At 47.6% G+C, this 72,089-nt stretch overlaps 1 protein-coding gene across 1 annotated transcript; it reads left to right on the top strand.

Annotated features, from left to right (window-relative positions):
* The first annotated feature begins 38,787 nt into the window (after positions 1-38,787).
* On the top strand, positions 38,788-39,831 carry LOC147688734 (uncharacterized). Its single transcript, XM_086939819.1, has one exon. It carries the CDS (start codon positions 38,788-38,790, stop codon positions 39,829-39,831), a length of 1,044 nt encoding a protein of 347 aa, XP_086795945.1.
* Positions 39,832-72,089: the final 32,258 nt, after the last annotated feature.

Here is a 72,089-nt window from a genome sequence, read left to right as displayed (position 1 = left end):
CCCTTTATGACTTACGGGGGTACACAAAACCACAGTGAGTATAAAAACTACCCGCTCCCCATGAACGCCAGCCAAACCCTAGTCCACGCACACTGGCAAACTAGAAAAGGCCTGTATAAGCTCCCTTTATGACTTACAGGGGTACACAAAACCACGGTGAGTATCAAAACTACCTGCTTACCATGAACGCCAGCCAAACCCTAGTCAAAGCAAACTGGCAAACTAGAAAAGGCCTGTATAAGCTCCCTTTATGATTTAGGGGTACACACAACCACGGTGAGCATAAATACTACCCGCTCCCCATCAACACCAGCCAAACCCTAGTCAACGCACACTGGCAAACTAGAAAAGGTCTGTTTCAGCCCCCTTTATGACTTACGGGGATACACAAAACCACGGTGAGTATAAAAACTACGTGCTTCCCATGAACGCCAGCCAAACCCTAGTCAAAGCACACTGGAAAGTAGAATAGGCCTGTATAAGCTCCCTTTATGACTTAGGGGGTACAAAAAACCATGGTGAGCATAAATACTACCTGCTCCCCATGAACGCCAGCCAAACCCTAGTCCACGCACACTGGCAAACTAGAAAAGGCCTGTATAAGCTCCCTTTATGACTTACAGGGGTACACAAAACCACGGTGAGTATAAAAACTACCTGCTCACCATGAACGCCAGCTAAACCCTAGTCAAAGCACACTGGCAAACTAGAAAAGGCCTGTATAAGCTCCCTTTATGACTTAGGGGGTACACAAAACCACGGTGAGCATAAATACTATCCGCTCCCCATCAACACCAGCCAAACCCTAGTCAACGCACACTGGCAAACTAGAAAAGGCCTGTATAAGCACCCTTTATGACTTAGGGGGTACACAAAACCACGGTGAGCATAAATACTACCCGCTCCCCATGAACGGCAGCCAAACCCTAGTCCACGCACACTGGCAAACTAGAAAAGGCCTGTATCAGCCTTCTTTATGACTTACGGGGGTCCACATAACCACAGTGAGTATAAAAACTACTTGCTCCCCATGAACGCCAGCCAAACACTAGTCAAAGCACACTGGAAAGTAGAATAGGCCTGTATAAGCTCCCTTTATGACTTAGGGGTACACAAAACCATGGTGAGCATAAATACTACCTGCTCCCCATGAACGCCAGCCAAACCCTAGTCCACGCACACAGGCAAACTAGAAAAGGCCTGTATAAGTTCCCTTTATGACTTAGGGGGTACACAAAACCACAGTGAGCATAAAAACTACCTGCTCCCCATGAATGCCAGCCAAACCCTAGTCCACGCACACTGGCAAACTGGAAAAGGCCTGTATAAGCTCCCTTTATGACTTACTGGGGTACACAAAACCACTGTGAGGATTAAAACTACCTGCTTCCCATGAACGCCAGCCAAACCCTAGTCCACGCACACTGGCAAACTAGAAAAGGCCTATATAAGCTCCCTTTATGACTTAGTGGGTACACAAAACCACAGTGAGCATATAAACTACCTTCTCCCCATGAACGCCAACCAAACCCTAGTCCACGCACACTGGCAAACTAGAAAAGGCCTGTATAAGCTCCCTTTATGACTTAGGGGGTACACAAAACCATGGCGAGTATAAAAAGTACCTGCTCCCCATGAACGCCAGCCAAACCCTAGTCAAAGCACACTGGCAAAGTAGAATAGGCCTGTATAAGCTCCCTTTATGAATTAGGGGGGACACAAAACCACAGTGAGCATTAAAACTACCTGCTCCACATGAACACCAGCCAAACCCTAGTCCACGCACACTGGCAAACTAGAAATGGCCTGTATAAGCTCCCTTTATGACTTACGGGGGTACACAAAACCACAGTGAGTATAAAAACTACCCGCTCCCCATCAACACCAGCCAAACCTCAGTAAACCACAGTGAGCATAAAAACTACCTGCTCCCCATGAACGCCGGCCGAACCCTAGTCAAAGCACACTAGCGAAGTAGAAAAGGCCTGTATAAGCTCCCTTTATGACTTAGGGGGTACACAAAACCACGGTGAGCATTAAAACTACCTGCTCCACATGAACACCAGCCAAACCCTAGTCCACGCACAATGGCAAACTAGAAAAGGCCTGTATAAGCTCCCTTTATGACTTACAGGGGTACACAAAACCACGGTGAGTATCAAAACTACCTGCTTACCATGAACGCCAGCCAAACCCTAGTCAAAGCACACTGGCAAACTAGAAAAGGCCTGTATAAGCTCCCTTTATGATTTAGGGGTACACACAACCACGGTGAGCATAAATACTACCCGCTCCCCATCAACACCAGCCAAACCCTAGTCAACGCACACTGGCAAACTAGAAAAGGTCTGTTTCAGCCCCCTTTATGACTTACGGGGATACACAAAACCACGGTGAGTATAAAAACTACGTGCTTCCCATGAACGCCAGCCAAACCCTAGTCAAAGCACACTGGAAAGTAGAATAGGCCTGTATAAGCTCCCTTTATGACTTAGGGGGTACAAAAAACCATGGTGAGCATAAATACTACCTGCTCCCCATGAACGCCAGCCAAACCCTAGTCCACGCACACTGGCAAACTAGAAAAGGCCTGTATAAGCTCCCTTTATGACTTACAGGGGTACACAAAACCACGGTGAGTATAAAAACTACCTGCTCACCATGAACGCCAGCTAAACCCTAGTCAAAGCACACTGGCAAACTAGAAAAGGCCTGTATAAGCTCCCTTTATGACTTAGGGGGTACACAAAACCACGGTGAGCATAAATACTATCCGCTCCCCATCAACACCAGCCAAACCCTAGTCAACGCACACTGGCAAACTAGAAAAGGCCTGTATAAGCACCCTTTATGACTTAGGGGGGTACACAAAACCACGGTGAGCATAAATACTACCCGCTCCCCATGAACGGCAGCCAAACCCTAGTCCACGCACACTGGCAAACTAGAAAAGGCCTGTATCAGCCTTTTTTATGACTTACGGGGGTACACAAAACCACAGTGAGTATAAAAACTACTTGCTCCCCATGAACGCCAGCCAAACACTAGTCAAAGCACACTGGAAAGTAGAATAGGCCTGTATAAGCTCCCTTTATGACTTAGGGGTACACAAAACCATGGTGAGCATAAATACTACCTGCTCCCCATGAACGCCAGCCAAACCCTAGTCCACGCACACAGGCAAACTAGAAAAGGCCTGTATAAGTTCCCTTTATGACTTAGGGGGTACACAAAACCACAGTGAGCATAAAAACTACCTGCTCCCCATGAATGCCAGCCAAACCCTAGTCCACGCACACTGGCAAACTGGAAAAGGCCTGTATAAGCTCCCTTTATGACTTACTGGGGTACACAAAACCACTGTGAGGATTAAAACTACCTGCTTCCCATGAACGCCAGCCAAACCCTAGTCCACGCACACTGGCAAACTAGAAAAGGCCTATATAAGCTCCCTTTATGACTTAGTGGGTACACAAAACCACAGTGAGCATATAAACTACCTTCTCCCCATGAACGCCAACCAAACCCTAGTCCACGCACACTGGCAAACTAGAAAAGGCCTGTATAAGCTCCCTTTATGACTTAGGGGGTACACAAAACCATGGCGAGTATAAAAAGTACCTGCTCCCCATGAACGCCAGCCAAACCCTAGTCAAAGCACACTGGCAAAGTAGAATAGGCCTGTATAAGCTCCCTTTATGAATTAGGGGGGACACAAAACCACGGTGAGCATTAAAACTACCTGCTCCACATGAACACCAGCCAAACCCTAGTCCACGCACACTGGCAAACTAGAAATGGCCTGTATAAGCTCCCTTTATGACTTACGGGGGTACACAAAACCACAGTGAGTATAAAAACTACCCGCTCCCCATCAACACCAGCCAAACCTCAGTAAACCACAGTGAGCATAAAAACTACCTGCTCCCCATGAACGCCGGCCGAACCCTAGTCAAAGCACACTAGCGAAGTAGAAAAGGCCTGTATAAGCTCCCTTTATGACTTAGGGGGTACACAAAACCACGGTGAGCATTAAAACTACCTGCTCCACATGAACACCAGCTAAACCCTAGTCCACGCACAATGGCAAACTAGAAAAGGCCTGTATAAGCTCCCTTTATGACTTACAGGGGTACACAAAACCACGGTGAGTATCAAAACTACTTGCTTACCATGAACGCCAGCCAAACCCTAGTCAAAGCACACTGGCAAACTAGAAAAGGCCTGTATAAGCTCCCTTTATGACTTAGGGGTACACACAACCACGGTGAGCATAAATACTACCCGCTCCCTATCAACACCAGCCAAACCCTAGTCAACGCACACTGGCAAACTAGAAAAGGTCTGTTTCAGCCCCCTTTATGACTTACGGGGATACACAAAACCACGGTGAGTATAAAAACTACGTGCTTCCCATGAACGCCAGCCAAACCCTAGTCAAAGCACACTGGAAAGTAGAATAGGCCTGTATAAGCTCCCTTTATGACTTAGGGGGTACAAAAAACCATGGTGAGCATAAAGACTACCTGCTCCCCATGAACGCCAGCCAAACCCTAGTCCACGCACACTGGCAAACTAGAAAAGGCCTGTATAAGCTCCCTTTATGACTTACAGGGGTACACAAAACCACGGTGAGTATAAAAACTACCTGCTCACCATGAACGCCAGCTAAACCCTAGTCAAAGCACACTGGCAAACTAGAAAAGGCCTGTATAAGCTCCCTTTATGACTTAGGGGGTACACAAAACCACGGTGAGCATAAATACTATCCGCTCCCCATCAACACCAGCCAAACCCTAGTCAACGCACACTGGCAAACTAGAAAAGGCCTGTATAAGCACCCTTTATGACTTAGGGGGTACACAAAACCACGGTGAGCATAAATACTACCCGCTCCCCATGAACGCCAGCCAAACCCTAGTCCACGCACACTGGCAAACTAGAAAAGGCCTGTATCAGCCTTCTTTATGACTTACGGGGGTACACAAAACCACAGTGAGTATAAAAACTACTTGCTCCCCATGAACGCCAGCCAAACACTAGTCAAAGCACACTGGAAAGTAGAATAGGCCTGTATAAGCTCCCTTTATGACTTAGGGGGTACACAAAACCATGGTGAGCATAAATACTACCTGCTCCCCATGAACGCCAGCCAAACCCTAGTCCACGCACACAGGCAAACTAGAAAAGGCCTGTATAAGTTCCCTTTATGACTTAGGGGGTACACAAAACCACAGTGAGCATAAAAACTACCTGCTCCCCATGAATGCCAGCCAAACCCTAGTCCACGCACACTGGCAAACTAGAAAAGGCCTGTATAATCTCCCTTTATGACTTAGGGGGTACACAAAACCACGGTGAGCATAAATACTACGCGCTCCCCATCAACACCAGCCAAACCCTAGTCAACGCACACTGGCAAACTGGAAAAGGCCTGTATAAGCTCCCTTTATGACTTACTGGGGTACACAAAACCACTGTGAGGATTAAAACTACCTGCTTCCCATGAACGCCAGCCAAACCCTAGTCCACGCACACTGGCAAACTAGAAAAGGCCTATATAAGCTCCCTTTATGACTTAGTGGGTACACAAAACCACAGTGAGCATATAAACTACCTTCTCCCCATGAACGCCAACCAAACCCTAGTCCACGCACACTGGCAAACTAGAAAAGGCCTATATAAGCTCCCTTTATGACTTACGGGGGTACACAAAACCACAGTGAGTATAAAAACTACCCGCTCCCCATCAACACCAGCCAAACCTCAGTAAACCACAGTGAGCATAAAAACTACCTGCTCCCCATGAACGCCGGCCGAACCCTAGTCAAAGCACACTAGCGAAGTAGAAAAGGCCTGTATAAGCTCCCTTTATGACTTAGGGGGTACACAAAACCACGGTGAGCATTAAAACTACCTGCTCCACATGAACACCAGCCAAACCCTAGTCCATGCACAATGGCAAACTAGAAAAGGCCTGTTTAAGCAGCCTTTATGACTTAGGGGGTACACAAAACCACGGTGAGCATAAATACTACCCACTCCCCATGAACGCCAGCCAAACCCTAATCCACGCACACTGGCAAACTAGAAAAGGCCTGTATGAGCTCCCTTTATGACTTACGGGGGTATACAAAACCACTGTGAGTATAAACACTACCTGCTCCCAATGAACACCAGCCAAACCCTAGTCAAAGCCCGCTGGCAAAGTAGAATAGGCCTGTATAAGCTCCCTTTATGACTTAGGGAGTACACAAAACCACAATGAGCATAAATACTACCTGCTCCCCATGAACGCCAGCCAAACCCTAGTCCATGCACACTGGCAAAGTAGAAAAGGCCTGTATTAGCCCGCTTTATGACTTACGGGGGTACACAAAACCACGGTGAGCATTAAAACTACCTGCACCCCATGAACGCCAGCCAAACCCTAGTCCACGCACACTGGCACACTAGAATAGGCCTGTATAAGCTCCCTTTATGATTCAGGGGGTACGCAAAACCACGTGAGTATAAAAAGTACCTGCTTCCCATGAAAGCCAGCCAAACCCTAATCAAAGTACACTGGCAAAGTAGAATAGGCCTGTATAAGCTCCCTTTATGACTTAGGGGGGGACACAAAACCACAGTGAGCACAAATACTACCTGCTCACCATGAATGCCAGCCAAACCCTAGTCCATGCACACTTGCAAACTAGAAAAGGCCGGTATAAGCTCCCTTTATGAGTTAGGGGTACACAAAACCACAGTGAGCATAAAAACTACCTGCTCCCCATGAATGCCAGCCAAACCCTAGTCCACGCACACTGGCAAACTAGAAAAGGCCTGTATAAGCTCCCATTATGACTTAGGGGGTACACAAAATCACGGTGAGTATAAAAAGTACCTGCTCCCCATGAACGCCAGCCAAACCCTAGTCAAAGCACACTGGCAAAGTAGAATAGGCCTGTATAAGCGCCCTTTATGACTTAGGGGGGACACAAAACCACGGTGAGCATAAATACTACCTGCTCACCATGAACGCCAGCCAAACCCTAGTCCAAGCACACTGGCAAACTAGAAAAGGCCAGTATAAGCTCCCTTTATGACTTAGGGGGTACACAAAACCACGGTGAGCATAAAAACGACCTGCTCCCCATGAACACCAGCCAAAACCTTGTCCACGCACACTGGCAAAATGGAAAAGGCCTGTATAAGCTCCCTTTATGACTTAGGGGGCACACAAAACCACGGTGAGCATAAATACTACCCGCTCCCCATCACTACCAGCCAAACCCTAGTCAACGAACACTGGCAACTAGAAAAGGCCTGTATAAGCACCCTTTATGACTTAGGGGGTACACAAAACCACGGTGAGCATAAATACTACCCGCTCCCCATGAACGCCAGCCAAACCCTAGTCCACGCACACTGGCAAACTAGAAAAGGCATGTATAACCTCCCTTTATGACTTGGGGGGTACACAAAAAAATGTGTAGATGATAACAAAGACACTAGGATAACACTTTGTTGTCCAACACAGAACAGTCGTACCGGAAAGTATGTCAAAATGTTTCGGATCTGCAAAGGGGGGGGGGGGGCACAAACAATATCACCCTAGTCAAGGCACACTGGCAAGCTAGCATGGGCCTGTATAAACTCCCATTTGACATAGGGGGTACAGAAAACCACAGGGAGAGGAAACAATATCTTATCCCCAACAGCGCAAGCCAAACCCTAGTCAACACACACTGACAAGCTAGCATGGGCCTGTATAAGCTCTCTTTTGACTTAGGGGGTACACAAAACTACCAGGAACAGAAATACTATCTGCTCCCCATCCGCGCCAGCCAAACCCTAGTCAACACATACAGGCAAACTAGCATCAGCCTGTATAAAGTCCCATTTGACATAGGGGGGGCGTGGGACACAAAACAGCGGACAGCGAAAATACTACCTGCTTCCCATCAACACCAGTCCAAAAATGAAATATCATAAATATTGCATTATATGAATATGTATATTATATAAATATATATTATAACATGAATTATATATTGCATAATATATTACATAATTGCATATCTCACATTATAAATTATAGATTATATATAAATATTTAGTTACAAATAATATAAATAAAATATTGTAAAAAAAAGAAAATGTTTGACAACCTTTAAATACTTCAAAACGACTATTAGAACGAAATGTGAAAAATAACATCAATTCGAACAGGAATATGCCATGTTACCAAAATGTATTTAATTATTTGAAAATAATTGGTGGCGCAAATCAATGTAATGAAAATAGAAGAAGGCATGTGTAAGCACAGCAACTATCTCCCACAAGCTTCAGAAAGTGACTGAATATTTCCTCCCCCGTTTCGAACGGGGTTTACAAAGCTCGATTACAAAAAAATGTGAAAATTAGCTTCAGTTCAAACATGTTTATGCCACGTTACCAAAATTAATGAAATTAATTGTAAATAATTGGTGGCGCAAATCAATGTATTGAAAATAAAAGAAGGTGTGTGTAAGCACAGCGACTGTCTCCCACAAGCTTCAGAAAGTGACTGAATATCTCCTCCCCTGTTTCGAACAGGTTTTACAAAGCTCGATTACGAAAAAAATTGAAAATTAACTTCAGTTCAAACATGTTTATGCCACGTAACCAAAATTTATGAAATTAATTGAAAATAAATGGTGGCGCAAATCAATGTATTGAAACAAAAAGAAGGCGTGTGTAAGCACAGCGACTGTCTCCCAAAAGCTTCAGAAAGTGACTGAATATCTCCTCCCCCATTTTGAACGGGGTTTACAAAGCTCGATTACAAAAAAATGTGAAAATTAACTTCATTTAAAAAATGTTTATGCCACGTAACAAAAATTAATGAAATTAATTGAAAATAAATGGTGGCGCAAATCAATGTATTGAAAAAAAAGAAGGCGTGTGTAAGCACAGCAACTGTCTCCCATAAGCTTCAGAAAGTGACTGAATATCTCCTCCCCCGTTTCGAACGGGGTTTACAAAGCTCGGTTACAAAAAAATGTAATGAAAATTAACTTCATTTCAAACATGTTTATGCCACGTAACCAAAATTAATGAAATTAATTGAAAATAAATGGTGGCGCAAATCAATGTATTGAAAATAAAAGAAGGCGTGTGTAAGCACAGTGACTGTCTCCCACAAGCTTTAGAAAGTGACTGAATAGCTCCTCCCCCGTGACGTACGGGGGTACAAAGCTCAATAGGGAAGTGACGGCAGATAGACCGAAGCTGTGGAAATCTGTACCCTCATGACGTAGTAGGGGACAGAGCTCGATGGGGGTACAGCGCTCGATAGAACACCGGCCTTGTCACCAACAGCTCTTCTCCCGTGGCGTAGTCGGGCTGTTTGGTGGTGCCTCTCACTTCCTGACCCAGCGTGGTGATGACGCGTGGCTGGGCGGTTCCTCCCATGACAGCGCGGCCTCGGGAATGCTTCTTGGTTGCCAGGCAACCCTCCGGCTCTGCTGTAATTCGGCTCCTCTTTCCAGCAAACCCGGCCTCAGGCAGTCGGTGGTGAATTTAAAGTATGCAGGGAGCATTTCTGGGGATCGGGGCAGGTAGTGACACAATGCCAGCCCTAAGTACTTCATTTTGACCACGGGCCGGCGGCAGTGATTTAGGCCTTTTTTAAGGTCTCGGGTAGCGCTCTGGTATGCACTCTCGAGCGTCGAGATGGTCCCTCAGGGTATTCATGCTGAAGCACGGCAGACCTCATGCACACAGAGTCAAGAACACACGGGCAGGCAGTGCAAAATTCACAAGGCCACAGTCAGTGCGCAGAGACACGCACTCAGTGCTAACAAAATGGTTTCTTCTGTAAATGTTTGTGTCCCTGATTTAACAACAGGAGGCCAGATCTTCTCAGGCACTTGGAGACAGGTAGACTTCAGAGGGGGCAAAGCACACAGCGCAGCTCCTCTTCCAGCAAGGGGGACACACACAGCAAACAGTAGACAGTCCCTTACTCCTCTTCCTCAACAATAACAGCATCTGCAGGTCAGCTCCCAGACACTCAGCAATGGCAGCACTGTTCCTCAGTCTTCCTGACTGTTTTTCTTAGGCAGGGATTCCTTCTTGATCACAAAGTGTTTCCTAATCTAAATTCTAGGGGTTTCAGCTCAGATATTTATACCTAAAATTCTTTGTTCTTCATGTGTGTGGGATCCTGGACCCAGTCCAAATCAGTTTTGGGTGCACTCTGCCAGTGCACATCTTCTTCCTTTGTGAGTGTTGGCCAGTGCCATCAGACACACCGCAGGAGGTGGAGTCAGCATTGTGGAAGGCAGGCACAGCCCTATTCATACCCAGGTGCTACACCTCCCACAACTCTACATGCAGATAGGCCTATTAAGCCAAGTGCTGAATCACCCAGCCTTCTGGAGCCACCTTAGCCCCTGTCACTCACAAACTAGACAATCAATTCACAAACAGGCAGAGGCACAAAGAAAGGTTGAACAAGAGAATAGCCGCTTTCTAAAAGTGCTTTTTCCAAACTTAGAATTTAAAAACCATCTTCACTAAAAGATGTGTTATTTAATTTTGAGTTCAGGGATACCAGATTCCAACTGTCTATCTTGCTGCTATGGGAAGATATGCGGGTAAACCTGTTACACAGCATTCCCTGTGTTATCCTAACAGCAAGATAGCCTTTCAATAGTGAAAAACGAAATTGGCAGTATTTCACTATCAGGACATGTTACCCACACTAGAACATGTCCTACCTTTCACATACACTGCACCCTGCCCAGGGGGGGTACTTGTGGGCGACCATAGGGGTGTCCAATGTGTAAGAAAAGGGAATGGTCAGGCCTGGCAAGTGTGTACACTGGCCAGGACAACATGGCACTTAGCAAACTGCGCACAGGCACTGCGGTGGCAAGCCTGAGACCTCTTTTCATCGCTACTCATGTGGGAGGCACAATCAGTGCTGCAAGCCCACTAGCAGCATTTGAATTACCAGTGCACTTTACTAGGGACCTATGGGTAAACCAAATATGCCAATCATGTATAACCAATCACAATAACAATTTAAAGGGAGAGCATATGCACTTTAGCACTGATCAGCAGTGGTAAAGTGCCCAGAGCCCTATAGCCAACAACCACAGGTCAGGAAAAACAAAGCAGGAAGAAGCAAAACGTTTAGGGATAACCCTGCAAAAAGAGGCATTTCCAACAGTTCCACAATCTATTCTTGAACTTTTACACAACAAATCATTGTCCCTACCTTTTCGTAAATGGTTAGAGGACTAATTAGCAGTAGATGTAAGACTCATTCTGGGCTTCATTCTTGCCAATTGGCCCACACTTGATAAAAGTAACAATGAAGTTTGTTGTCAGGCGTTTTCCCACTCTGTGCAGCTGCAGGAATAACAAGCAACTGTCAAAGGTAAAAGTACTGTTGTTCCTCCCTAGTACGCAAGGGAATCATTTTGCATAGAACATTTGACCTTCTAGGCCTCCTTGACTCTTGTAGTTAACATGGATGTGAGGGTGTTAGGATGACTCTTACATGTTGTGTCTTTTAAGCCTTTATGAGCATCCACTCTGGGTTACAGAACAAAAGCACACTTGTTCCTGTTACCCCAGAACGTCCCAACATTCTACCATGATGTCATGATGCTTTAAAGTAACAGTATACATAAGTTACAACAGAGGGCCCAGCTTAAAGTGGCTGTGCCTAGGAGGCGAGGTGCAGTACAACATAATGATCATACTTGCAATAAAGGTGTGAACACCCAGCCAAAGTTATAAGTATCCAACAATTTAATGATATCTCAAAATACATATACACATATTTACAGTATCAATGGAAATCAATAGAAAACAATACACTGAGTAAAATAAACAAAAGAATGGTAGATTAACACAACTGTGTGGTAAAATAATGGTCTCAAGTCAGTCACACTATACACTGTTCGACATTGCTAAATAATATCAAACACCGGCACAATCCTTAAAGTGAAACACAACATAATAGATATACAAATATTCAAACACTGAAATGATTTATCTATTTTCACAAACATATACTGATCGTGAGTACAACATTGTAAAATGCCAAAAATGTGTAATAGGTATGCAAAAATTTGCAACTGATGGAGAAGACCAAAAGCATCCTGAAAGCAAACACAATGGCAGTGAACCGCAAAGTGTACACGCCATGGGTAAACGAAAGAGACACTGTCATGGAGTCCTGGTAAGTGAGTTATGGAGTGTACCAGTGTAAGGCTATCTCCTAGTTTACGTTTAGGAGGTGTCGGTCTCAAATAAGCACCTCCCATGAACTGGGAAACTCACTCATGGGGGAATTGGCATTGACTATGAAGGGGTAGACAACACTGGCCCGCAACAGTGGATCCAAGCCCACAATGACAAAGGTATTCTTAAAGACCACCGCTCTTATTCTATTCTTAGCTTTACAAAGGGCTTCAGTGCACTGTTTCTAGATCTAAGCTGTAGAACAATGCAGCAAACAACAAGTATCACAGAGCATAGTACAATTTAGGATTCTGAACATATAGGAGCAGGGGTAGATATGATTCAGCATTTACTCTTGTATACGGTTCTCACCAAAAAAGGTAGATCTGCTTATTAGGATGACAAAACTTCAGAATGCAGGGACTGAGTTCACCCATCCCATCAGAAACTGTCAGCCCAATTTTTGTCTAGCTCACAGTGCCTCACAGTAACCCCTAACCTTACCATAGGTGATTTTCCGCAACCTGGTAACCTGGCAACCTGGTTGGATTTTCGCAACCTGGTAACCTGGTAACATGGCAACCTGGTAACCTAGACAAGGCACTCCGATTGATCTGAATGGGAATAGTGGAAACAGATCTTACCCTTTTGTTGTTTTACTCATGGATGTCTAGGGAGAACATAAGAAAGATACAAGACCATTTTTTTATTAATTGAGACTATCATAATCGTGCAAAGAGAGAATGAGTTGCAATGATTAGGCAGATGAAACAAAGCAATGTAATGAGCATTACAAGCATGATGAAAAGAATGAACAGTTCAACCATGGCAATCAGATTTTTAGATATTCCTACCTATCACTAACCCTGCTCTGAGAGCATAGCAGTTGTACCCTCTCCTGAACTTAAAGGTTAGCCTAAACCCCTATACCTGGATAACTGGGCCAGGGAATTGGCCTGAAGTGAAGCTGGCAATCCTTCTCTGCAGGATGGAAGATCAGTGTCAGCAGAACTACATGTCGAACACAGGATTATTTCCAGGACAGCCATGGCTGGAGTGCTCCTCTGACCCGTGAATGGCAGAACATAGTTTATATAATAAAATCACACTGTTAGAGGGCCATATCTGATTCAATGATGTGTCTGGATGTTAGAAGTTGTCTCTGAACAGACAGTGCAAGCACAAGGATACCTTATACCATGTTCCTAGCCTTGAACAGAGTGTACAGATTATTTAGTGAGAAAGGCTTTCTGAAAACAAATAGCATGTACAGTGTCTTCCCAGAAAAAAAACATGAAAATAATAATAAGAATAATAAGGTAGCCTTACTTATTTATGAGAAATTCAATATGAGTAAGTATATTGTTCTTTTCTGAACAAAAAATGGGATGTTACAGGGCTGATATACTGAGTTATTCTAGATGGTGAACAGCCTTTACGACGCAGCTGTTACACCGCCGTGCCGTTACAACGCGGTCTTTTCAACGCAAGTTGTTACCACAACTTGCGCTGGAGGGCGTTGCAGGACAATGAATTTTTTAATTTACTATCCAACACCTTCCCTACTGTACGTAGGCTGGTGTTGGAATAGTAAATTAAAAAATTCCTAAGTCCGCACCCCCTCCAACGCAAGTCGTGGTAACGACTTGCGTTGAAAAAACCGCGTTGTAACGGCACGCGTTGTAAAGGTACGCGCCATAATGTCGTACATCCATTCTAGATTATGGTTGCATACATCAAAGTGGCATCTTTACTATTGGTTTTCACTGTTTTTTAAACTTCTTGTTCTTAGGCCTGGCAATATTGCTGCTCTTTCAGTCGCATTTGTCTTCAGAGGTGGTTTTGTAGCCAACTATAGTGTTACATTAGTTATTTCCATATAAGTAGTGCAACAAGGCATAAAAATGATCTGGACAATGAGAGGCAAAGTGACATGAGCATACCTCTTTAGTCTTTTGATGAACTGTGATCTTGAATGATCACAGAGAAGAAGAGATACCGGTGGGCTTCCTTGGTTCCTGCATCCTGTCCCCACAAGCCAGCTCCAGGGTACCTTACTTGGAAGTTCACTCCTTCCAAAGGATTAAAACAAAATGTAATGCCTACTAATATAAGATTAGGTTCTGCAGTTTTTTCCCTGCTGATGTAACTTTAAAAAGAAAAATGTGTGTGTATCCTCTGCTTTGGCATAATTTTTCTACCAGGAACCAAGTTGGTACTTCCTGTCCTGCAGAACAACCGGTGCTATGTTAGGCTTTGTACCTGACCGGACCTTCTCCCCTGATCTTACCCTTGCACCTACTCCCTTGGTCTTAATCGCATGTTCTGTTTTTTTAGACAGTTGCTCCATTTTAATCTCCAAGACCTTTCTTAACTTCTACTTCCAGGGTAACCAGCCCAGGGGTCCCAGGAAAGATCTTAGAGTTTACTGGTATCTGTGGTATCTCCCATGCCTGGTCTGAGAGGTTAATGGCAGTCTCCTGTAGCTCCTAATAGGGCCTGAAAAGAACATATGGCCAGAGCCACTGACCCTCTTACCCTTCTTCATTTCTCTTACTCCCCAGCCCTCACCCCAACCATCTCACCCTCTTCAATCTAACAAATAATGGCTTTGGTAGGACCTTCATTATCTCTTCTCAAATGGCAGGTGGCAGACTCTCCCACCTGAGGGTTAGGCCTCATGGCCTCTGGGGAGGCACATTTATCCTTAGGTCCTGTACAGTGATATCTGTGGTTAACACGGTTTGTGCCATCTATACTTTGTTGTAGACCCCGCAAATCCACTTTTGTGGTAAGGGGTGTAACTATCAGTGGTGCTGCTGGTGCAGTGGCATGGTGGCCCAAGACAAGCAAGGCCCAATTATAATCTGCACTCACTGCAGTTTATTTAACAGGCTGTCCCTACTCCTTAGAATGTGTTTTATACTGCCTCCCTGGGTCTTGCTCAGTGTTCATATTTCTTTGCGGGCTCAGAGGGAAAGTCCTAGGGAGTAAGACATGCACTAGCAAAGCCAGAAGGGGTGCTGAAGGGGAGCGTTAGTCAACCACTTAGCAGTCAGTACATGGCTCATTATGAGAAAGATGTCTGAGGAGAAAGTATGAAAAGTAAAGACGGACAATGGGAAAACGGTGTTAGTGGAGGCAAAAGGAAGGAAGGAAAAGGAGGAAGGGAGATAGGCAATAGAGGCAAAAAGAAAGAAGTCAAGAGGTGGTTTTAAGAGGGCAGCTAGGGTGAGGAGTGATGGAAGGGAACTAAAGGAAAGAGAAAAATGAGGGAGGTGATAGGGAGGGTGTTAAACCAGTTTGGGGATACGAAGAGTGAGGTGATTGGGAGGGTGTTGTTGTGATCTTTCTTGTTATTAATCTTTGTATTGGAATGTTTCTTAAACCTTCCAAATGTGAATGTTTAGTGTGGAATGGGGGTGGTGGTAAACTTCTGTGCAGATTCAGTTGAAGGTGAGCACAGAGAGAAGACGACCTGTCTCTAGTGGTTGGTGTGTTGAAAGAATTGAACACTTCAATCTTACCTGAGGAGTATGTGTATTCTTAACAAGTGGCGACAAGTTGCCTGGGAGGAGTCAGGCGTACAAGCACGGACCCCTCCTGAACCCCATTTGCTCGGCATTGTAAACTTTTACGGACTAGCTCACCAGTGGGCCACCAATGGTCTTCGCTGGACTCGCCAGGCATCAGGAACTACTACCGACGGGATCAGGTGGCAAGTTGTGAATTGTATGTGATGAGAGTGACTACGTGAGCAGTGTATTGCCAAGCGCATGACTGTATTTGGGTCATTGTGCAAGTGGGAATTTTACTGTTTGCGAGTTGGCTCATGCAGGCCTCTAAAATTATTTGGAGTCTTGGCTTGTATAGGCCTGTGATGCTGTCTAATTATTTTTTTTGTCAAATCTGTTTATTGGCATTTATATATTTCAACATTACATAAGGTGCGCCATTGCAAACGATATAACTGTACAGCTGTATCCAGTGTCAATGCACGGGCAAGATGACATAGCAACCAGGCGCTACAACATTGCACATAACTAGCATGTATATGAGTCTAGGGCACCGAGGCACGCCCTCAGCATGGATGGGTTCAATGCGCCCTATCCCTGTGTGAAGAGACAAGTCTTATATGTGCATAACAACTGCAAAAAGAAAATACATTTGCAATAAATCCAGAACAGCAATCTGCGGCACTGTCACAGAGATACATTATTTTATAAGTCGTCTCAGTTTTCATCCCCGAGCCCGGCTCCCGGCCCCCCCCACACACCCCTCCCCCCCAAGCGCGTGTGTTTCTATTGCTACTGCTTCCTTATCTCTTTTGCATGGCATGCATCAGTCAGTGTGGCCGGTGTAGCGTCCGCTGCGTACCCCCCTCGTCACCCTCTGTACCAACTTGATCTCCTGTCACCCCCTCGCATGTGGCATTCTCCGCTGCCTGCAGAACGTTGAGCATGAGTTCCCAGTGCTCTGCCATGGGTTCCCTGCGGAGCCCCACTGTTTCCTCCCTCCGTATGGCAGTCCATTCTGCCCGGGCCCATGACAGGAGGGACAGAATCCATGCCCGTACATTAGGCGAGTCACTCACCTTCCATCTCCTAGTGAGCATTCGCGTCGCTGTTACCATCCCCAAATCCAGAAAGCGGGACGATGCCTTATCCTTAGGCGAACGCTTGTACTGATGTAAGAGATATTCAGGCCAGCCTCAAGGGATGGCGCGGCCGGTGCATTGCGTAAGCAGCGTGCTAATGTCTCTCCAGTAGGTACCACGCCCTGAGCAGTGCCACAGCAGATGTAGGAGGTCTGCATTCACCTTACCGCACCTAGGGCAAGACACATCAGCTCTATGAAAGTATTTATTTATTAAGTCTGGGGTAAGGTAGGCTCTATGAACTATGTAGATTTGGATTTGGCGAAAGCGCATATTTCTGGGGATGTCAGCCAGTGCACGCCCCATATCTTGCTCCCACTTTCGGCGGAGGGGGGCCAGATCCAGCTGCGTGTGCGCCCGTAGGGATGCAGCAAACCACTTAATTACTTAATTAGATGCCTGCCCCTGCCCATGACATGTAGGTATTGCAGGGTGAAGTGTTGCGCTGGCTCCTCAGCAATATCACCCCACTTAGCCGCCATGTGAGCTGTGAGGGAGCGGTGTATTAGAAACCCCCCAAGGGGAAGCCCAGTGTCCGTAACAAGCGTCTAATAGGGTATAAGTGTTCCGTCCCGGTACAGGTCGCCTAACGTCTGGACATCCGCTTCCTGCCAATGCTCTAGCATATAGCGCGTGAGGATCCCCTCACCCCCTGGCGAGCCTTCCAACGGCACCGCAGGTGCGTATGGGAGCACTGCTTTTGTAAGGTTCAGCGCCCTATGGAAGCATTTGAATGCTACCACCAGCAACAGTGGGGCGGGCCGGGATAGCGCCGCCAGCGGGTGGAATAGCGCAGTGATCTGCTCCAGGGTATAAGGCGGCTCGTTCGTGGCAGTGTCCTCTCTCCCCCTGTCTGGTAACCAGCGGGCGATCCATTGGAGTTGCGCTGCCAGGTAGTAATGCTCAAAGCAGGGGGTGGCTAATCCGCTTTTATCCGTGGATAGGAACAATTTCCCAAGGGCCAGTCGGTGCCTGGACTCGCCCCAGATAAAGTCACGCATGATCCTGTTGAGGTTGGAGAAAAAGGACGCAGGGATGAACAAGGGCAAGTTTGCAAAATAATACAAAAGGCGAGGAAGCATCACCATTTTAGCAAAGGCCACTCTGCCTGTGGGTGTCAGTGGGAGTGTAGACCAGAAGCCGATCTGACCCTTGAGCGCTGTCACCGCCCTCCCCAGATTTCCGTCAAGCTGGCTGGCGGTAGATCTGGATCCCCAGATACTTAAATGTATCTATTCTCCACTGGACTCTTGTACCGTGCAAACTGTACTCCGGGTTAGCTACCTCACTACAAAAGACATAGAGGCATGACTTGCCTACGTTTACTCGGAGTCCCGATAGGTCAGCGAAGCGGCTTAACAGTGGTCCAGCAGCTCCGGGATGCGGCCCATGTCTCGGACAAATACCAAAAGGTCGTCGGCATACAAGGACACCTGGTGTACACCATCGCCCAGTGGGATACCGTCAGCCAGGGTTTGCCTCATGGCCGCAGCTAAGGGCTCCATGGCCAGTGCAAAAAGTAGGGGAGACAGGGGGCACCCCTGACAGATGCTCCTGCCCACCGCCACAGCCTCCGAGATGTATGGCCCCAGTCGGACGCGGACCACTGGGTTCCTGTACAAGAGTCCCACCATCTGCAGAAAGCTTGAATCCAGTTCATACGCCTCCAGCACCGACGACAGGTAGCCTCACTCGAGGCAGTTGAAGGCCTTTTCTAGGTCTAGCACCAACACCCCGCCCAGGGCCAGGCCTCCGTTGCCTCCGCCGCTACCCTGCAGTATCTCCTGAGATTCATGGACGTGGACCGCGCCGGAACGAACCCGTTTTGATCCTGGTGTACTAAGTGCGGAACCGTAGGCGCCAGGCGCTCTGCAAGAATTTTGGCGAGAATCTTGTAGTCGGTGTTAAGCATTGCCAGTGGGCGATAGGAACCTAGGGACATGGGGTCCCTGTCGGGCTTGGGCAAGGACACTAAAAACGCTTCTCGCATAGTTGGTGGGAGCTGACCCACGTCTACCAATGCCCTGTACACCTGGAGGAGCTGGGGCGCCAGAATGTCCTTATTTGCTTTATGGTATTCAGCTGGCAGGCCTTCAGACCCCAGTGTTTCCCCGGTCGCCAGTGCTTGGATTGCATCTCCCACTTCTTCCAGTGTGAGCGGGGCACCAATTCTGCCTTTTGGCTCTCCGTAACCGTAGGTAGTGCAACCGACTCCAGGAAGTCAGCTAACACCTGAGCATGGCCTATGCCTCGGGCGCAATAGAGGTCCCGGTAATGGTCGGTCAGCGCCCTATGAATCTCACGTTGCGTGTATACCACTGTCCCATCCCCTGCACGAATGGCACCAACCGGGGCATTGCGCTCTGCCTTCTGTACCAGCCAGGCCAGCAAGCGGTCGGCTCTACCCGCCTTGGCATGTGTTTTGGCGGTATGCGCTGCATAGTTTTGGCATCGCAGTTGTTCAATAAGGATCGCATGTTCCCCACGGAGCTCTCCAAGTATGTTCGCGTAACTGCCTGTCCCCTCCCCTTCCCTTTCGTAGTTCAGCAGCTCTGAATCTTTGCGGGTCAGGGATGTAGACACCTGCGCGCGGATGTTCCACGCGGCGCCTATGCAATGCCCGCGGATAGTTGCCTTGTATGCATCCCATTCCACCATGGAATCACTTGCCGAGCCCTCGTTCTCACCGAAATAGGCTAGTATGGCCGTGCCTAGCGAAGATCTGAACTCGGCACCCCCCGCGTTGTCGGCTGTAGCCACTACGTGGGCACCGGGGGTCGGTCAGCCTTCCAGCTAAGCTGAAACCATAGGGGGTTGTGATCTGAGTGTGTTCTACCCAGGTATTCCGATTTAGTCAGGAGTGGGAGCAGGGACTTGGAGACTACCATGCGGTCCAGGCGGACATGCAGGTCATGCACCGCCGAGTAGTATGAGTACGTTCTATCTGTAGGGTGCTGCGCGCGCCAAAGATCATGTATGCCCCAGTGCAGTAACCCGTCCCTCTGAGCCTGCGCTGTTGATGCTGCTGCTGCTGCGCAGAGTGGTGGGAAGGAACGGTCCAGGTTTGTGTTGAGTACCATGTTAAAGTCTCCGCCCAGCAGCCAAGGGAGGCCCGCGTATCGCTGGAGGACATGATTTAAGGACTCCAGGAAGGCTGGCTGATCTATGTTAGGGGCGTAAATGGAACCCAGTAGCATCTCTTGTCCATTGAGCTTCCCCCTTGCAAAGGAGTACCTCCCCTCAGGGTCCACCTGCGTGTCAGTGCATATAAAGGGGACGCCTGCCTGTACCCAAATTAAAGTGCCGCGCGCGTGCGCTGAGTACGTCGTGCCATGGACCTGCCCTCTCCAGCGTCTGCAAAGCCTCTTCAGTTCCACTCGGGACATATGGGTCTCCTGCAGAAGCGCTATTCCCACCTTGTGGCACTGCATGTAAGTGAAGACAGAATACCGGCGCGACGGGGTGTGCATGCCGCGGATGTTCCAGGTCATGACGTTAGTGCACGCCATGGTTTGTGCCGTGATGCAGCCACCCGGGGGGTCAGGGGGGCAATCATGTGGAGCCTAGGGGTGGGCCCCGGGGTGGAAGTTTCTAAGTGCCGCTTCTGGAATGCGTAAACCAAAACGAACATTGTAACATTATGGGCGAGTTCCCAACGGGGCATGCGTCCAAACTGGGTAATGTGTCTACCTCTTAACGTGAAGTGTCCGCAACTGAAGTGTGTGTGGTGAAGCGTGCAGCCAATAGTTCTACGCTTAAGTGCTCCCTCATCTGTTGCCCTTGGAGTATCTGAGGTGTGTTTGGTATAACTAGGCAAGTGTATCTCACCGAGCTAGCATGGGCTGCCCACGAGGGCCACCCCGCGCGTCAGGCCCCCTGACGCGCCAATCTGTTTATTGGCATTTATATATTTCAACATTACATAAGGTGCGCCATTGCAAACGATATAACTGTACAGCTGTATCCGGTGTCAATGCACGGGCAAGATGACATAGCAACCAGGCGCTACAACATTGCACATAACTAGCATGTATATGAGTCTAGGGCACCGAGGCACGCCCTCAGCATGGATGGGTTCAATGCGCCCTATCCCTGTGTGAAGAGACAAGTCTTATATGTGCATAACAACTGCAAAAAGAAAATACATTTGCAATAAATCCAGAACAGCAATCTGCGGCACTGTCACAGAGATACATTATTTTATAAGTCGTCTCAGTTTTCATCCCCGAGCCCGGCTCCCGGCCCCCCCCACACACCCCTCCCCCCCAAGCGCGTGTGTTTCTATTGCTACTGCTTCCTTATCTCTTTTGCATGGCATGCATCAGTCAGTGTGGCCGGTGTAGCGTCCGCTGCGTACCCCCCTCGTCACCCTCTGTACCAACTTGATCTCCTGTCACCCCCTCGCATGTGGCATTCTCCGCTGCCTGCAGAACGTTGAGCATGAGTTCCCAGTGCTCTGCCATGGGTTCCCTGCGGAGCCCCACTGTTTCCTCCCTCCGTATGGCAGTCCATTCTGCCCGGGCCCATGACAGGAGGGACAGAATCCATGCCCGTACATTAGGCGAGTCACTCACCTTCCATCTCCTAGTGAGCATTCGCGTCGCTGTTACCATCCCCAAATCCAGAAAGCGGGACGATGCCTTATCCTTAGGCGAACGCTTGTACTGATGTAAGAGATATTCAGGCCAGCCTCAAGGGATGGCGCGGCCGGTGCATTGCGTAAGCAGCGTGCTAATGTCTCTCCAGTAGGTACCACGCCCTGAGCAGTGCCACAGCAGATGTAGGAGGTCTGCATTCACCTTACCGCACCTAGGGCAAGACACATCAGCTCTATGAAAGTATTTATTTATTAAGTCTGGGGTAAGGTAGGCTCTATGAACTATGTAGATTTGGATTTGGCGAAAGCGCATATTTCTGGGGATGTCAGCCAGTGCACGCCCCATATCTTGCTCCCACTTTCGGCGGAGGGGGGCCAGATCCAGCTGCGTGTGCGCCCGTAGGGATGCAGCAAACCACTTAATTACTTAATTAGATGCCTGCCCCTGCCCATGACATGTAGGTATTGCAGGGTGAAGTGTTGCGCTGGCTCCTCAGCAATATCACCCCACTTAGCCGCCATGTGAGCTGTGAGGGAGCGGTGTATTAGAAACCCCCCAAGGGGAAGCCCAGTGTCCGTAACAAGCGTCTAATAGGGTATAAGTGTTCCGTCCCGGTACAGGTCGCCTAACGTCTGGACATCCGCTTCCTGCCAATGCTCTAGCATATAGCGCGTGAGGATCCCCTCACCCCCTGGCGAGCCTTCCAACGGCACCGCAGGTGCGTATGGGAGCACTGCTTTTGTAAGGTTCAGCGCCCTATGGAAGCATTTGAATGCTACCACCAGCAACAGTGGGGCGGGCCGGGATAGCGCCGCCAGCGGGTGGAATAGCGCAGTGATCTGCTCCAGGGTATAAGGCGGCTCGTTCGTGGCAGTGTCCTCTCTCCCCCTGTCTGGTAACCAGCGGGCGATCCATTGGAGTTGCGCTGCCAGGTAGTAATGCTCAAAGCAGGGGGTGGCTAATCCGCTTTTATCCGTGGATAGGAACAATTTCCCAAGGGCCAGTCGGTGCCTGGACTCGCCCCAGATAAAGTCACGCATGATCCTGTTGAGGTTGGAGAAAAAGGACGCAGGGATGAACAAGGGCAAGTTTGCAAAATAATACAAAAGGCGAGGAAGCATCACCATTTTAGCAAAGGCCACTCTGCCTGTGGGTGTCAGTGGGAGTGTAGACCAGAAGCCGATCTGACCCTTGAGCGCTGTCACCGCCCTCCCCAGATTTCCGTCAAGCTGGCTGGCGGTAGATCTGGATCCCCAGATACTTAAATGTATCTATTCTCCACTGGACTCTTGTACCGTGCAAACTGTACTCCGGGTTAGCTACCTCACTACAAAAGACATAGAGGCATGACTTGCCTACGTTTACTCGGAGTCCCGATAGGTCAGCGAAGCGGCTTAACAGTGGTCCAGCAGCTCCGGGATGCGGCCCATGTCTCGGACAAATACCAAAAGGTCGTCGGCATACAAGGACACCTGGTGTACACCATCGCCCAGTGGGATACCGTCAGCCAGGGTTTGCCTCATGGCCGCAGCTAAGGGCTCCATGGCCAGTGCAAAAAGTAGGGGAGACAGGGGGCACCCCTGACAGATGCTCCTGCCCACCGCCACAGCCTCCGAGATGTATGGCCCCAGTCGGACGCGGACCACTGGGTTCCTGTACAAGAGTCCCACCATCTGCAGAAAGCTTGAATCCAGTTCATACGCCTCCAGCACCGACGACAGGTAGCCTCACTCGAGGCAGTTGAAGGCCTTTTCTAGGTCTAGCACCAACACCCCGCCCAGGGCCAGGCCTCCGTTGCCTCCGCCGCTACCCTGCAGTATCTCCTGAGATTCATGGACGTGGACCGCGCCGGAACGAACCCGTTTTGATCTGCAAGAATTTTGGCGAGAATCTTGTAGTCGGTGTTAAGCATTGCCAGTGGGCGATAGGAACCTAGGGACATGGGGTCCCTGTCGGGCTTGGGCAAGGACACTAAAAACGCTTCTCGCATAGTTGGTGGGAGCTGACCCACGTCTACCAATGCCCTGTACACCTGGAGGAGCTGGGGCGCCAGAATGTCCTTATTTGCTTTATGGTATTCAGCTGGCAGGCCTTCAGACCCCAGTGTTTCCCCGGTCGCCAGTGCTTGGATTGCATCTCCCACTTCTTCCAGTGTGAGCGGGGCACCAATTCTGCCTTTTGGCTCTCCGTAACCGTAGGTAGTGCAACCGACTCCAGGAAGTCAGCTAACACCTGAGCATGGCCTATGCCTCGGGCGCAATAGAGGTCCCGGTAATGGTCGGTCAGCGCCCTATGAATCTCACGTTGCGTGTATACCACTGTCCCATCCCCTGCACGAATGGCACCAACCGGGGCATTGCGCTCTGCCTTCTGTACCAGCCAGGCCAGCAAGCGGTCGGCTCTACCCGCCTTGGCATGTGTTTTGGCGGTATGCGCTGCATAGTTTTGGCATCGCAGTTGTTCAATAAGGATCGCATGTTCCCCACGGAGCTCTCCAAGTATGTTCGCGTAACTGCCTGTCCCCTCCCCTTCCCTTTCGTAGTTCAGCAGCTCTGAATCTTTGCGGGTCAGGGATGTAGACACCTGCGCGCGGATGTTCCACGCGGCGCCTATGCAATGCCCGCGGATAGTTGCCTTGTATGCATCCCATTCCACCATGGAATCACTTGCCGAGCCCTCGTTCTCACCGAAATAGGCTAGTATGGCCGTGCCTAGCGAAGATCTGAACTCGGCACCCCCCGCGTTGTCGGCTGTAGCCACTACGTGGGCACCGGGGGTCGGTCAGCCTTCCAGCTAAGCTGAAACCATAGGGGGTTGTGATCTGAGTGTGTTCTACCCAGGTATTCCGATTTAGTCAGGAGTGGGAGCAGGGACTTGGAGACTACCATGCGGTCCAGGCGGACATGCAGGTCATGCACCGCCGAGTAGTATGAGTACGTTCTATCTGTAGGGTGCTGCGCGCGCCAAAGATCATGTATGCCCCAGTGCAGTAACCCGTCCCTCTGAGCCTGCGCTGTTGATGCTGCTGCTGCTGCGCAGAGTGGTGGGAAGGAACGGTCCAGGTTTGTGTTGAGTACCATGTTAAAGTCTCCGCCCAGCAGCCAAGGGAGGCCCGCGTATCGCTGGAGGACATGATTTAAGGACTCCAGGAAGGCTGGCTGATCTATGTTAGGGGCGTAAATGGAACCCAGTAGCATCTCTTGTCCATTGAGCTTCCCCCTTGCAAAGGAGTACCTCCCCTCAGGGTCCACCTGCGTGTCAGTGCATATAAAGGGGACGCCTGCCTGTACCCAAATTAAAGTGCCGCGCGCGTGCGCTGAGTACGTCGTGCCATGGACCTGCCCTCTCCAGCGTCTGCAAAGCCTCTTCAGTTCCACTCGGGACATATGGGTCTCCTGCAGAAGCGCTATTCCCACCTTGTGGCACTGCATGTAAGTGAAGACAGAATACCGGCGCGACGGGGTGTGCATGCCGCGGATGTTCCAGGTCATGACGTTAGTGCACGCCATGGTTTGTGCCGTGATGCAGCCACCCGGGGGGTCAGGGGGGCAATCATGTGGGGCCTAGGGGTGGGCCCCGGGGTGGAAGTTTCTAAGTGCCGCTTCTGGAATGCGTAAACCAAAACGAACATTGTAACATTATGGGCGAGTTCCCAACGGGGCATGCGTCCAAACTGGGTAATGTGTCTACCTCTTAACGTGAAGTGTCCGCAACTGAAGTGTGTGTGGTGAAGCGTGCAGCCAATAGTTCTACGCTTAAGTGCTCCCTCATCTGTTGCCCTTGGAGTATCTGAGGTGTGTTTGGTATAACTAGGCAAGTGTATCTCACCGAGCTAGCATGGGCTGCCCACGAGGGCCACCCCGCGCGTCAGGCCCCCGAACCTCGCACAATCTAAGGCGCGGCTGTACATCTGTGATGCGCTAGCGGCCAACCCCAACAATGTGCCACAGCTGGCATGTAAAGGATACAGCGAACAGCCTGTTGAGTACAGGCATTACAGTAGTCCATATAAAGTCCACCACAAGTCACATTATGAAGTCAGCCGTCTGTGGCATCACTACCGGAAGAGTAGTGTCATCCGACATCACGGTGGATGGCGAGGACGATCCGCTTGCGGCCATTTCGTTCTGCTGCCCGTAGCCTGGGCTGTCTTGAACGTTCACCACTCCCAATGTCGCAACCGCCTCGAGTGCCTCCTGCCGCTCTTGCCTCATCTTCTCAGGGCTGGGCGCTGCCTGTCCTAGGCCCACTCTCCGCCGGGTCCCCTTCTTCCTCCTCCGCCATCTGGAGCACTGTTCTTGCCATCCGCCCTCTTCTGGACCCGCCGGTCTCGCCCCCGACCACTGTCCCGTCTCCTCCAGCCAGTCCCAGACATCCGACGGAGCCTCTAAGAAGTGGGCGCCCTCCTTGGTGACCACCCGTAGGCGGGAGGGGAACAGCAATGAGTAGGGCAGCTCCAGTTCCCTTAGCCGCTTCTTCACTGCCAGATAGGAGCCACGTCTCTTCTGTACTGTTGCTGTATAGTCAGGAAAGAGCATCACACGTCGGTTGACCACTTTGAGGTCGCCCATCTTCCTGGTCTCGCGGAGCACCGCATCCCGGTCACGATAGTTGAGGAGCTTGAAGAAAAACGGCCGAGGCCGAGCCCCGGGACTCTTGGCCTGCGCCGGCACTCAGTGCCCCCTCTCCACCACGAAATGCGGGGACAATGTTCCAGTCGGCATGAGAGACCGCAGCCAGTCTTCCGTGTATCTCTCAGGATCCTTTCCTTCTTCTCCCTCCGGCAGTCCTACCACTCGGACATTGTTGCACCGAGAGCGCCCTTCCGCATCCTCCGCGCGGTCCTCTAGCGCATGCACTCTGTCAACTAGGTCCTGTATAGTGCTGAGGAATGGCTGTGTACTACTGGCTGTAGATCTTGAACCGTTTAGCGCTGCGCAGCAACTGACTCCGCCAATTTGCGGTGGTCCGCATGGAGTAGCGTGAAGTCAGATGTGACTTTGTCCAGTCGCGCTTCCAGTGAGGTCTTGGTTTGCGCCAGTGTGGTGCCAATACGTTCCACCGCCGCCAGAACAGTGTCCATTTTGGCCGCCAAGGTGGCTGTGGGCTCCATGACTGTCCGTCTCTGCTCCTGCGTGGGGTCAGGGCCACTCGCTTCCTGTTGTTTTGCTTGTGTTTTGTCCCGCAGTCTGCCCATTGCAAGTTGTTGTGCCGTGGGCATCCACGCATCCGGTTGTATGCCTAGTTGTGCCTGTAAGGGAATCAGTCTTGCTCAAGCAGGTAAGGCTGTGTGCTGGCTAAGTAGAGACCAGCTGCGTTAGTCCACCGCCGTCGGGTGTCGTTGCCTGAGTATTCAGGGCAGCTTGCCACACAGACCGACTCCGATCCTTCAGTGTGCGTACCTTCTCAGGGGGGCCGTGTGGGTGCCATCAGCAATCCTCTCCCCCGTGCACCCCCGCTCCAGCAATGCAGGGGGGTCCCCTTCCCTTTGACTCCTCACTGCTGGCGCGACCACAGCGTCCAGTGGTACCAGCAAAAGGAAGGAACAACTGGTGTGGCCCAGCGGCAGGGGCCTCTTATCTAATGGGCAATCAAAATGGCGCCCGGGACAAAATGGCACCTGGATAGTGGATGCTGAGGCCTGCCGCACCCTCTTCACCTCGCAGCTCCAACCTCCACCGTCCCACTGTGTCCCTCGGCTCCTGCTTCAGTGTCTGATACCCCCACAGCCGTTAAGCGGCCGGTGCGCAGTGTCCCCAGTCTCAGTGACTCACCGGATGACGGCAGGTATCTACGGCGTCTTCGCAGAGGCCGTTCACCAGGGCCAAGCTTCGCCCCTACTGCCTGTCACTAGGCCGCCACAGCGCACCGCAGGGGCCCGTTGAGCCACCGCTTTCGCCCTCAGCCTCGCTGTGTGTCCTTGGGTCGCGATAACGCCAGGGTGAGCACGCTGCAGTCTGTTTCCCTGCTTGCCTTTCTGCTGCCGCTGGTGCTCAGGGTCCGTGGGCAGTCAAAACACCCCCACCTCTACCTCCTACTTCAGGGCACCCCTGTGGGCGCGTTGAGTGGGGGTTCCCTCTCCTCACCGCAGTGCTGAATGACAGCAGCACACCTCCATCCACTCAGGGTGCCGTGAAACCAGCCGCTTAATGGTCTCGCCCCGCGGCCCCCTTCTCGGCCTTCCTGGGAGCCACCTGTCACCTGGCCGCTCACTCCATGGCCGCCGCTGCTCGCCGCAGGTCTGTACAGGGGTCCGCAGTGCTAATCAGGCCCGGCTTCCTCCGCCTCCGTCCCAGCTCCGATGCCGGGGGTCTTCCTTCGTGTCTAGGCCCTGACCGGGTTTCGCGCCATTTCGGCTCCTTTACGTCGCCTCAGCCCGACGGCCGATTCCCCTCTTCTGCAACCTCGTTTTCCATCGCGGTGCACACCGGCAGGCTCCTCAGCCGGTTCCGCATCTGCTCCACCCGGTATGGATGAACTTAGAACACTCTCGCAGGAGAATTGTAGGAGAATTTAGGGCCTTACAGACGGAGCTCTAGAGAGTCGCGTCCGCCATGTTGCCTGGCTGGCCACGCCCCCCCATGTGATGCTGTCTAATGCATGCACTGGGTGTGAGAGCACAGAAGGATCGAGTGTGTAGCAGTCAGCAGGCTAGTGGTTTCTGTTGCGTGCGCTGGAAGGTCCTCGCCTCTGCGTTCACACCGTCTGGTGTGAGCGCCAGTATAAATAAAGATGGGCGGAGCTGTGCAGGCAGTCTGCACTTAACAGTGACACCTCGTCCGTGTGTTTCTTCCTGCGTGCACCAAGGCATGCTGCGCTCCTCATTACACGGGCTGGTGGCCCCCCTGTGGATGCTACATTGGCGACAAGGATAGGATCAATGCACGCTTGTTTGTGTCCCCCTGCAGAGCCATGCCTTATCGGCCGCAGACCTTGACACACATTTCAGAGCACACCACATGTGGCTGAGGCGCTCATCAGCTGTGTGGGTGGCACCCAGGGAGGAACAAGGGAGAGACAGGACACAGCAGTCCTCTCTGCCCCCAACTCAATCTGTCAAGGTGACCGGCACCTCGCCGCCTCGGGTGAGTCAAGTACGCTGCAAAAAAGGGCCCCCACATGCGCTCTGTGACCGAAGCTGACCTGCCCACATACCTCATGGCTGCGCCACGGGTGTCCATGCGATGTTCAGCGTTCCCCGCATCATCGCCTAGCACACCAAGGCTCACCACTGGGACGAAGCACCCTCGCTGTGTCACGCAAAAGTGTCCACTACCACCGCCATGGTAGATCAGGATAATGAGGCGCAATCCTCTGCACTGGTGACCGCACACCACCCTCTTTCAGGGTTCCTGCCTCCATTAAGTAAGTCAGCGGACCCTGCCACAGCAGCACCAAGGAAGCAGACCTGGCTCGGCCACCTGGACAAATACTTCATTGCCCCCAGGGAGAAAGAAGGGGTGATGAAACGCTCACTACTTTTACACTATGCGGGGAGGAAATCTACCTGCTCTTCAGGCATCTTCTCAACACAGGGCCTCCTGAAGAATACGCAGTGGCTGTTGCTGCCCTGAACGCACACTTTGACTCTCCGCTGAATCCAGACTTTGAACATTTCAAGCTGAGGCAAGCGAAGCAAAGGGAGGGTGAATCAGTGGACGCTTTTCATGCATGGCTAAGGGAATTTGCGGGTACTCACCTCGTCAAGGAGGAGATCAGGGCCCAACTGATACTGGGAATATGCCGCAAAGTCCTCAGGCAGCCAAATATTCCCATGCATGGCATCTTAGTGCTAGCACGTTCTCATAATCTCTCAGCAGCACAGGCAGAAGAGATGGACCTTGTGCTAGTGCGCGTCGCAGACAAAGTCGCTGTTGTCAAGACTGAACGAGCTGAGACCACCCGGATGAAAGACAAGGCCCACAGACCAAGAGATCGCCAGCCACACTCACCGAAAAATCAGTGTGGGTCTTGCGGGTATGAGGAACAACCCCAACAATCATGCCCAACGCAAGGGAAACATGCACCAACTGTGGTATCGCAAACCACTTTGCTTCAGTATGCCGGAAGAAAACACAGCGTAAAGAGGGGAACAGACCCACACACACATGGAGGATGGTCCACCAGCTATCGTGCATCTTGCTGATGTCTCCACCAGGAGGAAAGAAGAAAGAGCACACAGTCACCCAGGAGAATAACTCTAGGGCAGAGGATGAGGAAGATACGTACATAGTCTCGTTCACCCAAGCCCTGAAAAGTCGAAGACGGCCCAGCCCCGATGCACAATACAGGTTGCAGGGTCAGAAGCCAATGCGATAATCGACATGGGAGTGTCAGTGACAGTCATGGGGATTCAGCAATATAACAAGTTGAGGCCAAAACCCAAGCTCAGACCTTCAAAGAAGAAAACCTTTGCATATGGGAGCAGCTCACCACTACCACTCCCAGGCTAAATGATCATGCCAGTGATGTCCGACAACACTGAAATCCTGATCGACATTCACGTTATCAACCAGCAGGCAGACACAATGTTAACCAGTCACGCTGCAGAAGACCTGGGACTGGTGACATTCACTATGAGCGTTTCAGTGACCAGACAAGAGAACTGCTGAGCCACTTCGAAGACCTATTCAAGGGACTAATACGTATAAAAAGGGCCCCTGTAACGACCGGATTTTCGGACCAGATAGGATCAGCTCACCAAGACACCACCAACCCAGCCGAAACGTAACCACCTCCCTCCTCAGGACCCATCTATCCAGGCACCTGGGTACCTACCTGAGGATGGGGAACTAGCAATATACAAGCTCATATCATCAAAAACACCACTAAATCTATGGGGATTACTAGGAATACTCATTGATTACTAAGGACGTCCATGCCCTACACCACACTTATACAATATAGTCTTGCGACCACAGGGGCCCAGACTAATCTACCCTGGGGCAGTTCTGATTACCTACCATTACACACTGATTGCAATCAGTGCTCTCATTAGATTCACACCAGTATCCCCCCTGGTGCTCTCTCACTTTCCTTACAAGCCACAATCCTGTGGGTATACGCATCAGTATCCTCCCTGATGCTCTCTTTTTCCTAAAAGCCACAATCCTGTTGGTATACGCATCAGTATCCTCCCTGATGCTCTCTTTAATCTCCAAGCCACAATCCTGTGGGTATCCACACCAGTATCCCCCTGGTGTTCTCATTAACGCCGCCTTACCACGACAATCACGTTCCTATGAATACCTTCAGCTCTCTCTCTCTCTGTTGGGAAGTTTCTCTCACTATCCACTAAAGGTACAATACTACAATATTATGCACACAAGAATGGCCAAATTACACTGTGCAATTATTGTCATCTAATACAAGTTCTCCTCTCCCCCTCATTATTCAGTTACCATTTACCTGTCCGGGAGTCGCATCCGTCCACATAATAGCACCTGACTAGAAGAAAGGTTAACCTTATCATAAAAAAATAGCAGTTACACACTATATGCAAAAGTTATTCCCTGATTTAAGCGCTCCTCCTCCCTTTTGATCCATCAGTTACCATTACAGCATCTGGCTAGAAGAAAGGTTAGCTTTATCATAACAAAACAACAGTCACACACTAGTTCACTAAGAACTGGGGTTCCTTTATTAACAATAACATTAACAATATAATACTGCACTATAACACATAGCCTGAAAAGTAAAAGGGGCATAAACACATACACAGATCTGCGGGGTCTATTTATTATAATGGAAAGCTTTATTACTATAACAAATCCACATGTAATTGACAGGGACTGTAAATAGCTAAAGAGGGAATGGATTATACTGCACACCGCTGAAAGAAAAAGGATTAGCAATACAGTAGGGACAAGGTTAATGTTTAAATGTAAGGCAAACTAATATAACAGGACAGATATCACCTGATTAGTATGAAGTCTTGCTCTAGCTGTCATCTGGGTTCCTCTCTCGTCTGTGCCTTAGCTCGTCTCAGATTCTCCCCTGCACTCTTGGACACGCATCTGCGCTGATCACTCTGCACTGGATTCCTCTCCCCCACGAACTTTCTTCACCTTCCAGCTTCAGTCTAATAGTTTCTGCTGCTCTGATAACCGCTCGCTCCACTAGCTTCTTCATTCTGTCTGATTATCTCAGCTCCAATGTCCAATTCACTCCAGCTGCTCCCACAGACTAATCCACGATATAACTTCAGTCTCTTCCAAAAGGCATCACTTCAGACTCCAGCTGATCACAACTCCTTCTGATAAATAACTGCTTCTGACTGCTTCCTTCAGTTCCAAACATCATCTCACTTCTCTCTGTTCAAAACACCATCTGCTCACAACTGCTTCTGACTTCTCTCTCTGGTTCCAACTCGCTGACTTCTCTCTGTTCCAAGCATCGACTAACTGACAAACTGACTTCTTCTCTCTCCGGCTCCAACTGTCTGACTGACTCCGCCTCCTCTTTTGCACTTCACTAATATGGAATGCTCTCTCCTCATGGAAAGTTCCAGCCATCAGCCTGCCGCCCATCAGATCCCTGCACCACTCCGCGTCAAGGACACACACCCAGCCGGCCGGCCTTTTGTGGTGTCTTCGACACAAAGAATTATACAGCCTACCGATAATGGCCGGCCCAGACCGGTTCTCTCCAAGTGAACAACACCTCATAACTAAAACATCACCTTTACCCTGCAAGCATCTCAGTCTGCAGGGACAGAAAGCAAAACGGAGTCTCTCTAGTTCTGGGCCTTGTAGGCCTGAAAAGGATGATATAACACTTAGCTCTATCAGAGTACACACAGAAACCATACCAATATGTAATATAAAGTCAGGATTACAGGATCCACCCTCTACTATAGGTAGGATGATGAAAGGACACATAATTATGTCAAAGCCAATAGGCAATAGATGGATTAGAGTCAAGAATAAGGGATCTATCATCATATAAAGCAGCTATCCTCTAGTTTATGCTTCTAGGTCTGGAAAAAGGCCTGAAAAGGACCAACACAAGCCAAGAATAGAGATCCAGGATGGTAGCAAGCTTAAAGTCACCATCACTCAGAAATAGAGCCAAAAATACGGTCACTACAGCCCCCCATCAAGTTACATATAGACTCGACCATCACACCAACAGCGCTAAGGCACAGGAGGATCCCTTTTCACCTCCGGCCGCTGGTAGAAGAAGAGCTGCAGAAGCTTTAAGATCAAGGGGTCAAAGAGAAAGTTTCCTGACTCACACCATGGGTGCCACCCATGGTGATCGCCAAGAAACCTCGCCAACCGTGGAAGATCAGATTCTGCATTGACATGCGCCTCCCCAACAAGTCCATTCTACGTGAACACCACATAACGCCGACCATGGATGATATTGTGGCTGACTTGAACGGATCCAGATGGTTATCAAAACTGGACCTGAATGCAGGTTATCATCAGTTAGCTCTTGCCAAAGACAGTCGCTACTTAACCACATTCAGCACACACATGGGTCTCCAAAGATACAAACGGCTGAATTTTGGCATATCCTCAGCCACCAAAATATTGCAAAACACTGTTAAGGAAATACTGGTCAGCTGACTGGTTGTTTTGAACATCAGTGATGACATCCTCATACACTCGCAAACAGCTGAAGAACACTACCAACACGTGAGAGCCAAGCTACTCTTGGACCACGGGGTCACCCTGCACAAGGAGAAGTGCCTGCTGTTCCAACAGAAAATAGAGTTCTTCGGCTACACGTTCACTCGGGAAGGCATAAAGGTAGACCCTCGGTAATCTCACGCCATTAGGAACATTTCTTCCTGCTCACCGTGGCAGAAGTCGGCAGTTCCTGGGGATGGCCACGTACTGTGGTCGGTTTATTCCAGATCTCGCCACCATCGCAGAGCCACTCCGAACCCTAACCCGAGCAGATGCCATGTGGCAATGGGGTCTCATCGAAGAGACAGCATTCCAAGCCATCAAGAAATGCTCTCCTTGACCACACCACACTGGTGTATTTCAACCCCGCCAAATGGACATAAATACTGGTGGACGCCAGTCCCATAGGCTTAGGGGCTGTCCTCACTCAGGAGCAAGAGCCCAGACGATGGGCCGCTCTAGCGTATGCCAGCAAAGCACTATCCCCGACATAAAAGCAATACACTCAGATTGAAAGGGAAGCTCTAGCTATCCATTGGGCTTGCCGACATTTCCATTTGTACATAAGCGGACACCCATTCACCGTCGCCACGGATCACCAACCCCTCATGCCACTGTTCAAGGGATCCGCACCCCACTCACCACCATGCATTGAACGGTGGGACATTGGGCTACAGCACTATGAGATGGACCTTGCCTACCGGCCCGGTGCCGAGAACCTGGCCAACTTCCTGTCGAGACACCCAGACACAACAGGAGGGGAAGGTGAAGAACCAAACGATGATGACACCGAAGCCCACCTGAACATGATCTCGGCACTCATGTGCCCTTAAACGATGACCCTCGAAGAGGTGGCTACAGGAGCCGAAAAGGACCCAGTCATAACCAAGGTCCGGGGCACTATCCAAGGAGGACAGTGGCTTCAATTCCTGCACTCCGCAAACTTGTGGTTCAGCCCAGAAAAGCAAAGTTTGATGCACATGTGGAGAGTCAGAAATGAGCTGAGCCTCACCCAAGGAAGCATCCTCCTCAGAGGGCTACGCATTGTCATTCCTGCATGCTTCAGCTATGAGCAACACAACTCGCCCATGGAGGGCACCAAGGAGTGGAGAAAATGAAGGCCTGCCTACGGGAGAAGGTCTGGTTCCTGGGGATGGATGCGCGTGTGGAAGAAACAGTCCGAAGATGCCCATCGAGTCAGGTGACGAGCAGGCCCGAAAGACCTGCACCTATTCAAACGGAGGAACACGGACAAGGTCCCCGGGTGAAGTTGAGCGTGGATTTTGGAAGTTTCCTGGCGGGCGAAACACACTGTCCCTAATCGATAGCTATTCAAAATACCCTGTGGTAGAAGTTGTGAACTCAACAGCCTTCCTGCGCGTGGGCCTTGCTCTAGAAAATATTCACCTTATTCGGATGTCTGGATAAACTTTGCAGCGACAACGGACCCCCATTCCAGTGGCATGAATTCCGCGAGTTCCTACAGCATCATGGCATCTGGCACAGGTGCATCATCCCGCAATGGCCCCAAGCCAATAGGGAAATTGAGCATTTTATAAGAACAATCAACAATACTCTTCACATCGAGGTTGCAGAGCAAAGCGACCGGGAGCAGCAACTGCAGAGGTTCCTGCGGGAATATCGGAGCACCCCTCACTGCTCAACTTGCCAAGCACCATGGGCACTAATGTTCGACGGCAACCTTCGAGATGGCCTCCCCACATCACCGAGGTGGTCCCCCACCTCAATTTGATGAAGAGGGCGCCATCAGCAGGAGGGAAAAGCGCAACAACACCAGAGGAAAGTTCCCGACTCTGTATGAGCACGGCTATTGGACAGTAGTCGACATGAAAGGGACCATGGTGACAAGTGGGAGAGGAGCAGAAATCATGACCCGCAATATCTCATGGTTCAAGCAAGCAGACAACCCCACCTCTCACACTAACATCGCCGGTAACTCCATAGAGCCACGCGCCAGCCAGGAAGAACCCCAAGAGGCCGGCGACCACCACCCGGGAATGACTCCATCACTGACAGGTCTGGAGCAACCCAAAAGCTCCTGGATCACCGTTGGTGCCCTGCACCCCGGCCCCAGCATCCAGCCCCCGCCGGGGCTCATCCAGGTATGTCCTGAGGGAGAACCCCCAACCAAGCACCCGCCTGAGAGACTTTGACTGCCAAGAAAGTCAACTGTAAGACTCATGCGATCCAGTTAAGGACTGAGCTGAGATGGGATATGGCAGTCAGCAGGCTAGTGGTTTCTGTCTTTGCGCGCCTGAAGGTCCCCGCCTCTGCGTTCAGGTCAGCTGGCGTGAGCACTAGTATAAATAAGATGGGCGGAGCTGCGCAGGCAGTCCACGCCTAACAGTGACACGGCGTAAGTGTATTTCTTGCTGCACGCACCAAGGACTGCTGCGCGCCTCACTACACAGCCGGGTGGGTCCCCATGGTTAGTAAATTAAGCATTGATTATGAAGCCTGGAAGCATCTGATGCCAGAACGCTTGTTGTGAGTCAGTGACATCTTGAGTCACGTGTGATCACCATACATGGCCGCCGTAGCAGCCATTTTGCTTCAGTGTATTTTGGTGCAATTTTGCCTGCAATGAGATTCTACATGTGATGCACCAACTGGATGATCCTACTTCCACATTGGGCATTCTGTTTTTTTATTGCCTGTCAATGTAAAAGAAGTGAAGGTGCTAGCGAATTCAAGATCACCTTATACCTTTGTGGGTAATAAGATCTGGAAAAAGGTGTTCGGAGGCCAGTGTATTTCTCTGCTTTCCCCAGACATCAAAAATGGGAGCTACAAAGGCAACAGGATTGACATTTTAGGCTATACTATTATGAGAATAAGGTTCAATGCGAAAGGGAATGTAGGTAAAGTCTATGGGGCCAAGCGAAGTGATCATTTGTTTGGTTGGCGAAACCAAAGGGAGATGATCATGACTCTTAATCCAAAGGCTTTGCAGAAAGTCATGACCATGTCTGAGGAGAATGAGGATATTTTCTTACAATTTCACACTGTGTGTGTTGGAAAATTGGGATACCTGAAGAATTTTGAGCACAAAAGTATACTTAAGAACAATGCAGCACCCTGTGTGCATAAAGTCAGGAAGGTTCCTAATCTAATATTAGAACTTCTTACAGAGGGGATACGGAGCTTGAGAACTGAAGGGGTCATAGAGGAAAAAGAGTCCTTTGAGTGTTTGCCTCCCACTGTTTTGGCGTCTACAGATGGTGGTAAAAGTATCTAGATATGTGTTGAGACCAGAAATTTAAAAAACACATCTGAGTTGACTGCCATCTGTTGTAAGTAGATTAGATAGGCAGCAGGATACATCTTCAAGTTATTAAGATAGATGTATTAAGTTAGCACAGCAGAGCAGTAAACCTCACAGCTGACCAGACCATCAACTGCCAGGGCTGGAACTTCCACATACAAGATAGAACACTCATAGGTACTATGGGAGGTTGGGAAGGTGGGAACACAAAGAAAGGGCTACTGACACCAAGTAGCCATATTGAAAGAAGCAAAAATATACAACATATATTCTTCCTTTACAGATAAATAAAAAATGAATAACTCAAACATATAGTAAGAGGTTAAGGCTTGTACAACAAGAAGAAAGAAAACATATAACACGTAGGAGGTCGGCGACCTCTTGGACTTCCAGATCACTAAGGCAAAGGGACAGGATTTTGACGAAGATCATGATGAGGATCATGAAGCCCACCTTCTCCCCTTCGATTGACAAAAACAAGAAGAAACAGTCTACTCTACAATCCGTCATTGTGGCCAGCAAAAAACGGGAAGAGACAGTTTACTTTCTCCAATCAGTCTTTGTCCACCATGGCTTCCCGCTCATTGTTGGAAATAGAACAGTTCAACAAGTGCCTCCAATGCTCACAAAGTTCTGGAAGGATGTTCCCGAAGAAACATTTGAAGCCAGTTCTCTTACAGTCCAAGATGAAGTTCTGGACCAGGTGTCTCGGTTCTGGTTCTTTTTTCTCAGGTTATGGGCCTCTGGTTGTGGTTCAGGCCTCTAGGTTACCTTTAAATGTTATTTCTTCTGTGAACAAACTGTCTCAGTACTGTGGGCTATAAAGCCCGGTTCAAGTCGCGGAACATTTATCCCGGTTCAGATAACCACCTTGTCACAACTTCCTGTCATGGTACTGGAACTCTTGTCCGTCACGAATCTCGGTTGTGAACTCTCCCGGTCCTGGGACACCCATTGTCTACTCCCGGGTACTGATTCTGGGACATCCGTTGCCCCCTTCAAGTTCTGTTGGTCCTGGGACATCCATTTTCCTCTCCCGGTTCCTGGTACTGCCGGTCCTGGGACTAGTTTTATCCTCCCTTGGTAGTAATTCTGGAGGGCTTTGTTCCCTTCCAGTCCTGGGACATCTTTTGTCCTCTCCCGTGTCTTTAGTCTGCAGGTCCTGGAACTTACTTTGTCGTGTCCCGGTATTAATTATAGGGGCCTTTGTCCCCTTCCGTTCCTGGGACACTCGTAGCTTTCCCTGAATTGGAATTAGAATCCAGAGTCTAGATGTAGGTAATTCATTTTTACCGATTCTAAAATACCGAATTTTACCGATTCGGTATTTTAGAATCGGTAAATGCAATGTAGGTAAAAAAATCGGTATTTTTTACAGATTCGGTAAAATTCGGAATCTGTCTTTCGGAATTTACCGAATCGGTATTTACCGAATCGGTATTTCCCATTCATTCCTATGGGCCTACCGATTCGGTAAATACCGATTCGGTAAATATCGAATCGGAAAGCAAAAAAAGTGAAACTGAATCAGGCAGCCAATCAGGTGCTACCACCCTCCCCCTCCCTACCAGGAAGTGGCTACACAGGCAGCTGCAAGTAATTAGAAGCTTCTGGAGAGGCAGTTGGAGCAGAGCTGAGTCCCTGAGCCACAGAAAAAGTTTTGAACTTTTAAACTGGGAAACTGGTAAGCAGCAGTGAAAAGGAACAGCCAGAGAGGAAGAGGAAAATAAAATTTAGCACCATGGAGCTGCAGCTCCTTGTGGACGAGGCGGGGAAGGAACACCAACAATTGTTTGGCAAGCTGTCCCTGACTGTGGCTGAATCTGCCAAAAGGAAGATTTGGCTGGACATTCAAGCAAAGGTGAATGCTGTTGGAGTGACTCCAAGGGACATAGACGACCTGAAAAAGAGGTGGTATGACCTCAGGAGCCTGACCAAAAAAGAAATTGCTGAGCAACACAAACAGGCAAACAAAACTGGAGGAGGGAAGAACCGTGCACCCCCCCTGACTGACCTGGAGGAGCTGGTGGGGTCCACCATTGAACCAGAGAGCGTCTGTGGACTGGGAGATGCAGACAGCTCAGCCGAGCTGCCACCAAACAAGGTAAGACGCATGCACAGCAATACCTTCCACTCCATCAGTCTTCCCTTTTCCCTATGTGGCAATTGTAACCCCAGTGCAGTATAGGTAGCATTATACAGGAGCAATGCATCATGAGACATGTAGTTTGTAAATGAAAGACCATGTCATACTGAACATTAACCAACAAGACAGGCAAATTATTTCAGACATAATCAAGCGCAGGCAACATGTACAGTGTTTAAGTGAGAAATATTTAATTGTAGTGGCTGTGAGGCAGTAGCACCGAGCTAATGTACGCTTATATGTCCACAGGCGAGACATCTCGCAGGCGTACCAAGGAGACGGAAGGCCCGGCACCAGAGAGGGATGTCAGCCAGGAGCCAGGCCCAAGTGCAGAGATTGACACAGAGGACACAGGTGCGCCAACTACACAGCCACCATCCCAAGACCCAGAAATGTCTCCACATCTGCAGGCGTCCCCAGAACGTTCAGGATCCCTTCTGCTGCTGTCCTCACCTGAACTGCCTGCATCTCTGCCTGTAACAACACCTGCATCACAAAAGAGCAGGAGGCATGTAGTTGCCCGTCTAATGCAAATGGAGACCTCAGCAGGTGACATGGAGGGGGATGACACACAAACCTTGGCTGGGGAAGGTACCCCTGCCACACAGCAGTCCAGTGCAGAGATTGGCCGTACAGGTCTCAGACGCCGCAGGCACAGAGAAAGCATTGTATCAGCACATGTGGAGGGTCCCAGTGTCTTCCGTGAGCTTGAGGGTAGCATGGTGAAAATCCAAAGGATGCAAGAGAAGGCCATCCAGTCTGTGCAACGCCAGATGAGTAACCTAAACACAAATATTGGAGATATAGGGAAGGGCATCAGAGAACTGGTAGATGTGAACAAGGACATGGCTGCAGGGATGCGGTACATGACACAATCGGTGCAGCTTCTGTGCAGCAAACTGGACCAGGACATGTTAGCAAGGTGCAAGGAGAGACAGCGTGCTCAGCAGCAAAGTAAAGCAATAAACCGCCTGGCCAAAGCCACTTCCCTGCTATGCAGGCGATGCATTAACATGCAAGAGGGACTCACACACAACAGCAATGAGGTGTCTAGGGGCATTGCTAGGATGACCAGTGCTGTAGAGGTGCTTATAAATTCACAAACAGCTGCTCTGGATGTACCAGAAAGTGAGGAAAGCACCAGTAGGAGTAGCATGACAAGCCCCCTTGTTGTGGAGACACGTAGGAGCAGCAGGTGCCATGGTGAGCCAACAGCCCAAACGCACAGTGAAGAAGAGAGCCAGCCACTTACATCTGGCACTGGTAGGCGTGGGCGTAAATGACTTGTTCAGTAAATGGGGAAGTGACCCACGACTACCAATTTTAAATGGAGGGCATTTGTGTTGCACATTTGTGCTTGTGAATACCTGCGTAGTGCCAAATATTAAACTATGTTGGGTGCAAACTCCACCTGTCTGTGTCCCTTTACTTACTTAAAAATAGTTGCGTGTGATCTCTGCCCCTCTGTGACTGCCATCTGTTGGTGTCGCAACTCCTGCTGTGTTGGGTTCAGGCAGTGCATGTTCATCATCATGGTCCTCATAGTCGCTCAAATCCACCTCAGTGCCGCTCTTAGTGGCAAGGTTGTGTAACATTGCACAAGTTGCAATCATCGTACAGCAGGTGATTGGTGTATACTGGTGTGCCCCTCCGCTTTTGTGTAGGCAGCAGAACCTGCTTTTTAACAGCCCAAAGGTGCGCTCCACAATGTTCCTAGTAGATTTGTGTGCCCTGTTGTATCTCCTCTGGCTGGGGGTTGAAGGGTTGAGGAAGGGTGTCAGGATGAAAGAGCGGAAGGCCTATGCACTATCACCTATTTGAAAATGAAAATGACATTGGGCAAATGCACACATACACATACATCTGCAATATGTATCAAGGGAGTGTCACACAGTGTTTTACCTAGCAGGTATCCTTCTCCAAATTCCCCCGCTGTCAGGTGTGTGTAGATCCCACTGTTCTGCAAGATGTAGGAGTCGTGGGTACTTCCTGGGAACGTGGCCACTATGTCTGTGATTATGTACTTTGCATCACAGATTACCTGTACATTGATTGTGTGGGTTGACTTCTTGATCCTGTAAATGTACTCTGTGGCAGCAGGTGGGCATATTGGGATGTGGGTGCCATCAATACAGCCGATGGCATGTGGGAAATGTGCAATTTGATAAAAGTCAGTCTTGGTCTTCAGCAGTTCTGCGTGAGTTTCAAGGAAGCTGATGTAATGATGCATTCTCAGCATCATGGTCTCTAGGAACTTCCTAAAGAAACGGTACAGGCATCTCTGTGACACCCCACCTATCGCAGCAATCACACTCTGGTAGCTCCCAGAGGCAAGCAGCTGTAGGCTACACAGCACCTGCACATGAGGTGGGATGGCGTGCACCCTTGGGGTTGGGTGCTCCAAAAGTGAGTGGAGGTCCCTGATCAAGTCCAGGATGGTTTGGGGGTGTAGCCTGTACCTTTGGAGGATCTCTGGCTCAGTTAGTTGAAATAGCCTGATCCTCTGCCTGTACACTTGCTCCTCCCTTCTCCAGACCCTCTCTTCTGCTGCCTGTAGCCGCCTTGCTATCACGTAGAATGCCTCCATTCTGGTCACACTGTTGCATTTTGGGCCCTTTTTTTATGGCCTCCACCTGGTTACCACCTGATTTCAATCCATGGTAAATACCAACTCTTAAATACCGAATTTCATGCAAATTCTGTATTTTAGAGGTCACCCACATCTCAAAATTCATTTTTTTCCATTTCTTATTTACTGATTCAGTAATTTTACCGAATCAGTAAATTTACCGATTCGGTAAAATTACCGAATCAGTAGTTTTTTGGGCTCATACATCTCAAAATCCAAATACCGGTCGGTAACGGACGAAAATCTGTATTTTTGGCCGTTACCAACCGGTATTTGGATACCTACATCTGGCCCCCCCTCTCTTGTCCTCTCCTGGTTCTGGTTCTGCCGGTCCTGGGACTTGCTTTGTCCTCTCCGGGGCCAGGTTCAGGGCTCACTCCCTCAGACATGTGTTTTCTCTGATTTGGAGTTATAGTTGCATTTTCCACTCCTTGTTGTGCGAGATTAGTCACTGTTCATGGACTTCTGACCTGCTTCTAGGTCATTATCGCGGTTCTGAGCTCTATGCTCTTATTTTAAGTTCTTTGCTTGGGTGCTCTGTTGGTTCTGAACATTCAGTCCTTGTTTTGGGATTTGCTTTCTTTTTTTGGTTCTGCCGGTCCAGGAACTAAATCTGGGTTAACACCTTGGCTGCTAAGGGTTTTCCCGCTGGGTGCTGGAACTCATTTTTTCCCATTGTTCATGACAAGGTCAGCTCGTCATAAGCGCAGGGCAGGTAACACCCATGACGAGCTGACCTTGTCATTAGCATGGAAGGGGTTAAACGCTCTAGTCTACTCCCAGTCCTGGTTGTAGGACATGTCGACTACCTTCTATGTATAAGACATTATTTTCGTAATTTAATTCCAATGGTCCGCTTTTGGGCCAGCTGTCAACTAATTGAACAACCTACTACTGGCTGGAAGGTTTTAAACTCTCAGTTTTATCTTTACACTCTCGCCCAGCTGTCTTGGTTCTGAAAGGTTTTCTTATATATGAACACCCTGTCCTCGTTCAGTGTTCATTTCCACCGTATTGTACTCTAGTAGTGCAGGGATAAATAAAAACACCAAAAACAAAAAAACACATTCCACTTATTGTTCTAAAATACAGTCCCTTTGAGTTTCCTATTGATAAATAATGATACAGTCCGTTTGGTGCTTCACATGTCCAAAGAGCTCTTTGACCCGTTTTTTATTTGGCTATTTAGATGCAATAATTTAAAATTCCACAAGGGGACGATGTTGTAAAAGAATTACCACTGTAACGGTATTTAAACTCATTTACAGATTAAATATAACATACATCAGTTCTGACATTAAGTTAAATATGTTGCGATCCATTAGGCTCACTCTCTTATCGTACGACACAAACGCAAGGCATTACTTTGTATTGTATTGTATTGTATTGAAAGGGGTGCTTGTAAAGCGCACTGACACCATGGGTTTCCTGGCGCTGGTTGGAAGTAGAGAGGACAGAAAGACTAACCAGATTGGGGGAAAAGCCACGTTTTTAGAGACTTACGAAAAAGGGTCAAAGAGTTAGAAGTTTTAAGAGAAAGGGGGAGAGAATTCCAGAGCTTGGGGGCCAGGTATGCAAATCTCCGGCCTCCAGATCTGCAGAGCTTGTAAGAAGGGACAGTCAAGAAATGGAGGTGAGAGGATCTCAAGTTGCGGGATGGGCAGTAGGGTCTGATGAGGGATTTCACGAAGACGGGACAGGGGGCAGCTAGTGACTTGAAGATGAGGCAGCCGATCTTGAAGGCTGCCCTTGAGATGACAGGGAGCCAGTGGAGTTTGACAAGGAGGGGCCTGGCGGATTGCCACTTCGGAATCCCTAAGGCCAATCTCGCCGCCTGATTTTGGACCACTTGCAGTCTAGCCATCGATGTTTTAGGCAGACCGTGATAGATCGAGTTGGAAAAATCTAGGCGGGAGAGGACGAGGGCCATGATAACCTGCAGGAGGGCATCAGGTGTAAGGAGATATGCCACTTTCCTGATCCTGCGCAGTTGGTAGATACAGGATGAGACCACGGTCCCCACCTGCGGCCCTAGGGATAGAGCGGAGTCAATAGTGACCCCCAAGCTCTTCACCGAAGCCACGGGAATGGGAGAGGGGCCCAGTTCCGCCGGCCAGAATTGAGGCCCCCAGAAATTGGCGCTCCTACCGGGAAGGAGGAGCTCCGTCTTACCGGGGTTCAACTTTAACTGGTTGTGGCCCATCCACTGGAGAATGTGGGACATGACTGCCTGAAAGTTGGGGATAGCAGAAGGGGAATTGAGAGAGAAGATGAGTTGCAGGTCGTCCGCGTAATTAAACACGGTAACGTCCCACTGCCTCAAAGAAATAAGAAGGGGGCGAAGATAAAGATTGAAGAGAAGAGGGGACAAAGAAGAACCCTGGGGGACCCCGCAGAGCGAGTGCTCCCTAGGAGCCCTGAAGGTGCCCAGGCTAAGGGTCTGAGACCTGCCAGTCAGGAAGGATCTGACCCAGGCCAGCGCCAGGCCCTGGATGCCAGCCTGCTCGACACGGCGGAGAAGGATGTTATGGTCCACCGTGTCGAAGGCGGCTGACAGATCTAGTAATACCAGGGCCTGGGGGGCACCCTTTGGAACACAGCATTCAAAAACACGACAGTCACCCAGTAACTACTCACTGTTAGGTTTCTAAAATAACACAATGACAACAGCTGAGATTATCTTTGTGTCTTCGACTTCACTCTGTGGCGTTATTTTCCAGTAACCTTGGGAACAAAATAATAAAATGGATGCTCTATGTTGCGCAATGACGCATATCTACTTAGTTTAATAATTATTTATTCTTTTTGTTTACTTGCGGCTCATACCTCTGGGTTTCTTGAGTTTCAAAGGTTACCAGTTGCTTAATCTCTTCTGGCCGCAGTTAGGTGGGTTCTTGCGGTGAGGTGCTGCTCGTACTGCTCTGATCTTCTTGGTCTGCCTCTCTGGTCTGGTCAGCACAGAATGTCGCCAAAATGTTGTAGGTAGATTAGGTAGGCAGCAGGATACGTCTTCAAGTTATTAAGATAGATTTATTAAGTTAGCACAGCAGAGCAGTACACCTTATAGCTGACCAGACCATCAACTGCCAAGGCTGGAACTTCCACATACAAGATAGAACACTCATAGGTACTATGGGAGGTTGGGAAGGTGGGAAAACAAAGTAAGGGCTACTGACACCAAGTAGCCATATTGAAAGAAGCACAAATATACAACACCATCCTATTACAAACATATCAGAGGCTTTGCCAATGCTGGGGCAGCCACTGTGTTGAGTGTGATTGACCTGTCATCTGTGTATCATCAAAACAAATTGTATGATAGCTCCAGACATCTTATTTCCTTTGTCACTTCGCTTTGTGCCTATTGTTTCATCAGAATGCTGTTTGGTTTGGCATCAGGCATGGCATGCTTCCAAAGAATGATGATGCCAGGTTTGTTCAGACTTTTTCCATTTTGGCTCAACCTATGAGATTACTGCTTCGGAAGGGTACCAAATTTAATAGGACTGAAAAGTGTGGTGTGGGTTTTGAGACCATTGAAGAGAACATGAGCAAAATGCCCATGTTGGGACATTTCGATCTTAAGAGGAAGACCTTTTTGACCACTGATGTCGGCCTTAAAGGATATGGGGCAGTCTTGTCCCAAGTAGATGGCAAGGAGAAGAGTGTAGTTGCTTTTGCTTCATGTTCACTCAAAGAAGCTAAAGAACAATGGGGCATATTCCCAAGCAATAGCGATAATTATCGCTATTCCTTGGTTAGAGACAAAAATTTACCGCTGAGCTGCAGCGATTTTTACCGCAAATAAACCTTGGTATTACCAAGGTTTATCGCAAATGCAATAAAAATCGCCGCAAAGCATGAATATCGCTGAAAAGTCAGTGATATTCATGCATTACCGAGCTAATGCTCTTAGCCATGTTATCCACCTCCCATTGGATAACATGGCTAAGAACTGCTCAGGGCAGGTGTTAGCTTTTGGAGATATTCGCGCTTAGCGCGAATATCTCCAAAATTTGGTAATAGGAGATAGCGATGTTAGCGACTGTTTTCAGTCGCTAACATCTTGGCACGCCCACTTTGCATGTCATTAGTGATAAATATCACAGACATGCAAAGTGGGGCCCAAGATGGTCGCTATCTCCTACTAGCTGTCGCTAACTGGTGTTAGCGACAGCTAGGTAATAGGGAGATAATTTTATCTCCGCTTTCTTGGCTTTTAAAGCCAAAAAAGTGGAGATAAACCCCCTTGATAATATGTCCCTCTGTTCAGTGGTGGAAAGAGAGGCCTTAGCTTGGGTCTGTGTGATAAAGCATAAGTTTTATCTCTTGGGTTTACCTTTTCTGGTTCGTCTGTATCACAGACCCTTGATGTAGTTGTTTGCTATGAGGAAGGATGATAAGATCACTCCCAGATTCAAGAGGTGGGTGGTAGGAGTAAGGGATTTCAATTTCCATGTGTAACAAATTCCTGGCAGTAAAACTGTTTGGTTGATTGCTTACCCACTCTTCCTTTGGATAGAGGAGTTATTAAGGTTCGGGATAGTTTGGAATGGTCTCAGGTGAGTTGTATTTGTGAGGATGCCATTCAGAAACATGAGCAGCGGGAAGATCCGAAAGAAGGGAATGCAGAGGTGAATTGCCAGAGTACAAATCCATCCCAGAGAATTTATTTGGGTACTGGAATGGTATGGAGGAGTTGAATTGGATAGGAAGCTAAGAGGTGATAGAGAAGGCCATGAGTTTAGTGAGAAAGGGCATCTTGGAAGGAGTCTTACGAAGGCTAGGGTAAGGGAACTGTATTGGTGGCCGGGACTCGACAAACAGGTGGAGGAGGTGGTCAAAGATTGTCACTTGTGTGCTAATAACAATAGCAACACGGTAGTTAGAGCTCCTTTGTCACTGTTGGCTGTCCCAAATGAACCATGGTTTGGGGCCATACGTGGGACAGCGAGTGAAATTGTTTAAGGGAAGGAACATGTTTCAAGTGTCCCAATGGAGGGTTAAATAGGTTAAAGCAGTGATTCTATGCAAATAGACAGCAGCTGTATCATTTTGCCATTGGTACCCATGATTAAGGTTGTTAAACTGAAACACGTAGGGGAAGGCACACTGTGATTCATGTAGTGGAAGAACCCGGTGGCTCATGGTTCGGTTCCTGGTACCTGAGGCATAACAGCCCAGCAATAGCTCCCTTAATCTTTCCGATGGCCAACAGCGCCTTGGCACCTTCCGGTAATTGTTTGCACTTTACAAATACTGGACGTCTATTTTTAATTATATGTTGCGAGATCAATAAATGAACAAGAACTTGCAGTAACGCGCATCTCCTTTCCTCTCCTTCTGGGCATCAGAGAATTTTGTGGCTTATTAGCAGTGGAGCACAATGCCGACCGGAGATTGCACCCCCTTGTCAACATTGGTACCACACCGCCGGAAGATTTGATGGCGGTAGTTACTATCGCAGATCACTGCGTATAGAGACTGTGGGTCCGTGAAGAATGGGGCCACACGTGGGACAGCGAGGGTAAATTGTTCAAGGGAAGGAACATGTTTCAAGTGACCCAATGGAGGGTTAAATAGGTTAAAGCAGTGATTCTATGCCAAAAATGACTGCACCAGTTGGAATGCTTATTCGTAATCAAATCATATTACACTATCAAGTCCAAAATGCATCTGTATTTATTATCCAATTGGCTGGCTCACTGGATTGCTGCTGCTACAAATAGACAGCAGCTGTATCATTTCCCGTTGGTACCCATGATTAAGGTTGTTAAACTTAAACTTGTAGGGGAAGGCACACTGTGTTTCATGTTCCGAGATTATTAAATGAATAAGAACTTGCAGTAGCATGCATCTCCTTTCCTCCTCTCCTTCTAGGCATCGGAGAATTATGTGACTTATTGGCGGCGAAGCTCAACGCTGACCGGAGATTGTACCACCTAGTCAACATTAGTACCATTCCGCCACCACATATATTGGTGTTACACTTACCACACATAGTAACGAATAGGTGGGAACGGCCATTGACATGCCTTGACAGGACAGGGCTAGCCACTCACAATAACTGGTAACTCTAAGGAAGATATATGTTACAAACACTGATTGGGTGTGCTGGGCCCAATGCCAGGCACCAAAGCTGTGATGGGGCATCAGGCTGTCAGATGTATTTGAGGGACGGGGGAGGGCATTAAAAGGCCTAGCGCGTGACGTAGCATTTGCAGGGATACAGAAGGGTCCCAGCGGAGCCTACAAAGGGACTACAGCAAAGCAGGTGGCACAGAACCTGGTAGTCCGACACCATCCTGGTGGAAGATCAAGGACACACAGGTGGTTAGCAGGAACCGGGCATTGGTTCAGCAAGCAGGTTAGGCTGCTTAAGTTGGCCATCACTAAAGTTTCAGTGTCTATATCAGGCACACCCACTCATTCCCTCATTCCTGTGGTGACACCATGCTATGTTTGCCAGGGAGCAATAGAGAAGTACTGTGAACTTGTCTGGGCAAAGGGGCAAGCTGCACCACTAAAGGCAATTGGCCACCCATTGGGGGCAGGTGAGCTTAGTGGTCTGAGTTCACACCCTTAGCTCCCGTGGCATGGAGCTCTGTTGCGGACAAGTGAGGCAGCTGGCACGCAGGAGGTTCATCTGCGCCATGCGTAAATTCATTGAGCAGAGATTTGGCTTTATTAGACATGTGTGCTACATGCCAAATTCACAGGGCGTTTTAGGACGATTGGGTACAGCGGTCCACTTTATGCATGGGCCTGTCTTTATTTTGCTGGACAGGGAGGAGGCCCTAGTAATAGCAAGTAAGGAACAGCGAGGAGGACTGCCGGCCTTGGTGGGGGGCCCTGGCTGCGACGGTCGCCAAACCCAGGGCTGTGGCGGATTTACAGGGCGATCCAGAGGCGGAAAGTTACTCAGGGGTACCCTCTTCAGGAGCACAAAGGGTGCTGAGGCCTAATATCCCCAGGAAGTCTGTGCGGTGGACCTTGGGCTGCGACAGCGCCCCGTCTGTCCTACGGGCGCTTGGAAACCTGTACAACCGGGGGTCGCTTGAACGCTCCTCCCCTCGTAGGGGGGGCGTGAGCAAGAGTGTGGACCGATGGTTCACCGGAAGTGGGAGTGGCTATCCACTCACCACAACCGCTAAGCACCGATTGGCTAAGGCCATGATGCAAGTTCGCCCATCAGGTGGTAGGCCGCGAGGAGCGGCCTGCCTTTGGATCATCTGTAAGATAACCCACCATGTTGGCATATGAATATGCTAATAAACCTGCAGCGAATTTATCCCAACAAAAAGTTGTCTTGTCTGCTTATTTACGATACTGCATGTTGCTGCGGGAGGGCTGGTGAGTGGGCCTATATTGGCACTATGGGCATCAAAGAATTTTGTGGCTTATTAGCAGTGGAGCTCAACGCTGACCGGAGATTGCACACCCTCGTCAACATTAGTACCACACCGCCAGAAAATTTGAAGGCGGTAGGCACTATTGCAGATCACTGCGTAGAGAGATCGTGGGTCCGTGAAGAATGGGGCCACTCGTGTGACAGCGAGGGTAAATTGTTCAAGGGAAGGAACATGTTTCAAGTGACCCAATGGAGGGTTAAATAGGTTAAAGCAGTGATTATATGCCAAAAATGACTGCACCAGTTGGAATGCTCATTTTAGAGCGTAATCAAATCATATTGCACTATCAAGTCCAAAATGAATCTGTATTGATATCCAATTGGCTGGCTCACTGGACTGCTGCTGCTACAAATAGACAGCAGCTGTATCATTTTCCGTTGGTACCCATGATTGCGGTTGTTAAACTGAAACTTGTAGGGGAAGGCACACTGTGTTTCATGTTCCGAGATTATTAAATGAATAAGAACTTGCAGTAGCGCGCATCTCCTTTCCTCCTCTCCTTCTGGGCATCGGAGAATTATGTGACTTATTCGCGGCGGAGCTCAACGCCGACTGGAGATTGTACCACCTAGTCAACATTAGTACCATTCCGCCACGACATATATTGGTGTTACACTTACCACACATATGTCTTTGCCAAACATGCCTTAACAACGCACATTTTTTTGTAAAGGTTTGCGTGGTAAGGGCATATGTGTGGTTAAGACTTGTCTTGTTTTTACCACGTTGAACCGCCATGCGTGATAATGACATGCGTGTTCCCTTCAAACAACCAAAAGAACAAGCATTTACAATGCAATGGTTTTGCCTTTGTTAAAGTTAGAGCGATTGGCATTGCTCTTGACATTATTTTTATTTATGGGTTTTTTTAACATAAATAAATGGCATTGAATTGACCCCTTGTAACCGAATATGAAACTGGGTTAGTGGCAGAACAGTCACCTGAGAGGGGCTGCAGCAGGGGAGGTGATTGGGGGAGGGGAGAGGGGTTGAGGGGAGATGGGTGGGTGGGGTGAACATGCAAAAACTAGAGGTGGGCTAGAAGGTTCGACCCAGATGCCCTGTTCTGGTTCGGCTCGAGGTCCTCTGGCAGTCTCGAGCCAAAAGCAAGCAGAGCCGAGAAGCAGGTGCTACTGCTGGGTGGAGAAACTAAGAAGAGAGGGCGAAAGGCAGAGCAAAGGAGCCTCAGCGAAGCATTCTAGAGCCAAAGAGAGAGAGAGAGTGCGGAAGAGAAAGAGACAAAAAGAGAGACAGAGGAGGAGGGAGAAAACGAGGGGGCGAAAAGAGAGAGTAGCAGACTAAGGAGAGAGAAACTGACAGAGAGCGAAGGATGGAAAGAGCAAGGAAGAGAAAGAGACAAAAAGAGAGACAGAGGAGGAGGGAGATAACGAGGGGGGCGAAAAGAGAGAGTAGCAGACTAAGGAGAGAGAAACTGACAGAGAGCGAAGGATGGAAAGAGCAAGGAAGAGAAAGAGACAAAAAGAGAGACAGAGAGGAGGGAGATAACGAGGGGGCGGAGAGAGAAAGTGACATAGAGAGCGAAGGATGGAAAGAGCAAGGAAGAGAAAGACAAAAGGAGAGACCGAGGAGGTAGAAAACGAAGGAGGGGTGAAAAGAGAGAAACGGACCGAGGAGGGAGAAACTGACAGAGAGCGAAGGATGGAAAGAGCAAGGAAGAGAAAGAGACAAAAGGAGAGACCGAGGAGGTAGAAAACGAAGGAGGGGTGAAAAGAGAGAGAAACGGACCGAGGAGGGAGAAACTGACATAGAGAGCGAAGGATGGAAAGAGCAAGGAAGAGAAAGCCGAGGCAGAGAGCGAGATGGAGCGAGGGTGATGGCTTAGCTTGTTTTGGCTGCTAGAGCCAGGCCCCTTACCCAAGTCTTCTCTGGCCTGCCCACTGTTACCGACGACTCGTAAAGGCCTCAAAATCACAACGTAGTTTGTGTACACAAACACTTTGTATGAGTCTTTCCACTATAAAAACGCATTTAAATGTGATCATAAAGTTAATGTTTCCACGGCAGGAAAGGGTTTGAATAACTACCATGCTGGGAGGGGTGCTGGGGGGCTATGCAACTCAACAAGTGGGGTATACATGCAAATAACAAGAGGAGACTTACGATGTGTAGATTTCCAACCTTTTTCAAAATGTTTGTGAATTGACCCCTGTATTTTTATCAGTTAAATAAAAAAATTGCTAAAGTAGATAGGCCTATTCTCCTCAACTCCAGCAGATACCTTAATGCGAATGCCCTTCGATAAAGTTATGTGTAACCTTTGGGTATGTGTAATTTTTGGGTACACCAACATATTCACAATTTCAACTGAACTAGTGTGGCTTCAAACCATCTTTTGTACATACTCAAATAGGATCTTCCTTTTCCCAAAAGCTTCCTTGACACTAATGCAGCATCCCCAAAGATTTCGAAATTTCCAAAAACAAGCAAATTGGACCAGTACAGCACAGGCAGCCATTTCCATCGCGCCCGGCTCAGCAGGGTCGCACGGGGTGTCAGCGACCCCCCTCGCGTGCGGTATTTCACAGCCTCGACTGTAATGAGATGCGGCGCGCTCGCACGGACAATTACTGCTTGAAATTTGTGTTTCTTAATGTACTCCATCTCCAGTGGGAAGCCGCTGCCTAATCATCAGCATAAAGTAAACATTAGCGGTGAAGGATGAATCCACAGATTCTCATCTGCTAGTTGGACGGGGAGGTAGGGGCGAGCAGGGGGATTCGCAAGGACCTCATTATAGTTTGCAAGGAGGGGGAGGAGGGCGGGAACGGGTACACACTTTATTAATTGTACACGCCATAAAGATATTTCTCTCTGGGGTGCCGTGTTTGTACAGCCTTTAAGCTCGCTGGCCTTCCTGTGTGCTCTGGGTCCCCTCCCGCCGGGCTGCAACGGCGGCCTTCCTCCACCTCCCCTCTCTCTGCCAACCTGAAGATGGATCTGCCAATCCCGGTGCTCAGAGTCCCTTGTTACTGACCTCCTCTCATCAACAATACATAAGATGAACTGTCAGGGGCCTCAGAGTATCACTGGAACCCCGTCGACTAGAATACACATTCCTTGAGGACTGCTGAGGTTGTATGGAAAGCCACATCTTGTATTCTCTACAGGGCACAGGGGTGACGCGGATACATCACATATTTGACTATTTACCAACCCATGAAACACATGAGCAGTAGGCCACTCTGCCGCTTCCCCGCCTCCCTCCCGGGGTGCCGTTCTTACCTGCTGGACGGGGGTGTTGGGCCCCGGAAACCTGCTGGAACCGTTTCGGTAGGGTGAGGGGGCCAGGAGCCGGGTCCGGGTGGAGTGCGGCCGCCGCGCTGTGTCTGTGTCCGGGCTCCGGGGGCGGGGAAGGAGTGGGGAGGAGCCGTAGGAGGTGTGGAAGGCGGGCACCCCCGACAGAGCCACCCCCAGCCGCGCCACCCACCAGGGAGTACGTTTTAATACAGGGTGGAAGCAGGGGGCGGGAAGGGGTAGAATCGGCAGGGGGCGGGAAGGGGTAGAATCGGCTGCGTGGAGGAGGGGGCGGCGGCGGAACTACCACAATTCATCATTTACAATGGTTCTCCGGAGGGTCGACAGCACAGTGCAGGATCATGGAAGCCAATGGAATTATGAGGCAAAAATTTTTTAATTATGCACAAATTATGCAGCAGAGCAGATTAACGGGCATTGTAGAGCGGGAACGGGGGCCTGAGACACGGGGGGCGGGAACGGGCATTGTAGAGCGGGAAAGGGGGCCCGGAGACACGGAGAGCGGGAGGGGGGCGGGAACGGGCATTGTAGAGGAAAGCACGGTCACCAGCGGGAGGGGGGCGGGAACGGGGTCCGGAGACGCTGCGAGCAGGAGAGGGGGTGGGAACAGCGGAAAATTAAAGCAAGCACTCAACTGGACTTCTTCCAGGTGCCTTCAATGCCGGACCAGATTCGGGGGCGTTCCCGGCTTTTGGCTGACGTCGCGTGACGTCGGCAAAAGCCAAAGAATCTCGGGAACGCCCCCGAATCTGGTCCGGCATTGACGGACAGGCCCATCGTCCAATGGCTAGGCTCCATTTATGGAGCCAGCCAATAAATGACGGGGGCCGTTCCAAACCACACTACAGTACTCATTAGGTTTTCGCCTGCGCGAAAAAGATGCGCAGAAGCGCATCTTTTCGCCAGGCAAAACCTAAAAAGGAGGTCGAAACAAACCAGGGGTGAAACTGAAAGGAAGAAGGACGCACAATAATGAGAGAGAGAAGGGACGCAATGAGAGAGAGAAGGGACGATGGAGAGAATAATATACCCAGCAGGAAATGAATGAACAAGAAAGGGGCAGGGGAAAGAAGTATACACAAGTAAACAAGCATTTGCAATGCAATAGGTCTCGCATTTACACACAGTTTAAGCTATTGGCATTGTAAGTGACAATGCCTTTTATTTATGTTTTTTGAAAGGAAAATAAAAATAAAAGGCATTTTTATTTGCAATGTCAATAGCTCAAACTTGCGTGAAAGCGAGACCTATTGCATTACATATGCTTGTTATTTTATAGTTACATCACAATGTAACCAACAGGGGCACAGAATGGACTGTGTGCGTGGTGTATGTCTAATGCAATGTTTACGGGTTGCGGCTTGTGATCCTTACAATGTTGGGAATACAGACAGTGCAATGTAACCAACAGAGGCACAGAATGGAGTGAGAAAGGAGTGGGTGGAAAGGAAAGAGGCAACAAAGGTGGATTTAAAGTGTTTTGCAGGTTGCAGCTTGATATGTTAACACTGTTTGTAATAGTGACATTACAATGTAACCAACACAGTAGCAGAATAAAGGGAGGAAGGAGTGTGTTTGAGGGAATGAGCGAGCAAAGTTGGTTTTAAAGTATGTGAGGGAAGCTGGTGTAAGTCACCGCGTAAGATTCAGAAGAATAGGTAATAAGGGCAATACACGGGGCAAGAGTGCTTTAGTAGATGGGCAGTGTGACGCTGCGGGCTAATGCTATTCCCAAGATTATTGCGGTACCGGAGTGTGAAGATAAATTGTTGGTTGAAAGCTTTATTTTGATATGCATCGATATCTTAAAAGCATTACATACATATAAAACTGCAAATCGATAATACAAATGTGTCAAGAATTAAAAAGAGTAAAAAGTACCTTTTATACATACAATAAATTAAGTAAAAATAGATTAAATTGAGATAGACAATCTATTACAGCGAATCAACCATGTCCATTTTAAAAATTTAGAAATACCACAAACTATGGGAGGGGAAGTGTCGGTTAACAAGATATGTAGCGCCGTCGCGTTCAGGCGTGTCCCCAGACGTCTGAATAGGGGTTTAAGCCAATATCTCCTTGGACGGATGTAATCTGGGCACTCAAATAGAATATGTGCCACCATCTCACGCCTTGTGGAGCAGAGGGCACAAAAAGGCGATAGCTGAACTGGCGATTTCCATCTTAAAATTAGGTCCCCTATTGGGAGAGTGCCTACTCTGAACTTAAAGTAAAGAGCCCTATCAACTGGCATGGTGATCAAATCTAGGTAAGACTTTAATGTTGGAGCAACGACTCTCGAACCGACCAGTAGTTCGTAAGTGTACACAACAGCCAAAAAACTACATTTCCCGCGATTTTGTTTGGTCGCGTCATTATGACGTTACACCTAGTAGTTTTCAAAATGCATTTAAATAACCGAAAGACTACATTTCCCATCACTCCTGATGACGCTTTTTGATGACATTACATTCAGCCATTCCCCATCAGCTCAGATGCTTGTTTGGTGTACCGACGGACAGGTAAGGATTTCCCTACTTTTCCTTATCTTCGCACACATTGAACGGAATGAGGGCTTTGTATTTTCTGGTCACGCCGTTAAAACGAATATTTATGTTGTGCTGTCGGGTACTTGTTCGACCATATCTTGGCTGGACCCTGTAGCGTGTAGACGGCACTCCTTTATACGGCGTCACATACTGCTCAAACATCTACTTATTTTGACACCCTAGTTGACATCAGTCCGGTATTTAGTGTATACAGCAGCCGGTTCACTAAGGTGTACGCCCCTAAAATCTAGACCTAATACAGTTTTCTCGGTATGAAAACATAAACCTTAACGCTATCTGGATGCATGGTGTGTTTTGAGTCAACTTTGACCGGACTTAGACCACGGGTGGCATATTGTCCGGGTAGACCCATGTTCAGGCACATGACTGCATCGGATGCACCTATGTTTCTTAAGAATAAGCGGGTACTTTGGCTAAAGTACAGATAAGAATGTTATTCTAAAGTAATACGATTTGGCACTTCTGAGTCAAAGATGTATATATCTTTACAACAAACAGAAAATACGTATTTATACTTTAGAGTTCATTTTTGATCGCATAGTTAAACTCAATATATTATCTCTTGCTGTAGTAGTCGTGAAGTTTTATTCACCCACTTGTATTCCTTTTACTAATAGAGCGGTGCCCCCTGATCCTGAGCTGTAGCTAGGAGAGGTGAGGAGTATGCCTCTCAAACTAAAGGTGAGTTAGAGCATTGTCCCCAAATTATGGACAAGGTTATTTTGTTGTTAAAACCCGTAAAGGGCTTTGAGTATTTTGGCCCTTGCAAGATAGATAACCATATCTAATATGCTGTGTGTTATCTCTTGTCTGTTTGTTTTTTCCTGATTTTCCCTGATGTCTTCTTTTCCTCTTGACAATCTCCCGCTTACAAAACATCTACCTACCTGGACAGAGGAGTGAGAGGACTAAATGAGGTGATACAAAATTAATTTTTATTTGTTGTTTTCTTCACATACACTTTATGATAGCAGTAGCAAAGATAGTAACTGTCCTGAGGAAGCAGTAGATACCAGCTGGATCATTAAATCTGCAGAAACATGTCGACCTAATATCTTACACAGTAGATATTTGTTAGAAACTACTGTCTCTTTGCACAATTTAGCTTTTAATATTTGGGAGTGGATGGCTTATGAATAAAGTTGTTGTTGCATCCATTACCCAAATTTTAATAGAGCACTTTTCCTTGTCTTTTCACTCATATTTTTTGAGTTTTGCACTGCTTTTCAGTTACCATACACACAGATAGAGTCCTGTTTTTACAGCTAGTTAGACACCACACGAAGCAAACTGTGTTGTTGTCTGCGACGAGGACTACCAGCTCTGTGCAGCTGACCCAAATGATGACAAAAGGGCGGCATAGTTTGTGTAATTGATGGGAATCTTTTCGCACGGATGAGAGTCTTGGTGTAGGCTATATACACTGTATAGAATACACAACTCAGCAGGTTGAGACAAACAGATGAGTTATTTTTTAAGTGTTAGACCCACAGTTATTTTGTAGTAGTATAAGGTTCGTAGGCTACCACGTCCTTAATTCTTAGAAACACTGCGGTCGAGTTGCAGTGGCGTGGATTGCCGACGAGTTGGCCGGAGACCCAGTCCCAATACAGTTTTTTGAGGACCGCTTTGGGTGGAGCAGATTTTGTAAGCCAACAGTCCCCCAAACCCAGCTCCCCCAGGAGGTTTTTAGTATCCCTCAGCCACTTGATCTTGTGCCAGCCCCCCATTCCCATCACCTCGGACAGCCCATCAGCATAAGATTTTAACTCTGGGACCCTCCACAGGCGAGCCCATAGAAGCAATGGCCGAAGACGGGCCTGGTCCTTAATCGACTTGCAGCCCACATCCAAGAGCACCGGAACTGTAGGAGTGCTCGAGGGGAGAGCTAGTAGATCTTTCAAGAATTTGCTCTCAGACTTGGATAGGGACTCCAAATTGCAATGGCCCCACAGCTCTGCCCAGTAAAGTGCTGACGTGACTCCTCTTGCTTTATAAATGTCAATTACAGGTGCCACAAAGTGTTTGGGCGAGGCTCGATACTCCCTTAACAATGCACCCCCTACCCTTTTATGGCTAAGAACCATCTTATTAATGTGTGAAGCCCAGGTCATAGTGTCACTCAGGCGTATTCCCAGGTAGTCCAATTCGGAGACTCTTTCAAGAGCGGCTGAGTTCAGAACTGGAGGGCGACCTATTTTCCGTGGTGGATGCATTATCAAATATTTTGTTTTGTCCACATTGATAACCAGCCCCTTTGTCAGACAGAAATCCTGGAAACGGGTCAGAAGCTTCTGGAGGCCCTGGGGGGTCTTGGCAATGAGGAAGGTGTTGTCTGCAAACAACAGTGTGGGGAACCGAACACCCCCCAGGGAGGGTGCATCCGCTGGTTCTTGAAGCAGGTGCTCTACCACGCCATTTACATACAGGGAAAATAGGGTGGGAGCTAGCACACAACCCTGTCGGACACCCCTGCAGACCGGGATCCTATCAGTCGTTTCCCCATTCTGGCCCCAGCGCACCTGAGCATAATTGTCTGTGTGAAGTTTGATCAGGAGCGACAGAATGTAGGGGGGCAGGCCAAGGCCCTGCAGAACCCTCCAGAGTTCCTCCCTGGGAACCAGGTCAAAGGCAGTCTTGAGGTCAATGAAGGCCAAATAAAGACTGCCTTTGCCCAGCTCCACCACCTTCCAGTGCAGAAGCATTAGTTGAAAAACCTGCTCAATGGTGCCCGTTCCTGAACGGAACCCTGCCTGGAAGTCAGATAGGACCTTGTTTTCATCCGCCCAATGGAGGATCCTCTCTAAAATCGCCTTCCCCGCCACCTTTTGCGTCGAGTCAATCAGGCTTATCGGCCTATAGTTACCTGGATTGTCCCGACACCCCTTTTTAAAAATGGGGACGACCTCCGCCCCCCTCCAAGATTCTGGGACAGGTCCGCCCTCCAAGATGGCATTCAGAAGGGTGGAGACCAATTTGGCCCATTTAATGGGATAGGCTCGGAGTAAGTCCCCTGGGAGTCCATCCGGGCCGGCTGCTTTCAGGGGTGCCACGGTCTTTATTACATTCTCTACCTCTCGCACGGTAAATGCTTCGAGGAGACTATTCCCTACCGAGATGGGAAGTAAGACTGGATAATTCAGAGGCCCTTCTACTGGAGAGTATAAGGCCCCAAAATGGTTGAACCAAGTCTGGGATGGAATAGTACAGGTCCTCAGAGTGTCGTCGGGTCTGGGCCTAGATCCCACCAAGTTCCAGAAACCCCTGGCATCCTTCCCTTGGCTGGCAACCATAAGGTCCGTCCAGAACTTTTCCTCCCTTTCTTTTTTAGCTATTTGTAGACTCTGGGAATAGAGCTTCCTGGCCTCCCTAGTCCTAGTTTGGGATTTTGACTTAACTGCCTCCACCAGCATTTTCTTTCTCACCCTGCATGTGTGGGTATACCAACCCTGTCTTCTCAAAGGCCTATTCTTATCCACCTTTTGCCCCGTTGGTACAATAAACAATTTGCTTAAGGCCATAGTCAGGTCACAGAACTTCCCGGATACCTCCACTGGCCCGCCCTCAGAAGTGGTCAAATTGAGTTGGGCTGCAGCCAGAAGTTGCGTTATGGCTGCAACCTTCTCTGCAGAGAGGGTGAGCTTTGCCCACTTCAACCGCCTGCCACAGTGTGAAACAGTTGTTTCCCCAGAACTGGCAGCGGTACAGTGCAAAGAACCCCCTATGCTCTCTGACGACCAAGGAAGCATAGTAAGAGAGAGCAAGTTGTGATCGCTCTCAACGGACGGAATGATTACCATGTCCCTTACCGAGCTCCATAGACCCACGTCTAGCAAGATGTAGTCAATTCTTGATGCATGGTTGGGCCTATTGTATGTGTGCGCTCCCGCCTTATCTGAGCGTGACCTCCCATTGATGGCCCTCAGGTCAAACTCCATACTGAGGGAATTAATCTGGAGTATCACTTCAGTCCACCTCTGAATGGGGGTCAGCTCTAAAGCCGGGATCCCCCTTCTATGGTCAGCCTCCTCCTGATCCAAGGTGTCGTCCGAGCCCAAAGGCTCGAACGTACAATTCAAATCACCGGCGACTAGAGTGCATGATTTATATGCGGATGACCGTAACAGGCCCTCCAAGAGAGCAATTGTCGGCGACTGGCTACCACCCTTGGTGCCCCGAGCATAGATGTTATAGATGTTCATGATAGGACGGCCCGGGCAACTTTTAAGGTGACATTGAGCAGATCAGGGCAGTTGGTCCGATGCTCCTCTACCCTACAGTTTAAAGAAGTAGCCACCCAGATAAGGAGACCACCCGACGGGCGTCCCCTCCCTGATTCTGGATAGACAGCCGGAATAGAGTAGGAAGAGTACCCCACCTTGTGGGTAGGCTCCCTACTCCATGTCTCCTGGAAGATACAGATGGAATACTCTTCCACAAGTGCATTCCAGTCTGGCAGGCCCAGCTTTCTAACAATTCCAGCCACGTTCCAGCTGAGGACCCTAAAAACTGGATCCGTCACAGCTTGGACGTGACCGGGCACGACATCATTGTCGGCAGCAACACCTCTCGGGACAACTGGTCTACTGCCCTCTCCAATGTTGTCCTGCCCCCCGTCAGATTCCCGACTAGCCATTGGTACTATATGGTTTTCTTTTGGGGAGGGCAAGCTAGTCACCATTTCGGTAGGATGGGTAGACCCTCCCAGATTATGATCCCCCAACAGCTGCCCACTGACATCTTTAGGTCAATATCCCATAGAGCCCCAGCTCGATCCTGGCCGAACTGCCTGAGGGTAGAACTGAGGTACCACCGGATATAGTGGGCGTTCACTAATGCTATGGTGTGTTTCCCCAAATGCTGGCCCAAAGTAATTCATAACGGGGCGCGGGTAAAAGTAGGTCAGGTCCACCACGCTAATGCCAAGGCCATCCCCCACCTGATTTTGGTTACAGATTGTGTGTGCTACTCTGTTGTCTTTAAAATTGACAATCACACAATCACCTTCCAGTCGTTTCTTGCCCTGTCCTTTCCAGCCTACCCTACGAACTCCAAGAATCAGCCCGTCCAAGCCCCTAGGAAACGGTTTGTTAGTTTTTAACCAATGCAAAGTTTTGTTTTTTAGGGCCTGGTGGGTTTCGAGCTGATCATCCTTCAAGTGGGGGACGTTGACAAGAACAGCAACGTATGGGTGACACTCAAGGGGAAGATTTACTTTCGAAAATGTAGCTCCCGGAAGACCAACTCCCGGGTGGTTCGATGTGGGTTTTGCCAAGGGGTCCGGCCCAACTCCTTTGCCACTGACTGTTCCCTGTACCGTTTTCTTAGACTTAGCCGAGTCCCCACCTACTGGCAACTTGGCATGGCCTGGTTTCTTTTTCTGGGTTTTAGAGGCTTTAGGGGAACTAGCATGGACCTGAGCTACATGGGTGAAAGATCCCAGTTTAGCCGTGGCAGGAACTACAGGGGTGGGGGTCAAATCCTTACAAGCCACGACAGTGGGTACATGCGTTGGCAAGGGTGGTGCCTGCACTAGATCTCCCTGTGATCGTTTTCCCATAGTCCCGCCCGAATTGTCCTCACTAGCTCTAGACTGGAGTTTATTAAGAGTTTTAAGTGAGAAAAAATTATCAAGGGTAGACTGTTCAAATTTATCTAACCGTTCCCCCAGGCTCCTCACTTGATCAATAAGCGGGACTAATAGGGTTTTAAACAGGTCCTCGAATTATTTAAAAGAAGCAGAGTGTAGCGGAGCTGATGAGTTGTCAGGGGAATTGGAGTGAACCTGCACAGCCTCAGATGCCATACCCAGAGACGGATTCCCTCCTACTGTGTCGGGATACACTAAAGCTGAACCACTGCCTAGTTTGGAACCGATACCCCTCAACACTTGCTTCCTAGGGCGCTTATACACTCTGGAGTGGCAGCCTTTCCACGTACTCGCAACCCTTTTCCTCTTGGTGCGTCTTGAGGAGTCTTGGGCCAAGCACGGCAAGGGCAGAGCCTGAGGAGAGTCTTGATCTAATAAGTGCAAGTCGTGGCCACTATCAGGGCAAGAAGGATCAAGGGTACAAGGGCCCAAGACCGCAGGACTGGCACCAGATGATGGCAATTGTACTGCCAAGCTCTCGAGTCTGTCGATGCTTTCTCCTATAGCAGACAACCGTTGCTGCTCAGCCATGTCTAGACAGGGAGGGGAGGGATCCGGCACAGTAGTGGGTGACGAGACCTGCGCCATAAGACCAAGAGAGGAGCGTCTGACTGGTAAATAGTCCTGAGAAAGACGACGTTCCGTCATCACAATCTCCTTTTCTATCACCGCGGCTACTCTGGTTATGAATGTGTCCATTGCTCCTATAATAGCACTCCCAGCAACTCCATCACCCCCACCCCTGAGGATTTTCCCCGACCGGGTAGACATGATAAAGACTGCTCCCTCGGCCAATGGTCAAGAACCTTCAGGAACCACAGGCGAAGATGACAGAGGGGTGGCCCAGCCTGGCCACTGACAGCCCCTGACTGCCACAGACTGCCCGCCCTTTGCCCGGGCTTCTCTTGGCGTCCCGCTCGCGTCCCGCTATGCGGCTACAAATCCTTAATAAGGGGCGTTGTGGGCGGGGGGCGTGGTGTCCAGGGGGCGCGGCGGCAATTGCTGGTGATGCGCTATGCCTCCTGGTCACTGTAGTCACAGACGCTGCTCCACCTCCCGTGAGCTCCTCGGTGTTACTTGTTGGCAGCCCCTCCTCGGAGCACAGAATGACCGAGTTGCCCCTCGCTGACCGCGCGAAGCGGCACCCGCGAAGCGGGTACGGCGAGCGGTGATGGCAGACAGCAGTCAGCGGTAGCCCCTAAAGGGGGGAGAGCGAACCTCGGACTCAGAGCCTCAAATCCCGCACGTTATGTGCCACAGGTACACTGTCCCACTTGATTTCCTGTAAGCGCCGGCCTTTTACACCTGGCCGGGCGGGGGGCGTGGTGTCCAGGGGGCGCGGCGGCAATTGCTGGTGATGCGCTCTGCCTCCTGGTCACTGTAGTCACAGACGCTGCTCCGCCTCCCGTGAGCTCCTCGCTGTTACTTGTTGGCAGCCCCTCCTCGGAGCACAGAATTACCGAGTTGCCCCTCGCTGACCGTGCGAAGCGGCACCCGCGAAGCTGGTGCGGCGAGCGGTGATGGCAGACAGCAGTCAGCGGTAGCCCCTAAAGGGGGGAGAGCGAACCTCGGACTCCGAGCCTCAAATCCCGCACGTTAACTGTGCGCACCAGCAGCAACATGTAATTGTGGGTGGGAGGGGTCCAACAGAGGAAGGAAAAAAAAGCAAGGGGCAAACGGTTGTGTGGGTATAAACATTGCAACTTGTTATGGGAGGTAGTGAAAAGTTGTTCAGTGTATGTGTGGGCTATGGAAAGCATGAAGAGCAAAATTAATGCCTGATGGTTGAAGTAAATATGGCGCAACTGATTAGCATGTGGGAAGAAGTACTCTGCGGAATAATGCTAGTGTTTAATTAGCATCCTAAAAACAGCACAGCGCCTGTGTTTACGTATACCACCCTTTAACTAGCATTAACATAGACCTGAACGTGCCCTTTGCAAGTTTTATACCAAAACAGTGCGATGAATACTTTGGTGGAACAGCGATTTGGAGAAGGCGGTGCTTTGTCTTTGGTTGGAGGATGACTTGTTTGTAGTGTAAATTAAATCTGTAGGAAAAGTAAGTTGCACTACTCAGAGAAAATAGGGGCATATTATCATTCTCCTTATCCTTAAAAATTCCCCATAGGGGATACTTTTAATAAGGTGATTAGGGTGGGAACTGCTCGCACAAAGTACTGCATTGCCTGTGGTACTCTTTCTGTGGAGTTTAGTGCACATTGTATCATGCTTGATATATAACTCAACATCCAGAAATTGTTCACTTTCCTTACTTGCATGGGTAGTAAAATTCAATTCATTCGTGTTAATGTCATTGACAAAACTCAAAGCAGATTCAATGGAGCCATTCCAAATTATATACACATCATCTATGAATCACCACCAATACTTTACATGTGCATCATACAGTTCTTTGTGGGTGGTTTTGAGAACGTGTTCCTCCCACCATCCAATGTGCAATAAAGCGTAGCTGGGAGAAAAACATGCCCCCATCGCCACACCACGTAGCTGCTGATAGACCTCTTTGTTGAAAATAAAATAATTGTTAGTAAGGCACATCATGATCATTCTCAACAGCATTTCATTATGTTGATGAAATTCAATATTTTGTTTGGATAAAAAGTGATTGACTGATGCCAAACCATCAGTGGGATGAATACTGGTGAACAACGAACATATGTCCATAACAATGAAAACATAGTCCTGTTTCCACTCCACCCCTTGAAGTTTGGACAAAAAATGGCCCGTATCTCGTATGTAAGATGGTAAAATCTCCACAAACTCATGTAAAAAATAGTCCACATGTTTGGGCAGTGGTTCAAGTAGAACCTTTTGTGCGGATATAATGGGCCTCCCGGGTACAGGTGTTTCATTCTTATGTACCTTCGGGATGAAGTACAACACTGGAGTGGTAGGATAGTCACTTAAAAAAAAATTTAATTCATGCTTAAGAGTCGCATTCTTTTCCATTTGGATAGATCTTTGAACGTAGATTCCGTGATGCGCCTGAGGTCATTAAAGGTGGCTTTTCTATAGCATGCAGTGTCACTTAAATGTCATTCTGCTTCTTTCATGTATAGTTCCCTGGGTCAGAGCACTATATTTCCTCCTTTGTCTGCCTTATTGATGATAATGTTTCCATTACTCTGTAGTTTGCGCATAAGTATGGAATAATGTTTTTTCATTGAATTTCCTTTGTTTGTTCTTGCGCAACACAATTCCATTCAACCACTTACGATCTTCCACAACACAATCGCTAAAAATATCATGTGCATCTTTGGGCATCAATGGTATAAAAGCAGAAGGCAGAGGGAACAGTGCTGATGTCGAGTTCTTGCCCTGAACACCTAGTTCAGGAAGATCCTCGTGGGTTCATCATTCTGCGCCAATCCATGCATCAATCTTAGCAGATTAATGTCTGAAACTTGTAAGGTTTCCTTGGTAGCAGCTGATAATACACTCTTAGTGGAGGTTTCACTGATTTTGTTCAATTTTAAATATTTTAGGAGTTTAAGTTTGAGGATGAATTTGAACACATCAACACGTGACTGGGTATATCTGAAACTGTTAGCAGGGCAGAATGATAAACCCAGAGACAGTAATTGAAGTTCAGAAATAGACATCTCAAGTTCGGGTAAATTGATGACTGTATTATCCAGTTCTATAACCTCATTCATTGTTGGGGCCACTTCTTGCCTCTGCCCCCTATGCCTCTGCCTCTTGAGTTTCCGCCTTTGCTTTCTACATATATTGACCCATCAACGCTTTTCTTCGTAGGCTTGTGAGAGCGTAGTGTTTAGCGGTGGTCCTGGATTAAAAAATCCAGGGGCATATTATCAAGCCCCAGCGATAATTATCGCTAAGCGCACTTAGCTCTAGGATAATTATTGCCGGGTAGCGTGGATTTTATCACTGAGATAGCGTGCTATTAGCAACGCTTATCTCAGAAGTGATAAAAATCCTCGCGCTAACTGCCAAATGAGAGATTATTGCTGGAAAACCAACGATAATCTCTCAAAGTTTGGCGTTAGCTTGATGATAGGGGCTCACAAACTCAGCCATGATATTCACCTTCCATAGGATATCGTGGCTAAGTCAGGAAAATACCAGGTGTAAAAAAAGCAGCGCTAACCACGGTTAGCGCTGCTTTTTCTTTATCACTAACAGGGTTAGCGATATCCTTGATAATAGGAGAAATGTCGCTTAACAACATTTCTCCTATTATTTTTCTCTGGAACGCCCCCTTTGCATCTCATTAGAGATGCAAGGGGAAGCGTAGAGAAAAAGGGTGCTAACATGCAAATTTGTGTGTTAGCACCCTGTTGCTGATAGGGAGATAATTTTATCTCCGCTTTATTGGCTTTTAAAGTCAAAAAAGCAGAGATAAATCCCTTGATAATATGCCCCTAAGTTCCTCTGAAGGTGTGTAGTCTGTGGGTAATTTCGTTAACTGGTTGTTGCTCCTGCTATCATCAGAATCATAAAAACTACTTGTTGAACTGTCACCCGTGCTTGATGATTCATTGCCCATTTGCCCCGTTGTACTACTATCAGGTGTTTTGGAGACTAATGCCTGCCTTCTTGCTGTATCAAACTTCCTGAAGAAAGTGAATATTCTGCCAGTCTCATAATCTTTTTTTATCACAGGCAAATGTAAATATTTTTCGGGTGTTTATTGTCTCCTCGCATTTGTTTAAACGAATGGCAATTTCATCACCACCTTTTTTAACCATCTCCTTTGTTCATGTCCATCCAATAAAGCATTCCTTTAGTCAATTTCTTTCACAATTTCTGTCCTGTCAATTTCAGCATATTTTATTAAGATTGATACCATGTTCATGGAAACTTCTAGATTGTTGACTGCCCACTCCTTAAGCATAAGTGGGTTTGGGTTCTCAAAGGATGGTGCTATAAAAACCCTAAGCCCATGTGGCACCCTTCCAACTTCCTTATATTTCTATAAACTTTTCTTTTCTCACCATCATCTATAGATAGATAGATAGATAGATAGATAGATAGATAGATAGATAGATAGATAGATGGAATATGCATATAACAGTTTATTCTATTCTTTATAAATATATTGTTCTCAATATGTATATATTCCACACATAAGTTACGAATATGAATGTGTAATTTGCAACCACTGTATTTATTTGAAAGCAGTGGGCATGGTTTATCTGTACACTTTTGAGCATGAACTGTGAATTACGCATGTGGTCCACAGTCGTTGGGCATGCCACCATGGAGGGTGTAGGACTGAATTATTGAGAGGGATGTGGAGTGGACTGGACATCAAATGAATCATATAACGCAGAATTTGCTCCGCGGTTAGCCAGGCATGCGCTTTGCCTGATCCTAGGGATGTTAGTTACTAGGATAGTTTAATATCAGGAGTGTTACTGTCGGCATACTCTGTGACTTTTGTAGCTAGAACATTTTCCATCTCCATGAGGTGCAGTGCTCAAAAGGAGACTGGCTATCAATTGAACATTTTGTAAAGTGAAGAGAATAGCAATATCATTGTAGGTAAAGAATGTGTAGGAAAGCATACAGGTTTTAGGGAGTAGTCTGAGGGGAGGAATAGGAATGCTTAGTCCAAAAGTGAAATGCTTGAAAGTCCCATTGTAGAGACAACTACTCATCAATGCCCTCTTTTTCTTTTCTCCCTTAGATTGAAACAGATGAGAATGAGCACATTCTGAAATAAATCAGATTTTTTTTATCACTAACAGGGTTAGCGATATCCTTGATAATAGGAGAAATGTCGCTTAACAACATTTCTCCTATTATTTTTCTCTGGAACGCCCCCTTTGCATCTCATTAGAGATGCAAGGGGAAGCGTAGAGAAAACGGGTGCTAACATGCAAATTTGTGTGTTAGCACCCTGTTGCTGTTAGGGAGATAATTTTATCTCCGCTTTATTGGCTTTTAAAGTCAAAAAAGCAGAGATAAATCCCTTGATAATATGCCCCTAAGTTCCTCTGAAGGTGTGTAGTCTGTGGGTAATTTTGTTAACTGGTTGTTGCTCCTGCTATCATCAGAATCATAAAACTACTTTTTGAACTGTCACCCGTGCTTGATGATTCATTGCCCATTTGCACCGTTGTACTACTATCAGGTGTTTTGGAGACTAATGCCTGCCTTCTTGCTGTATCAAACTTCCTGAAGAAAGTGAATATTCTGCCAGTCTCATAATCTTTTTTTATCACAGGCAAATGTAAATATTTTTCGGGTCTTTATTGTCTCTGCGCATTTGTTTAAACGAATGGCAATTTCATCACCACCTTTTTTAACCATCTCCTTTGTTCATGTTCATCCAATAAAGCATTCCTTTAGTCAATTTCTTTCACAATTTCTGTCCTGTCAATTTCAGCATATTTTATTAAGATTGATACCATGTTCATGGAAACTTCTAGATTGTTGACTGCCCACTCCTTAAGCATAAGTGGGGTTGGGTTCTCAAAGGATGGTGCTATAAAAACCCTAAGCCCATGTGGCATCTTTCCAACTTCCTTATATTTCTATAAACTTTTCTTTTCTCACCATCATCTATAGATAGATAGATAGATAGATAGATAGATAGATAGATAGATAGATAGATAGATAGATAGATATATGGAATATGCATATAACAGTTTATTCTATTCTTTATAAATATATTGTTCTCAATATGTATATATTCCACACATAAGTTATGAATATGAATGTGTAATTTGCAACCACTGTATTTATTTGAAAGCTGTGGGCATGGTTTATCTGTACACTTTTGAGCATGAACTGTGAATTACGCATGTGGTCCACAGTCGTTGGGCATGCCATCATGGAGGGTGTAGGACTGAATTATTGAGAGGGATGTGGAGTGGACTGGACATCAAATGAATCATATAACGCAGAATTTGCTCCACGGTTAGCCAGGCATGCGCTTTGCCTGATCCTAGGGATGTTAGTTACTAGGATAGTTTAATATCAGGAGTGTTACTGTCGGCATACTCTGTGACTTTTGTAGCTAGAACATTTTCCATCTCCATGAGGTGCAGTGCTCAAAAGGAGACTGGCTATCAATTGAACATTTTGTAAAGTGAGGAGAATAGCAATATCATTGTAGGTAAAGAATGTGTAGGAAAGCATACAGGTTTTAGGGAGTAGTCTGAGGGGAGGAATTGGAATGCTTAGTCCAAAAGTGAAATGCTTGAAAGTCCCATTGTAGAGACAACTACTCATCAATGCCCTCTTTTTCTTTTCTCCGTTAGATTGAAACAGATGAGAATGAGCACATTCTGAAATAAATCAGATTTTTTTTATCACTAACAGGGTTAGCGATATCCTTGATAATAGGAGAAATGTCGCTTAACAACATTTCTCCTATTATTTTTCTCTGGAACGCCCCCTTTGCATCTCATTAGAGATGCAAGGGGAAGCGTAGAGAAAAAGGGTGCTAACATGCAAATTTGTGTGTTAGCACCCTGTTGCTGATCCAGGCGAAGCGATATACATTTTATAATCGTTCACTTTATCCCTAATTCATTGTACTCAGGAACTTTTCTATAACCAAGAGGTTCTGTGCCCATATGAACGTAATAACCTCTTACATATATGAGGTCCGCCGATAGATCTTTGGTAGAGCTAATAGGGACCCGGTAATAAAAGACGGATGCTATTTCCCTCATGAGGACCTATAATGAAAGAAAAGCCTGTCCAGCAAAAGTAAAATAACAATGTGCACATGCCTAAATATTCATTAATAATGGCACTGATTACATACATTGGAATTATAAATTCTTCATTATTCTTTTATTACAGGTAACATTCACAATAAGAAACACAGCTCATGATAATACATCAAAAGTTCAATAGCAAGAGTAAAATTCACAATAAGAAACACAGCTCATGATAATACATCAAAAGTTCAATAGCAAGGGTGAAGGGTTAGGGAAAGAGACAAAAGAATAAATCATTGTAATATCAGTTTGCAAATCATATTTTCATGTGAACCTATATCAAAGAGTACCAATGCACAGAATGCAAAGGTCAGAAATAGCTAACCCTTCGGCCGAAAAGGAATAGCTTGAGCAACATCACCAGCCGATGAAGTGCCAGATAAGCAGGATAGTATCGCTCAGGATTTTGCAAGGTTAATAGCCAGCCAGAGAGGCATAGAGAGTACAGCAGTAAAGGCTCTCTTTGCATAGAAAAAGCTACTGCCAAATTCCTTTCTCACAGTAATAATTACAACCCAAATTTTAAAGTTCCAACCCCCCCCTAAAGTCCCACATGATTTCATTGGTCAGTTCATCCGGATGTCTCTGTTATTTCATCATCACTCTTCAGAAGCAGGAAGAGAAATTATGATAACTCCATGTCCTCGTGCTCGCTTCCATATCAGCTTGCAATATAGTAGACACAATATTTCATAGAAAGAAATACTCCAACCATAGGAAGGAAATCCTAGTGATATGCTAAGAATAGCAAAAAAATCCACATTCTAGAAATAATGAAGGGCAAAGTACATTCTTCAGAAGCCTACGTTAGGGAAAGGAAAATTATTCCTGCAGAGTTGGAGGCCTTCATAGAGAAACCAAGAAAACCATTACCTTTTCTAAAGAATAAAACTCACTTCAGTTAAAGGGAAATATAAAGAAAATACATAAGAAAATCAATTATTCAAAGTACATTATTCTCATTATCAATAATTGTTTTAAGAAAGGATAAACATTTCACGAAACATTTTCTGTAAGTGTTTCTATTAATACTACTTCACATTTCTACATGTAGGTTTAAAAGATGCATTTTAAAGTCTCTTTCATAATATTTTAATACATCTAAAAAATATACTTAATACATTTTCCATGGTCTCAGCATGTTAAATGTTGCAGCTTCTATTTTGCTAATCGTATTGTGCCTTTTGTGCATATATTCATGTAAATTTTACCTAAGTTAATAATTTTCACACCATTAGTCATTGTTTTTGTTAATGAAACATTTATGAGCAGATTTGATTAAGCAAGATTATTTCACAAGAATCTTGCTTCATCAATTCCCCATCTGATGGCGACTCAAACCATAACTTGAACTACAATAATCTGATTACGATCTGATGTGTTAGTTTCTTTTCATTAGTTCCTAGTTTTTCTCTAACGCGACATATTTTGGAAAAACTATGCCCATATAACAACACCCATACCAATGTTGTGGCAATCTATAATAAGCATTTTTACCACCACATAATAAACTCCAGGATAAACTGAATCAGTACCACCTCTTAGTCCCTAACCGCCTGTATTTAGAAAGGTATGTTCACATGTAGTCTGCATTATTTGCACTACTCACTATATTCATAATCTTCTTAATAGGAACTTCTGAAAACACTAAATCATAATTTGAATCAAAATATTGGAATTGTTCTTTGCCATCGAATAAACCTGAGAGAACACTACACGAATGTTAGTGGAAAGTGATGATAAGTCAACCCTTCTGACACAGACGAGGGCAATTGCATGCACACAAAACAATACCTTGCATCCATAGTATCCCCTACTCATAGAGGAGTTTTGTTAAAACATTCCACGAAAAGTCATTAATTGAATTATTTTGATGGAAGCCACTCCCTGTTAGTTTTTTTTTTATATTAGTCCCCGGATCTTTTTTAAGAACCTTCTTCTCATCTATTAATGTATTTTCTTAATTATTATTAGAATTAACACTAGTAGGATACATAAAATATGGCACTACTAAAATTAGTATTAACCAGACAAACATTATTATAAGAACACATATAAAGCAAGTGTTAAAACACCTTCGCCTAAATATACTTGGTTTTGATTATCAGTCTAGGATTCATCCATTTTATACTAAAAAAAAAAACCTCAAAAGTCAAAAATAGTGTAATTTGCTTAGCAAGATTTGTGAACCCCACACACTTTCTGAACTTCTGGTCATGGCAGGCCACAACCTTATTTCTCCTCTCTCTTTTTCTGTACCCCTTTTTCTTTAAGCATAGTTCATTTAGGGGGGCTCATATGACGAGTTGTCTTTGTAACAAAACTCGATGAATTATTTTTCCTAATCGTTTGTTGCAGCTGCCATTTAGGTGCTGTGCACTTCTTGCTTGGGATAAGTGCTCTCTTTGTTCTGCATACTATATTTTCTTCTTCTTCAATTTTGCTTTGTTCAGAATGGCTTGAAATTTCTATTATAGTTTCTGCAATCTCCTCATTCAAAGTATATTTCACTTTCATAACTCCTCTTGGCCACTTATCAATTTTTATTTTTCCAGGAACACTGTCACTACATTCAATGTAAGGTTTCGTTTATGTGATATCCTTGTTTCCTTTTCTCTGTCTCTTTCAGGGATCAACTCTCTTTCAGCATCAGCAATAAGAGGGTTGCGAGACCCAGTAGATTGTGCCCACTTTAGTTCAGGTTCTTCCCTTTCTCTTTGTTCACCTTCAACTGACTGTGTATTTTCAAGTGGGCATGGGACTCGATGAGTGTGGCTTGCATTGATCCAATTAGGCAGAACACCACATTTAACTGCTGATGTTGTCAAAAGAATCACTTGATATGGCCAACGAGGTTCCATACAAGACTTCCTCACATGCTTCTCGATGAGCACTCATTCACCAGGGTTCAAAACATGAGCTTGTTCTTGCTGAACTATAGTTGCGATTTCTCCAACCTGGTGAGACACAGAACACACTTGCAGTAATTGAGACTAAATCATCAGTTATGTTCACACTTTGATTTGCTGGTACTGTTGGATGTCTCGTAGCCCTTCCCAACACAATCTTGTGTGGGGATAGTCCAGTTCCTTTGTCTGGGATACTTCTTAAACTCATAGACACCAATGGTAATGCATCAGGCCATTTCAGTGTTGTGGATGCACAGACTTTGTCCAGTCTCGATTTTATTGTGCCTTTAAATTTTTTCACCACTCCAGATGTCTCAGGTCTATAAGCACTATATAATTTCTGTTCAATTTGCAATGCTACACAAATCACCTGAATTTTTTCATTATTAAAGAGTGTTCCTCTGTCAGATTCCAATGAGGCTAGGAATCCAAACCTTGGAATTATCTCTCTAAGAAGCAGTTTAGCAACAGTTAGGCTCTCATTACAACTTGTTGGATATGCCTCGACCCAATAAGAAAACAGGCACACAATCACTAACACATGCTTCAATCCATGGTAAGGAGGCATGTCAATAAATTCAACCTGCATGCATGTAAATGGACCTGCAGCTTTTCCAATTTGACCCAAACTAACAACTGTTTTCTTCCCTGCATTTTGTTGTTGAAAAGTTATGCACTTTTGACAGAGACTTTCTGCAAAGACGCTAAACTTGGGATTCTACCAAGTCTGTTTGAATAGTCTAATCATAACAAATCTGTCAGGGGGACACAGGGGTCACATACTGTCCTTGGTTAATAATGATGAGCCATTAATCTTTGTATCAGCACACCTTAGGCATGTGATTCATGTTAAGAGCATTATGGTTACTTTCTTGCCTTTGTCTTTGCCTATGCTTGTTTATTATTTCCTTGTACTCATGGTTCCCATCGATACAGCTTTGGGTATGCAAATGTCGCGCTCCTCACGTGTACAACTGTGAACGTTCTTCACGTGAAGCAGAAGAAGATTCCAGGTGCTTCACACTATAAATACAATCTCTTGTGCACGCGGCGACGCTTCGCTTCATCAGAGCGTCACCGCAAGAGCTTGATGCCTGCCTAGATCAGCGCTGGAAGAACCCCGCCCAGAGAAGCCCCGAGCAGCGTCTTTTCCGCTCGCTGTCAAAGAGACTCCGGCCCTTCATTTTCCCCGTCGGAACCTCCCGCCGCAAGAGCCGGTTTGTTATTTCTTTTCTTTCCCATTTGTGTCCCGCTTACCTGCAACCTTGGTCCTTCATCTTCTTTCCGGATCGTCGTCAACACCGGTGAGCTGGACTGCCTCCTCCTTGTGCATGCACAGTAGGACTTAACTCGAACCCCTGAATAATAA

Source organism: Lissotriton vulgaris, chromosome 10, assembly GCF_964263255.1.
Source record: "Lissotriton vulgaris chromosome 10, aLisVul1.2, whole genome shotgun sequence".
Taxonomy (NCBI): domain Eukaryota; kingdom Metazoa; phylum Chordata; class Amphibia; order Caudata; family Salamandridae; genus Lissotriton; species Lissotriton vulgaris.
This window is presented reverse-complemented; position numbering and strand designations above follow the sequence as displayed.

Excerpts from the sequence above, each read along its gene's own strand:
- LOC147688734 (XM_086939819.1), top strand. The coding sequence starts at position 38,788 with ATGTCCACAGGCGAGACATCTCGCAGGCGTACCAAGGAGACGGAAGGC.